Source organism: Anneissia japonica, unplaced genomic scaffold (genome assembly GCF_011630105.1).
Source record: "Anneissia japonica isolate Jap-2015-1 unplaced genomic scaffold, ASM1163010v1 scaffold287877_len585272_cov192, whole genome shotgun sequence".
NCBI classification, from domain to species: domain Eukaryota; kingdom Metazoa; phylum Echinodermata; class Crinoidea; order Comatulida; family Comatulidae; genus Anneissia; species Anneissia japonica.
In genome coordinates, this window is record NW_022686151.1 from 492,587 (window position 1) to 560,755 (window position 68,169).

Genomic DNA, 68,169 nt, shown 5'->3' on the forward strand with positions numbered 1-68,169 from the left:
GGCGAAAATACTAAGCTAAGGGGAAATTTTAACGACGTTAAAGAGTAATATAGACCTCACGGAGGAGAAAATAAAATAAAATTTTGTTAATGAATGTAAACAGTGTAGTAAAGAGATTGACAAATTCTTTTAATTTATATCAAAGAAGAAATACATAATGTCTTATTTTGGGGATTTCAGTGGAGCAGACAGCGTAATAAAAATAAATATAAATAAATATAATAATAATAAACTCCAGCGAGTTAGCTAGAGCATGGAGGTATTTTTAAAATCAAATACGTAAGTGACCTCCTTTTTTAGATCTTAATGCACCTTTGACAACAACGTTTTGGACAAGTATACTCATTTATTACAGTCAACGTTTTCTTCTAGTTTTCTACCATCGCTGGTGCTGGGTGCCACACTAGTGTATTAAGGTGGTATATGTAAACACTGCAAAATGATGACATAAAAAATGTGTATTTTATAACATTTGTACATTTGATGCTGATTGATATTGGAGATAATAATATTAACAATATTGATAGCATATATCTCCACCCAAAAATTGGGTGTTTAAGGCATAGTGCCTTAAAATGTCTCTTTTTTTAAAATTTTAAAAATAAAGTTAGAAGATAAAGTTTAAAAATTTTACAAAATTTATGTAAATTTTGCTTCATGGTCTTCATAGGCCAAATATATTTGACTGAGAGGGGATACGAGGTCAATTATGTTAGCCTACAAAAGGAAGTTGACTCAGATTGTTAGGTTGATAGAGACGATTCTTAAACACAATTTACAAATCAGATTTTATGATGGTGTGTACACTGACCTGTCCTCACCTTTCTTAGAACATTTCAGCACTTAAAACTAAAGATAACATGGTCATATCTTGGTTTTTTGCTTTTCTATGGAACATAATTTTTTGGGTCTCAAATTACATAATGTGGGTACAGAAATCAAATAATTTTTTTTTTCAAACTAAGCACATCAAATATTAAATAAATAAATAAATAATAGTATTAAATAAATTACATAGAAATACACATAATCAGCCACATTTTGTATTTTGTCATTCAACTGCCTGGTAGCTGCAGCATACCAACAGTTTTGTTGTTCTGTATTCAATAGTTCCAACACCTGGCAATTAATTATCAAACACAAATACTGACATCCTCCACCAAAACGGGGGGGGGGGGGGGGGGGAGATCACTGAATGTTTATAGGTGTATTTCTAAATATTTTTAATTTTCTTTTATGTATGCAGGTTATACAAGAGATGACATTATCATAGATTCCATGCTTATTGATATTGGATGGAAGGTATAAGCATGAGCTCGAACTTTGTGATACCGTTGCAGAACATCAAGCCTGAGATGTTGTCACTCGCTCCGAACTTGCTCAACTCTGCTAATACCACCACCTCAATGATGACACTTGATAGTGATGTTCTAAATGCCTCCACAGAAGATGGTGTTCAGTTGGAACTCTACAATATTTTCACAATCCTGATTGTTATTCCTTTTGTTTTCTTGACTCTCTTTGGGAATGTGATGGTCATGTTAGCTGTGATGCGATACAAACGTTTACAAATTCCATCAAATTATATCTTGGTTAATCTTGCCATCGCCGATATTATAGTTAGTATTCTTATGCTGTTTATATGTATTTTACAAGTGTTTATGTACAAGTTTGACACAGGAAAATTATGTAACATTCCGTTCTGTATCATCACAATCGCATGTTCCGTTTCATTGCTTAGCCTTTCAATGATAGCATACGACCGTTATCTCGCACTTGTTAAACCGCTAAAATACACACAGCAACTAACTTCAAAACGTGTGGCTGTATACTGTTTAATAATGTGGCTGTATTCAATAGTTGTTGCAATATTGCCGTTATTACACTCATGGCCAATTGAGACAGACTATAAACACATCTGCAACTATTTAGACATTGGCTATACTATTCTCATTCAGCTTGGAGTAACATTTGTTCCTGCATTTTTATTAATATTATTTGCATATATAAATGTTTGGTCTGTTGCAAGACACCACTCAAGAGCTATTTCAGCTGTGCAACTTTCCCTTTTTCCAGGACTTTTCAGCAACAGAAACTACCACATGTTCAAAGGTAATAAATACTCAAGGACTCTAACTCTCATATTTGGAGTTTATTCCTTTACATGGGTGTTGTATGTTATATCAATTGCCATGGACATAATTTTTTTGAAAAGTGGAAGATATTATGAGTTTTATAAGTATACTGGCATTCTTATTTTAGTGAATTGTTGTGCTAATCCATTGGTTTATGCTTACCGAAACCAGGACTTTAAAGCAGCCTTTCGAAGAATACTTAAAACAAAACTATGGTGTTTGTTCAAGAGAGGGCGACATTCAGATTTAGAAAGGAGACCATCAAGAGCATCAGATCAACTCAGCAGAACCAACAGCTTATGTACAAACCTACAACAATTACAACTTCTGTATCAATTTGATGCAAACACAACTATTACGATTCCTGCATCAGGGTCCGAGGCTGCTGCAGCTAATGGTCACTTGGGTTTACCACCGAAAATTCCACCCACACCAAGTAAACAATTAGCATTGCAAGAACATCAAATCCCACCAAAAAAAGTTGTTGCATTATAAATGTGTATTTCTAATTTTGAAACATTTTTGTTTTGGTGGCTCTTTCCTCGATATGTATTAATTTATACTGTTGTTTAATTATAGTATCATCATGAATTATTGCATTACATTTGATGTGTTTTTGATAATTTTTGGTCAGGTTCTTCTGTTATTTATTGCACCATCCAGCTCTATGTCTCTGGGTATTTTATCAAGCATAATAATTGTATATAATCACAAAACTTTCAATCTTGTGGCCTAATGTAAGAATTTGTACCTGTGCAAAAATATTATATTAATAATAAATTATAAAAAAGCACAGCAACTGTAAATGGTTTTCATTTAAGAAGTTTGTAAATTTATTTATATTTTGCTGATTATTTTAATGAACAAATAAAAAAGGACATAGAATATTTTTAACAGTATATTTATCAAAACAATACAACATACTGAGATATGGTATTACACCTGAAATCACAGGAAAATTAATATAGTGTGTACTACAAAAAAAAAAAAGTCAATCATCAACTATAGTGCCCTCTGGAGAGTGAAATTCTATTATAATATAACTAGCTATTTTAATAATTTTTATGGTAAGTATTATTTTTTTAAATATTACTGTTAAGATGGGACTTTTTTATACCTTGTTTAGTTTGACTCACCTTTAATCAATGATATCTCTCAAGTCAAAAGGTTGTTTCATACCAAAACCAAAGTCAGTATCATCACTTGCAAAGTAAAAAACCTCAAGCCAAATTTGATGCTTTAAGTAAATGTTTGTGGTTGTTGTAATTAATGTCGTCGTCCAGCAGCATCTCTGCTCTTAGCAATAAGTAAGTTCCTCACTGATACATACAGTAATCAGGTGGTACAGTATTTGGTAGCATCTCTCATCTAATGCTGGGCACTCACTGCATTGTACGACTGTCATCCGATGAGCCAAACTCCATTTCCTGTGAGCGTTTGATGACGCAGTACCATCTGCTGATCGACGGTGGCAGTCTGAGCAGATCGTCATTAAAAAACAATCAGTTGCATGTGCATTGTGGCATTGTGTTCTCTATGGAATCACATTGGCCGATGACCGTCATGTGCAGTGACTGCCCAGCTTTAGTGACTATAGAGACAAAAATTGAATCCACACTATCAAATAATCATTTTTTTTGTCAAAACTTTTAAAAAACTAAAATTTTAAAGTGAATGTTTTGACTTAATTAATAAAAAAATTAAATCAATATTTATACTGATATAGATTGTATTATTAGTATTACATTGTATTATTTATTAAATTAAAGCTTTATAACAGTAGTAATTATAAAATGCAAGGAGGAAGCTTAAGTGACGTGTGATAATGAGACAAGTTGCTTCTAATACTGTATACAGTATTTCTAGAAACCTGAATTAAGTATAGTGTTGCTGTCAATATAAATTATTTATTATAAAAAATGGATGAAAATAAAATATTTCACCAAAAATCCTATCACCTGGTACAATTTTGTTTGTTTCAGTTTGTGTGTTGTGTGCCTGATAATTTGTTTGTGAATAATTTTTTAAAATTACAAATTACTAATTGTGCCACTAGCGTATTCTTTCTATAATAAGAAGGTAGAAATTCTATGTTATAGAATATGTAGGAATTTTTTATTTTGAATTTCAAAAAATCAAATTTTTAATCTAGCATTTTTATGTTGGTATAAAAATTTGTTATATTCATTTATTGAAAACAAATTTGCAAGCTATAAAAAGAACATAGCAAATATACACAAACAATGCAAAGTACTTAAACCTGATTTGTATGTCCATTGTAAAATCATTTGCAACATCATTTTGTTTGTCACAAAACACAACAAAACATTTTTACTATTAACACATCAGTTCCTGTATAATTCCAAACCATACAAACCATACTGCTGCTTACATACAGATGAGGTCATTCAAGACACTCTCATGCCTCAGACATATTATGTAGTGTCTGAGGGAATTACTTAGGGAGTAGTTTACCTCAGTCGGTGTGCTGAGCCGTGGAGATCTTGACAAAACCTTGGTCACCAGAATTCCATCTGCTCCCATTCTTACTTTATTTAAAAACTCAACTTTTAGTCTTTGACTGGAATAGGTTCACTAGGTTTCTTAGAATAGGATAACCAGGAGGGAGTTAAGGAGAATCCTATTGCCTTCCAGATGGAAGATCCAGCTTCTTCTTGGATTGCTGCATCGCTGATTACATTCTTAGTTACACTTTTACCTGGGTAAAGAAAATTACATATTTAATACATTTTTTTGGAATATTTATATTATATTATATATTATTCCTATATTATTACGGTAACAGCTTTGTCTGATAGCAGCTTAATATTAAATGATGACTGTTTCCCCTTTCTAGAATGCCCTTCACTCCCACATTAGGTGTTCCACAACTTTAAAAAAATAAACTTTTCCCTTCTGGCTAAATAATTAAACCAATTTTTAATTTACATATTTCTTACTAGCAGTATCAGTGTGCTAAGGGCCTACTCTTTCAAAAGATGCACACGAAACATTAGAGATCCATTCATGCATGCATTTGTAATATATTGGTGAACATTGATAAAACGAAATATAATATTAATAAGTCACTAACCTAACATTGTAGCCTGTTCTACAACTACATCAGTTGCCAATACATTCTTAAAGAACTGTGCCATCATTTCTCGGACCTCTTCCATCACCATAACATGTTTCATAAGATTTCTGACGGACTCTACTACCTCCTCACTCCTTAACACCAGTTTCATTACAACAATTAATTCATGTTTAATGTCTGGGTCATTCAATGTAGCAGCTAGAACATCTTTGCATAAATGAGCAAGTTTCTGCTGGGTCTCTTCATTGGTAATCACTGTGTACACAAGTTTATTAGCAGCTATTTTTGTTTCTTCGCGATCTAACACTTCCTGTAAAAATCTCACAGCAAGTTTCTGAGTGTGGTCATCATTGGCAATAGCAGTTAGAAGACCTTTTGAAAATTCCTCTGCCTTAAAAGCCACTTGCTCATCTTCTAATGAACGAGTGGCTACCTGCGACACTTCTTCAACAACATTGGTACGTATAGGTTCTTGAAAAATGTAAAGAGCTAAACCTATGAAAAAAAAAGAAGGAAAATGTAAATTGTCAACATCAATCAAAAGCAAATTTAAAACATTATCACTAGGAAATTAAATTAACATTGTACATCTGCCAAAACATCCACCCACTCTTTCAGTTTTCTAAGAATATTTTATGAAAGGCAATACAGTAAAACAAAAACACAGTAACTTCAAAAATAGACATACTGAAACTTCAACGTTTCAATCTATTTAATCATTTTCAAGAATCATGATGAGAAAACCTTATCTATGTATCCATATATATTTACAATATTGCAGAAGTATGTTTAAGCAAAATTAAAACTGTCCCATAAAATGAAAGAGGTGTGTCTCAAAATGTGTGCAATTTTTTTTGTCTGAACAATTTCAATATTTATATTTTGTAATACATGTTAATGTTTTTTTTTGTGTATATTATATTGTCGTGGTAGTTGTTTTTACGTAATTTGTAATTATATTACTGTATAATGTTTGTAAATTAATGTCCCAAAATAAAAGGTACAACAAATAAATAGTGTATAATACGATAACTTCACTACAAACACAACAAATATTAAAGACACAAAACCTCGCCATGTTGCAGCATATTTATGTACTGAAAAAAACAATGGTCCTGGGTCGATCCTCTCAATCTGCCAGGCCTAGAATCATAGGCCTCGCATGGCAAGCCCATCATTGGAGTAGTGCATGCCGTCTGGACCACTTCCTGTGCACCAACCAGAACCCCTAATTGGGACCTTTTTACAATTTTTTTTACCACAACAAATTTAATGGACTCAAATAATAATATTAATAACATTAATTTTTATCTTGATCCATAACATAATGACAGTCCTGTGTGAATTCTTTATACTTTTAGTTGGACATTAAGTATGGACTTGATGGAAGTAAAAAAAAAAGCCTAAAAAAGAGTTTTTTTCTCCTTATAAGATGAGTACTGTCACATTATGTGATCAATTTATGTTATTTCTTGTTTATCCAACATAAAGATTAATAAGGTAAAAAGGGGTACACATTGAGCCTGCTACCCTTGGTAAAGCAGTCAGCTACCTGTTCTATTCAATACATACTGTACATGCCAACACTCCTGTTTTGGCGGGAGAATCCTGTTTTGCTGACTCCCGGCCAATTCTTTTTCTCACATTTTCTTACATGATTCCCGGTGTACTAATACTACATGTACTGATGTTACTAATTATTTATTTTAGTTAGAACTACTTTTTTGACTTGGAGCACATGCTCCATTATTCTGTCAGTATTGTTTACTTGCGGAGCAATTTTCGTAGAGCGTCTGTTCTACGGCCTAGCGCGCGACTTGTTGAACGTAAGAAAGTTGCGGCTCTGTCTTGAAAGAGGCAAGACGTATGTGTTAAGACACTCTGTGTAGAGACAGTGTTCGATTCTGTGCAGTAACTTTCGAAGAATAATCTTTGTTGCACTTATCTGGATATTCCCTGGTGTCGGCGATTCCGACAGTGATTGGCTTATCGTGCTATATACTTATCAACCCATGACAAATGGCATACCTGCCAACCCTACGTATTTGACTTTTCTACCACCTACCGAATTAGCAGGCTGTTCCTACCGGTTTTTTTTAAATCAAAAATAAATTGAAAATCTAAGAATAAGTAATCTACATTACGTCCACGCGGTATTCTGCCTACCCACCGTCCATAAGAGAATGCTGCTATTTTAAACTGCGATAAGGCAAACAAACATCGCCCCTCATGTTTTATTATAGTCTATGCCAAGCAGATTATAAACTGCATGCTGGTTTTCATGCGGTGTATGGTGGACAGAGATTATGAGAATTGTAGGCAGCGTTGCCTACAATTATGCCGTGACCTGGCTCAAATTATGCCAGATTGAGCCAAATTATGCTAAATCTGCAAAAATGTGGTTCTAAACACCGCCACCAACGATTGCAGGCCTACTCGCACTAAATATACACCCATAAAGGTTGAAAAAATGCCCAAGCATAAGATATTTTTTGAGAATTGGGGTTGGGCGGGATTTTTTTTTTGCTGTCTATAGGCCTATACAACAGGCCTTACAAATAATATAGGCCTATATTTATTTTTTTAATACAATTTAGGGGGATGTGATTGCACAACGGTCAGCATCCGCCCAAGACTTTTTGGCCTATGAATCAATACTGTTGATGTGTTAGAAGTTGTCTCCAAACGCATTTATTTGTGCTCAACTCGCCCAACATCTCTGGTTGTTAGAGTTTCAAGTTTATTTAACTCCAGTTGTATATTCTACTACTGTCTTCAGAAAGAAGAAGCAGGAAGTCAACACACAAAGGGCAGGAATATGCTCTTGAAATCAAATTTAAGGCACTCAGTGAAGCTTGGCAGAATGTCAGGTCTTTGAGTGAGACTATGAAGGATTATAGGAGGTAATCTGACAATAGAATCACTGCAGAATTAAATCACTGCAGAATTAAAGGAAAAGAAAAATTTACTGATGGAGAAGCAAGTGCGAGAGATAAAACTAAAAATGGCAGAAATAAAGCTCCAGCACCTGAGCCAATCAAATGAAATCCAGACCCAGATTGAGGTATCTAAGGCACAGAGTCAAGTGCAAGAAGAGATAGAAGGTGAAAAGGACGACAGCCAGTGTTTAGATGAAGACTGTGTGCAAGACGAACAAGAGAGTGTAGAACAAGGACAAGAATCTGTGATAGACAGTGTAGTTACCCTTTCACATACATGATAGATGGAGGAACGTTGTTCAGAAAAATGGACAAGAATCTGTGATAGACAGTGTAGTTACCCTTTCACATACATGATAGATGGAGGAACGTTGTTCAGAAAAATCGAAAACAGGCTAAGAGAACAGGATTCAGTGATATGGTAGACTCTGTTCAGTTAGAGGCTTTAAAGCTAAACGATCCCATCTATGCCAAAAACAATCTGATGTTCCATGAGGTGACCGACCGAAAGAGAAGCAATCGCATTCATTCTTCATTCAGCACTCAAGTATCCGATCCTACAACACAGGACACAAGGCCAAAGCCGGTATGTCCTCATTGTCAAGAGCAGCATTGGCTTTCACGATGTCCTTCATTTAAGTCCAAATCCGTGGAAGGCTGAAGAAAGTTTTTTAAAGAAAGAAAGCTGTGCATTAATTGCCTTACTGCTGGACATTTCTTGTCTTCCTGTCAAAGCCTATCTTTTGCAAACTGTTTCCCGAAAAGCAAGTTTTTGCATCCAGTCTATAAGTCGCAAAGGAACCAACCGCCTACGACGCATTTCCATTCGAACGAGGAAAGAACTTTGACCGCATTGAACCAGTCCACTCCAGTAGCGAATGAACCAACTTCATTAGCAGTAGAAAACAATAGTAAAAGAATTGGTATGGCCGTCGTGCTAGTTGGAGTCAGAGCCATGGACAATGGAGATGTACTATAACTACACTTATGCCTTTCTCGACAATGGATCGAATATAACGTTTTGTACCGAAGCTCTTGCAAAGAAATTAAGGGTCAAGGGAAAACCTATTGGCCTCAACCTTACCACCATGGATGGCCACTCCATAAGCAACTCCAAATCAGTCTCTCTGGAAGTTTGCATCCTTGATGGTTCGAGACAAATCATACTTCCTAAAGTTTACACTAGGAGGTGTATACCAGTTTCCACGAACATGATGGCCTGCCAACAAGATGTAAATATGTGGCCGCATCTTCATGGAATCAGCATTCCTTTCATTCTAATTGGTTCGGATGTGCCAGAAGCACACCAACCAATGGAGGTAACGTCAACAAACGATGGTGGTCCATACACGACACATACCGCACTTGGCTGGGTTGTGAATGGCCCAATTAGACCAAGCAATGCAGATAGTGTTAGTAGCTTCGCCTCAATTAGCACCAATACTATTGATGGTCTTTCTTTAGAGAGACAATTCAAGAACTACTGTAACCTTGAGTTCAACGATCTGCAAGATAACTCTACAGCAATGTCCAGGGAAGATCTGAAAGCACTGGATAAGATGGATAAATCTATTCAATTCAAGAATGGACATTATGAAGTTGCAATGCCCTGGAAAACCGATCTGATGACGCTACCCAATAATAAATCTGTCGCAACCACTGGGCGTAGAAAGTTATATTTGGTGTCAAATTGTTCACAATATACATATTTATATTCGGCCTAATGAAAAATTTGGTCAGAAAATGACCGGAAATGCCCTTACTGACCATTGACCTACATTTCATGACCTTTTTTGTATCTTTGTAACTATTTATGCTAGAGACTTCAAATTTGTACCAAAATGTGTCATTAGTAATATGTTACTATTAGACTCTCCAAAAATGACCGGAAATTGCCAGTGACCTTTGACCTCAGTTTCAATACCAATGATAACATTGTAAACAAAAAATATGATTTATAAAAATTACTGTGATTCTAAAGGATATACTACTAAGCTAAAACATACTACAACTAATCTGCTGTCACCTTTTTTCAGATAAAATCAATTTAGTGATTTGGACATCATATGCAACATATATAAATGCTTTAATTTAACTTACATTATGTTTGTCTTGACTTATTTCTGCAATTTGATATATCACAATTACAAAACTTAACACATTGTAATTTATATTTTTGGCAGACACATGACTTGTCACTGTTACATTTCACACATTTGCATGGTTGAGACAAGTCAGTTGGTGTTGTTTTCTGACCAACAATTAGGGGAACGAGTCGTTCTTTACTCTTAATATAACCGTACAGTGTGGGGTTTAACATATTAGGATCTTAGAGCTTTGCTGCATTTATCCACAGGTGACACTGGAAGTATGCTCTTTTGATATGCTCTTGTATCGTAGCTGAAGTGCAGGGCAGCTTTTGAAAGTCAAATTTAAATGACTGCTGGTGATAGAGTTCATTTTTATAGTGATAAAGGAGGTTAACAAATACATCTGTATCACCAGAAGCAACCACAATAGCCCGGGCATCATTGTCCAGACCATTGTTTACATGAATCATTCTGTCATCTGCCTCTTCATGGCTACATTTTGTCAAGCAATCGACATCACAAACTCTATTGTTGCATATCAGTTTGCATGAAATTATGTCCCCATCTTGAATGCCACCTACATACACACTTTGGTTTCCTGTATAATTGATCGTCAACCACTTGAAAAAATACTTCTGCAGTCCAACCTTATTTTCAGTAAAGCCCCAAAACATGTCTAAATTTTCTGGTAGCTTCTGTAAGTCTGATGTTATAGAAATGTTCAGCGTTTTTCTAATACTCCTTCTTTCTCTCTCCGCTTGTTTAATAGAGTGTTTTGTGTAGACATCAAAGACAATGTCTATTCGTTTAGACTTCTTTGCTGTAGCCATGATGATCTTCCATAAATTATCGGCAAATTCACCAAATGTGGCTATTTTCATTTTTTTTATTGGCACTCTCCTGGCAAAAGTAATAAAATCTACTACTGCTATATCATTGTGTGGTATGATATTAGACGTTGGTGTTTCAGGCAGTAGAGCTTGTAGCTCTCTACTTAGCTGAGATTTATCAGACTTTCTCAGAAATCCGCTTGATGTTAAGAAGAATGATGTTGGAGTTATTTCATACTTCAACAGTTCATTGATGTCATACTTGCGGACTCTTGCATACTCAATATATTTGATAGCATCAATAGTTTCCTTATTTACATCATAAGCTTGTTCTTTTGTGCGTGTTACTTTGCAACGAAAAGTTGGGATTGTGTCATGTAACTGCTTTGACTTCTCATCCAAACGAGTCTTCACATATTCCTGATATCCTTCTCCCCTCTTTGTACAGAAGAAAGCAGCATGTCCGATATCTGACCCTCTAACTCTTCACCTGTAACAAAAATAGTATATTGGAAAGACAAATACAACTTAACGTAGACACTTATGTATTATAATTTTAATGTATGATTGGATTTATTTAGAGGTAAGACGTGGATGGAAGGTTCAATTCTTTTTTGCTTACCTTTAATATTCCTTTCCTTCTTTTGTGCTAGTAGGATTAAATTCATGATGAAGACTATACTCATCTTCACCATTATCATCACCACACAAACCTGACCACTGTTTCATAATGGTTACATAACTATCCTTATGGTGCTTGATTATGTTCCATTGAGCAACAGCTTCTTTTCGTCTTGTCATTCCAATTATTCCACCAGCACCTTTGGCAGGCTTGTTGTAACTCTTCTCAAGTGCCTGGTCTAGGGGTACTGCACTTCCTTTTCTTTTAGATGAATAATACATTACAAACCCACCACTTAAGTATGTCTTGTAAATTTCAGGAAACTTTCTTTGTAATTTACGCATCAATATATCAGATGTAGATTGACATGCATTCCAACTTCATTTAAAGTTTGACGCATCATGAGAAGAATGTGATCTTATATCATCTATGGTATCTAAGAATTACTGGATGTCTTCTTCACATTCTGATAGCTTCTGTTATCAAGTTCATAGTTTCCTTTTCCTCTAACATAGTGACCTCCATTCATTACAGAATTTTTAACAACATTCTCACCAAAGATGCCGGATTCATGCCAGTGCAATATCGATTCCTATGTCTTTTAAATTCTTTCCGAGACAACTAATTATAATCTTTTCTGTATGGAATCCACCCAAGCCCAAAAATATGTTGCAGAATAGTTGTGGCTTAGTTGTGGCTTTAATAGCTGTATTTCTTTTGCTATTTGGTAGACACCTTCATTACACCATAATGAACCAGATTTTACTTGTCTCTGCTTTAAGATGTCCTGAAAGTTGATCATAGTGGTGAATATTGAATCAATATCTGTTGCAACATATGGTAGAATTGGAATGAAACAGACAGTTGTATTGTTAAATTGTTTGACGTCTAAGAGAGCACTATGTGTTGCTGTGAAACTTGGGTAATTTACATCCTGATAATTAACATGACGTCCAAGACACCATAGAAAGTAGTCTGAGTCTAATACTTTTTATGTTGATTTTTCTACTGTATACTTTGTAGGTGAAAATCCTTCAGGTATTTTAGCAGTACGCTTTCTAACTTTTGCAGTACATAATTATTGGCATGGGAGGATATCCGGTAGCTTTCTTTTCCTCGTCCGAAATGCAGGTAAATCTTCATCATTGCTCCTAGACACTTTGCCATTATTCTTTGGTGTATTCTGAAAGATAACCAAGACTGTGTCATGACTGGTATCCTTTCCAGATTTTATGTTCTCATTATGATCGAAGTTATCCATAGCACCTTGTATTATGTCCTTATAATTCACTTTCTCGGACACAGGGCATCTATGTGTTCCAGCTAACTCAACTGTATGCATTGCCAGAGAGGTGTCTATCCTTTTCATTTCATCATAACTTACACACAATCCTGCTCTGTTTAATATGCCTATTAACTGTCTTGATTTAGATAAATTATGAACAGTTTCAACCAAACTACAGTGAAATGGTGTTCTCTTGCCATTAGAGACCCAGTGGGTACAATTTTGAAAAATGACATCAAATTTAAACAACCATTCTCGGGAACATGTGTTGTGATGTATAAACATTGCTCTAATGAATTTCAACCATTTCTTTGGCCGATTAGATTCATATTCATCTATGATCAGGTTCAATATTATTGTAATCACAAAGTACTTCATTTACACGGAAATCATACTTTTGACATTCATCTCGTAACTCCAATGCAAAATTCTTTGATGCATTTTCATCCACTGAGCGCATATGTTCAACAACATCTCTCTGCAATAATGAGCTTGAGTACATCATTTGGGAACGGCTATTCGGATATGTAAAAAATATGCGATCTTCAAAATACTTTAACAATAATACCTTAATCCTACGATTGTCAACTTGGTCTTCTTCGGCCAAATTACTGTTTATTTTTTCTTTTATTTCGGTAAGGCTATATCCTTTATTTTTCAAATCAAGACTATCAAATACATTTTTAGTATTCACGTCAATCATAGCTTCTTGATCAAACCTGTCTATGTTCTCCAAAAGTCTATATACTTGATCTTTATATTTCTTTATGTAACTTCTCATACATCTTGAATGATAATATATGTCGGCAGCAAAGATATCTCCTGCATCTTTAAGAAATGCACACCTTGTGAAAACATCATCAGAATTAAAGTTTATAGCAGCAAGAAATGTGTTGGCCCTCCTTTGCTCACATATTCTATGTAATCCTATCACGTGTTGTAGGTTCTCTCTCTCTGTTACAAATCACGCATACATTTGATGGCAACTTCTGTCTTTTATTAGACACAGATCTACTAGCACTTCTTTTGGAATTGAAGGGTTCAATCAATGAATCAGGTGTACCCAATGTATCTTCTATGTTTGTCTCATCATATGAGCGTGCGCTGCGTAACAAATATGTTGTATAACAATTCTTTGGTTTTAAGTGATACTTAAAGTATTCATTAGCAGAAACAGCTTGTAAGACAGCAACGTCTTTAATTTTTTCTGCTGCATCCTTAATCTTTTTTCGCCCCAAAACACTACCTGTTACGGCCAAACGTATCGTTTTATTTAATTGTTGGATAATAGAATGAACCGCTAGGTGGCGGTAGTCAGGTTGTGGCAGTCAGCCATGGTAACATCAAGTAGTAAGCCTCGTACTATCATAGTACTGAACTGTATTTCATCACAAATCATACTTCTTTCCACATCTACAAGATCATATTAAATGGTTAATTTGGGTAATGTTAGTGTAATTGTATAAACCATTAATATTAGATACAATGCACTGATGCATGCGATGATATAATTGTTAGGCCTAGGACTGCACGTTATACCTGGCGTGCAAAGTTGCCGAACAGTCAGGTACTGTCAGATAAACGTGTTTAGGGATCGTCTCCTATTTGCTAAGCATAGGCTTTAGCCTAGTGTAGAGTAACGTTGTTTTGTTTATATTTTTCTACTTGCAGTCAATCAGTTATAGCAGTTATAGTAGAACAGTTACTGCCCAGTTACTGTGACTCTGTATGCTCAAAGAAGGGACAAAGAGAATTAAAAGATTGTGAAACTGCATTGACGTGTGTATGGTTTATTTGGCCCAATATTCATTGACGTTTATGAATCAAGATGGAATTTGGAGATGATTTATTAAAGAACGTTAGTAGTACCAGTAGTGAAGAAGAGGCTGACCAGCAAATCAGAGGGGCGAGACCAAAACGACAGACCGAAAAGGGTGTCACCTATGCTCGAGAGAACCAAAGAAAACAACTAAACCGGTTGTTTAGACAAGTTAAAGGGATAACTGAGAGCATCCAAATAAAAATAAATGAGCATTGTGATGTAAATGAAGTGAGAGACCAGTATAAAGAATGGATGACAGTGTGCGAGAATCTCCTGGAGCAAAACATTAAATACTGTGAGCTGCTGTCCCAAGACGAGATGGTGGAGTATTTTGAAGAGACATGGGATGTGAGAGATACATTCCTCCAGAACTTCAAATCATATTTTTTGAACTGGGAAAGTACACAGCAGTCACAAAAGTCAAGTGAAGTAGGTAGTTCACAGAGTAAAAGTGCATCAGTGTGGAGTGCAGGTAAAAGTGCATTATCAGTGCCGAGCGCAAAATCTTCATCAAGTAGTGTCTTCTGCTAGGCTAAAGGCGGAACAGGATAAGGCAGCCCTACTAGCCAGAATCAAGGCTTTAAAAAGAAAGCAGCAGATAGAGGAGGCAAAATTAAAACTTAGCAATGAAGAAGAAGAGCTAAAGCTTAGAACGGCGTCAGATATCGTGGAAGCTAAGGAAAGAGTACTCGATGAATTTGAAGAGAAAGAGAGCTCTTGTCACGTAGCACTAAATGTTGATGCACCAACATTTTCTCCAGCTAAACAGCAACCAGTGATCCAGAGTAGTAACAATAATAGTAGTGAGGAAGTGATGTTGTCTGTGGTAAAACAACTGAAGAAGCCTACCCCAGAGCTAAAGAAGTTCAGTGGTGAACCCACACACTATAGAAGGTTCTTAAGACAGTTCAATAGTAAGGTCGCCATGTACACCGACAGTGATGATGAGCGAATGAGCTTTATTGAGTCAATACGAGGGCTGGTAGTGAAGGACAATGTACTATGGCGTTGTCCCAGTGAACATCCAATTGAAAAACGGACTCCAGGTGCTACAAACATATGCCTTTCTAGATCCTGGGAGCAGTGTTTCCTTTATCAGTGATAGTCTGACAAGAAGACTAGGGGCAATAGGATTAAAGATTGATGCAAGCATTTCTGCAAGATCAATTCACACTGTGCTGGATAATTTCATGTTGCCAGAACGTGGCAGTGTATAGAGAAGAGAAGCAATTTACCATTTTTCTCTTGTATCACGCTTGCTGTTAATGTTAAAAATCCATTCAAGCATAAGGGTATGTAGATACCTGTGCCTCATAAATGTTATTGATGTTTACCGTAATTACTTTTATTGAGACTATCAGCCTTGTGAATGGTGAAACAGCGCAGAAAAAAGGATCATCTTGTATACAAGATGCACGAATTTGCTTCTACCACCACCGCTAGGTGTCCCTGCAGGCGAAGTTGTGCACAAAATTTTCAATTCCCTGTAAGCTGAAAGCTGATGATATATCCCTGTTGTATTTTGAAAGGTGGATGTTCTTGTTTAGTGTATAGACAATGAACGACCATTACACACAACATACAGTCAACACGTTTATTCAACACAATCGCTACATACGTTCTGTGTACGTCACATAGCGAGAGTGTGTAGTGATAAATGCTGCCCTCAATATACTACAATCCCGATGTATCAAAGGGGATCCTCTGATAGTTGAGTTAGCTATTATAAGATGTGCTTTAAACATGGACACGACCAAGAGCAGTTCAAAACCCTTAGATGCAAGCTCAGAGAAATAGCTCTTCTTGTGTTAGAATATCGACAAATCAGTAGAAATGAAAATGCAACAATGGCTGATTTAATACAGTAGTACCATCAAGATTTAAAGATGTTCTTCTTCTCTCCAAGTATCTAAGACGAGAGGCAGAATGTACCTTAGCTGATTTGAAGGAAGCCAAAGACACAGAAGAAATAAAACAGTGTTGGAGAACGCTTGCTGAAATCACACTGACACAGATACTCTTATTCAACTGTAAACGACAGGGCGAAGTTTCTAAAATGACTATGCAAATCTAAAGAAAGGAGAATCACATGTTCTTGACATACAGACATTAAGTACGTTTGAACAGAAGCTAGCAAATATAATATGGCGAGTTGAAATCGTGGGAAAACGGGGAAGATTGGTTCCAGTGCTGATCCCAGAGAGCATAAAATGTGCTGTAGGTGAACTTGTAAAGAACAGAGATGCAGTGGGTATAGATAACAATAACCTATTCATATTTGCTATCCCAGGGTCAGCACATTACATTTGTGCTTGTGACACACTACACAAGTATTCGGATGTATGTGGAGCAAAACATCCAAACTTGCTTCGATCAACACAGCTAAGAAAACACATTGCTATTATGTCTCAAGTAATGGCTTTGCAAGCCAATGAACTAGACGTCTTGAGGCATGATGTGAGGATTCATAGAGAATATTACCAGACGCAACTATCCAAGTGGCAAAAGTATCAAAGCTTCTGGTTGCTTTCAAAGGTGGCAGTGGAGATCCTGGACAGCTGTTGCAGGGAAAGATCTTGGAGCAACTTGACTTGCAGGAAAATCAAGGTATGGTTTGATATATAGTACATAGGTAACTAGGTGGGAAAAAAACAATTAAAAAAAACATCAGCTCCAATATGAGTGAACATTTCAGTCAGTTATATGAATGGAAGTGGGCTGAGGTTGAAACAAATTGGTCTCTGTGGTCTATTGTTATGATATTCTCCTTTATAGAGAGGAGAATTTTGAATAGCTGAAATTTCCTGCAAAGTTCCACCCTTCTATTTATCCCCTGAACCGTAAAGTTAATCTATTATGAATATTTTTTTCTATCATGTTCAGAGATTGAAACAGAAAGTGACAATGAAAGTGAAGACTCTGATATTGATGAAAAAAGAATGCATTGATCAGCCTGTTGATAACAGTGAGAAAGACAAGGAGAATATTCAGCGAACTTGATTTAAAATAACACTTTTTTTGGAACAAAAGGAGTTGACATAATGTTACAGCAAAGTAAGTACAATAATTTGTAACAATTTCATTAAACTAACATTTAAAGTAGGATTTTAATCTGCAGTTTACTTACTTACTTGTTACTTGAGTTTTGCCGTCTCTTGCAAGAGTACATTTAGCCGTTATTGACTAATAATTTAGTAGCAATGAAGCCAACTGGTATCAATCTTATTTGGTTGTTGAGAGTGAGTCTGATAGATCACTATGGCTTTACAATATTTTGGTGGACCATTGAACAATTTTTTTAAAAATTACAATTGGCAGCTCCAACATTGCTCCAACAGTTTGCGGAAAAATAATCATGTTTTTAATGATAATGTTTCAAATTCAATTCAATTTTTCAATTTAGCATAGTTTTTTTTAATATAAAAGGGGGAGCACATGTATTAGCTTTAGTTTACTTGGGGATTTTCATAATTTAATGTTCTTATTACAGTAGGATCTGTAACTGTTTTTTTATAATAAATTTACCTGCTAAACTGGGAACGGTTTGGTTTCCCAACCACGAGGTCAGGGTTTCAATCCCTAGCTCCATATTTCATTTGTGTCCTGGGCAAGGCACTTTATCTGAATTATCTGGAGTATAAGTGAGTACCTGGTAGGGTTAAATGCCAATATGAGCTGATGTAGCTGAGTTTGTGTTCCATAGGCGTTTAATCCAATGACTTGGGTAATGATAATGTAAAGCGCATAGAGGGCTTAACAATTATGCGTTATTAAAATTAAATAATTAAGTCTACCATTATTATTATTTTTAGGCTCTCCTACCAGATATTGCCCATTACAGTCCATAACAATCACTACTACTAATACTAGCAGGGTTGTAGCTGTAGAAAGCTATAGATTGGGTAATAGACATTTTAACAGTGGGTGGGCTGCTAACATTGGTAAAATCTAAACAAGAGTGAATTTTGAGGATGGAAAAGTGGATTTAATAAGAATGGGTGGAGGGCCATGAAATTTATTTATAAGGGTTTTAACCACATTTTCTAATTTAATATTATTTTATAAATTATTGATCATTTTCTTATGTCGGTTAGGCCTGCCCTATAGTTGTAATTGTTTCATAGCCCTATGTAGGCTTTCCATACCAGCATTATTATTATTATTATTATTTCAGCTTCAAAGTTGCCTGGAAAGTCAGCAATAGAAAACTGCAAGATCCTGGAGCCATGTCTTTGCAATCGGAGGTGGACCAATATTAAAGATTATATTAGAAATAAAATCTCTACCAATGCCCGAAAGCGACAGAAAAGCTTTGCAGGAAAGTAAGGTGTAGGCATACTGTACTACAAACATTTTTCTTTGGTTTACTATCTTAAAGTTTAGGTTTATTAAATGGCACTATTGATAATTTTTAGGTTTTTTGTTAAATGAGTAGCAACTTTTTCTAGACCATCATCTCCAGATGCAGTTTCCTATATTACATTTAAAGCAAATTGATCCTTCCAATAAGCCATTTCATCACCTAATATGTTGTATTAACAGTCTCCAGCACAGTATACATAATAATTACTTTAATGGACTTGCTACTGAAAGCTAATGTTTTTATTAAGCTTTTTAAAGAAGAGTATTAACAAGAAGAGTATTTGTGTAGTATACTCAAAATGACAATGAGATTGCCTTTTTGTCTGCACACAGTAATTAAAGTCAGGTCTATTGAACAAGTACCAACATGATTTAACCTGAGTTAATAAGAACCAACTAATTACCTACAGCCTGATTTTCCACTAAACACTTATATATAAGAACTTCTTTAGGTTGACTTGTTTTTATTAACAATAAACACCCAAGTGTTGATGTCATCAGCCATATCTGAGTCTGTGAGCAAACAAACAGATTTGGACTTGCATCAATTATAGTGAGATAATGATTCTGCATCAGGGTCAGAGGTGTTCAACAATAATCATTTAATATTGCTCCTCTAAACCCAGGGACATAAAAGCCTTGCAGGAAAGTAAGGAGTTGCTCACATTTGGTTTTGTCTAGTTTCTTTAAAATTTAAATTTATTTCAAGTTTTACAAGCACTATTGATCATTTTTAGGTTTTGATTATGAGTAGTAACTCTTTCTAGACCAGAGTCTTCAGACGATGACAAGTAGTTTTGTTAATATTTTATAACAATATTTTTTTCAGTAGTGGTTGCCTAGTTGGCATTTGGGTGTGCATTTGGGTAATTCTGTTTTATTTGGGTTTTCATTTCGGTATAGGTTTGGTAATTTGTCACACCGTCTGGTAGTCATTTTCATATCTTGAAGTAAGGTGTATTGACAATTTCTAGTGGAAATTTAAAGTGGAGGTCCTCCCTGAAAATTTCTATTCTTTATTTGTAATAAAGGCCTAAATACTTATTGTTTTTATATAGCACCCAACGCACACCCCCCCCCCAAGTAAGCTAAGGAAAAACATAGTTTTTGAAATGACCTAAAATTAATTTACACAATTTATATTCTCCCAATTCTTGAATTTGGCACACCAGTGTGTTCAAATATTTTTAGAAAAATACAAAAAAGAGCACATCAAATCTTGTCTTGGCCAGATATTATGAGTTACAATGAAATTCTATAGACTCTGAAAATATCATTGCTTGAAAAAGATGATCATAGAGCAAGTCTCTGCCTTTGGATTGCTATAATAGCATGTTAGTTTCGAAAAGGCATTGCAACTCCTACCTGAATTTAGAACTGAGAGATTCTTATAAAATCGCTGTTGACTTTTAAGAACTGAACGTTTTAAAAAAATCCCTATACTTTATTGAATTGCTTTAATATTAACTAAGAGAAAACTTTTTTTACAATATGTACTGACTTTACTAAGCACATACTTAGTATTTGTAGATAGTGGGTAAGGAATTTAATAGGCGAGTACAGTTTAGGGTTTTTTTTTTTTATTAATAGGGTTTAATATTAAATAAGAGAAAACTTTTTTTACCCTATGTACTGACTTTACTAAGCACATACTTGGTATTTGTAGATAGTGGGTAAGGAATTTAATAGTTTAGGGTTTTTTTTTTAATTAATAGGGCTAGATAGTAATTTTTTCAATTTATACACACTAATTTAATATAGTTAGTAATTTTGATGTTTTAATTGTTTTTTTTTTAAAGAGTAATTAACCTTTTAATGTACAAATACAAATAGTAAATTTATATGTAATACAAGATAATTTAATGAAGTTTTGATGTTAGGATTTATTATAATTTTTTTAGGTATTACAATTTTTTTTTAAATGTAATATTTGTTTTAATGTCTTGTGCAATGATTTTTATTCCATTTTAATTTCTATTTACCGTAATGTTTAATACCATCTTGTAATGCAAATAATTTCAGCTTTGGCTGCCTATTTTGTACATTATTTTGTATACTGAATAAAAAATAAATAAAACAAAATTCTTGGTGAAAAGAAAACTATGAGTTGGCGAACAGTGAAATGCTCAAATTATTTTAATAATTGAATTGAATTTTGTTCAAAAAAACCTCCAATAAAACCTGCAAAACTTCCCCTTCTAAAACAATTTTTAATGAAAAAAAATAATATAAAAAGGGTCACTGATAATTTCATTTCATTTCATTTATTTATTTGACCAAAATACATTAAATATAATACAATCTTTGAAAGAAATATTTATTTTCTGTTCAATAAAAACAAAAAACAATTCAGCCCCTGAGAATAGCAAGAATAACTGGCAATGAAATATCACATAAGAAAACAAACTTGTGAAATTTATATTCATTTCAGATTGAAAGTGGCTATAAAGGAGATGAAGATTATGTGTATGAGTCACAATCAAGTGAGGATGAAATTTCTTTCATTGTAATATATTAGTTGTTGATTACAATTCTTATTACCATAGCCATGTAGAACACCACCAATTGGTCATCTACCATGGCAACTAAATTTGTTAAACTTCCTAAATAATGCAGTGCAAGTAAGCTATTCATTAATATGATTTTACAAATGGTCTCACTTGCATATGTATAAATTTTCAATGAACATTTAAAATCTCTATACTGTAGGTGTCATTCCTTCGGGACTTCTAACTTAAATTTCTTTATAATTAATTGCTATAAAAACAAAGATAGTTACTTTGGAAAATCATAATACAATCTTTGAAAGAAATATTTATTTTCTGTTCAATAAAAACAAAAAACAATTCAGCCCCTGAGAATAGCAAGAATAACTGGCAATGAAATATCACATAAGAAAACAAACTTGTGAAATTTATATTCATTTCAGATTGAAAGTGGCTATAAAGGAGATGAAGATTATGTGTATGAGTCACAATCAAGTGAGGATGAAGGTAATTTCTTTCATTGTAATATATTAGTTGTTGATTACAATTCTTATTACCATAGCCATGTAGAACACCACCAATTGGTCATCTACCATGGCAACTAAATTTGTTAAACTTCCTAAATAATGCAGTGCTGGTAAGCTATTCATTAATATGATATTCCCTCTTTTAACAAATAGTTATGAAAGGCGGTATTTGGCTTTATAGAGCCAAATAATATTAATAAATAATAATATTTATAATAATGAAGATCAGGGGTGGTTTGAGAGACTACCTACCAATCTATATTTCACCCTGGTTATTTCCAACACATGTGCTACCCGGAAGACCTCAAAATAAACCCCATAAATGCGGCACATCCCTTTATAGAAATATTTAGGAGTGAGTTCCACAAGCTTCTGTCTGAATTTTTTTTTTAAAGATTATAATAACAGTGTTTTTACATCTATATTAACATATTCCGAAGATAAGCAATCACAGCCTTCAACATCTAAAGGTTTAGATTCCAAATCTCTTGATACCACTGATGAGGAGATGGCAGTTTCCATGACATCACATGGAATTTGGGTGCATAATTCATCTACAGAACCTAGTAATAAGCGCAAATTGGACAAATATGGATACTGTCTCTTTTTTAATAAAAAAAATTGGGATGTTGGGATGTGGTGTGCAGCAGCCACCTCAAGACATGAGACACTTGATCTACCGATTTTACTATAAATTATTATGGACTTTAACTACCGTTTACCAAAACCGAGTGTCGGTTAAATCTACCTGTCAAGATAATAGGCCCATGCAACATACCAAATTTACTGGTTTACTGGTTGATCCCGTCGTATTTTCTAATCGAGTGATTTGCATCTAGAACAAAACCGCGCTTTGCTCTAAAAAGGCGACAAGGAAAAGGTCAATTAATCATGCCAGAGAGAACGTAATATTTGTACTTGTTCTCTTAAGCCCAACTCAGACAGCATCGTACAATGAAGCCTGACATGATATCTCTTCGCGTCAGGCCTATCTCAAATGCGACAGTTCGTAAGACTGCGTCAGAGGTAATTTTAGCCATTGGGAGAATATTAAACATGTTTAATTTGGCCCGACACGATGAGAAAACATGTCGGGCCTCGTTGTATGACATTGTCTGAGTTGGGCTTAAGACGAACATGCGTTCTATTCGTTCACTCCAATATGTTCTCCCTGTTATAGTACGTGGTAATGCTTATGGCACGAGGCTAACACGAGTGAACCAAGTTATAGTCTCGTCATTACATAAGAGTAACATAACATGGTGGAAGCGGTTAGAGCCAAGACACAGCCACGAATATAAGCCTTAATTGCAATGAGCAGAAGCTTTCAAACGATCAAACACAGCCCGGTATTAGTTAAAATAAACAACTTACTGCCTCCCGGCTATCACAGCCATAACATCAATTCAAAGATGACGGCGCCCGCACTGAAACATGCAAGCACTCCGATCATTAACTGGCAAGCAGCCAATTTTAAAAAGGAATTCGCAAGGTTTAAAAAAACATACTGAATTTACTTTCAATGGTCCACTAGCAAAGAAAACTGAAAAAGAGAAAGTGAACTACCTCATGAATTACATTGGGGATAAAGGACGGAAAATTTACGATACTTTTACATGGAGCGAACCAGCCCAAGGAGACACACCAGAAACAGAAAAAAAAAGATGTTCTATTCGCCAAATATGAAGCGTATGTAGCGCCAAAAAATGAACACCATAGCACAGTATGTAACTGTAGTCATAGCAACAGGCTTATCATTTCTCTACCCTGGACTTTTAATGGATATTGTTACCAACCTTACTCTGAGTGTAAGGAAAAGCGATTAACTGCCATGGTAACCTTTAGCACTTATATGCTAATGAGAGCCCATAAGGCCAGTTTTAGAAACCACAAGGTGATAAGAACACACATAGAGAAACCCTTGAAGAGAACAGATATAGAGAAACTATTTAGTATCAGTTAACATCATATAAAATCAGAGAATGAGTTTTTACAGTGTCAAGGAGAAATAAAGATACACCCGTTACAAAAGACTATTGCTTTATGTGGATGCCTGTAGTTATAGTAGCGACAGGTCCAGTGACCCATTTGACAATATTGGTCATAGCCACAGAGTCGTGACCCTTGAAGTCCCAAGAGATGTTTGTCCCAAGAGTCAAAATCCAACAAAGGTGCATCATGTCTTCAAAATGAAAGCCAGAGAAACTGTCAACCCAGAAGACGCTCTAAAGATATTAGAGTCTGATTTTAGTGAAACTAAAAGGACAGAGAATGCCTTGTCCCAAGAAGACCTACAGTTCATTGAGACACTAGGTAAAGCAACTCATCAAAACGAGGAGGGACACATCGAGATGCCTCTACCTTTTAAACAAAGACCAACATTGCCAAACAATAAGAACCAAGCTCTTGTTCGCTTGAACCACCTGAAGAAGCGACAAAAAATACTACGAAGACTATAAAACATTTATGACGGAGATAATCAACAAACAAGATGCAGAAGTGGTTCCCAGCGATCAAATTCACAATGAAGCCGTTTGGTACATCCCACACCATGGAGTGTATCATCCCAGAAAACCGGGTAAAATCAGAGTCGTCTTCGACTGCTCTGCTTGCTATAAAGGAAAATCACTCAATGGTTCTTGTCGAAATCTACACAATACTCCAATCAGTGTATTGGTCATATCGGGTCTCGTCATGTGTGACGTTCAAAAGATGTTCCACCAATTTCATGTGAACAAAGAAGACAGGGACTATCTAAGGTTCCTTTGGTGGGAAAATGGAGATATTGATACTGATCCCATAGAATGCCGCATGAGGGTTCACCTCTTTGGAGCCGCTTCATCTCTGGGCTGCACCAATTATGGCATCAAATATGTAGCAGACCTCTTCTCATATCGACATGGAGCAGAAGCAGCCAACTTTATGAAACACAATTTTTACGTTGATGATGGACTTAAAAGTGTCTCATCTATACCTGAGGCGATTAAATTAATAAAAAATGTAAGAAAGCTATGTGCAGATGGATCACTAAGGCTACACAAGTTCCTATCAAATAGCCGTGAAGTAATGGAACAAATTCCAAAATCCGAACAAGCTACCGGAATTAAGGATATAGACCTATCCTGTGATTCACTTCCAGTTAAGAGAGTTCTTGGTGTGCAGTGGTGTGTCGAGTCTGACCAATTTGAATTCCGCATTGTACTCAAGGATCAACCATTAACTCGAAGGGGAATATTATCTACTGTGGCATCAATCTACGACCCTCTTGCATTTCCAGGCCCGTAGCCAGCACGCTTCAAGCGGGGGTTCTTGCAACAAAATTGTAGTTGCCCATGATATGGTGAAACCACAACATTTCGACACAATTATTCAAACAGCCAGAAATGTATCAGGTTATGATAAAGGGCGAGGAGAACACCATACCTATTCCTTAGCTTTAAAATTGGATATTGCATTGCTGATCTTGCAGCTATAGTTCGCAATCAATTAATTAAGGAGCAGGACCATAAAAAGAAGTAAGAGGTAGATGCCTTCATCCAATTAAGAAACACAGAATGGAGGATGAAAATCACTGCAGCAGCATTAAAGCAACGGCAGACGAAAGAATGGAAGACACCAGCTATCCTGCCATTAACAGAAGACTCTATGGTATTCAATCAATTTCTAAAAGAAAGAGAAAAGGATGTGAAACTTAAAGGAAATTTGATTGAACTTGCAAAGATAACCCTTTGCTGAGTAATAATCTTGAACAGGAGGCGAAACACAGAAATAGAAATGATAACTATAGAGGACTACTTATACCCATTTCACACTAGCAGAAAATATTACAACTTTTAACAATTATTAACAAGTTGTAACAAGTTTGATATTCCGAGATTTTTTGTTCGTTTCACACTTGCACTTTCAAATCCTTAAGAAATCTCGGTAAAACTCGGAAGAATAATGATTTTGCATTATTGTGGGTGCTATATTATGTTTACATCATTTTTTTTTCGCGCGATCTTTGCATAGAAAAAAAACAATGTCGACAAGTACTACGATAGTTGATCCGGTATTAGGCCCTGTAGTTTTCTCTGCGACGGAGGCAGCACCAGTCAAACAACAACAAAGAAAGAAAAATTGGTCGCATAGAGACACACTGTGCCTCATCGACATTGTGGGCTCCCCGGAAATACAAATACAAGCGGGACTTGATGGCATTGTCCACAATGCTCAAATATGGGAGCGTGTGGCCTCGGAGTTGCAGGCGAGGGGGGATGGAGATCGATCATGGGAGAAGTGCCGCGATCGCTGGGCCTACCTAAAAAGAAGTTACAGGAATGCAAAAAGAAACAATCAACAATCAGGTAGGGAAAGGAAAGAATGCCCCTACTACGAGGAAATTGATTCAATTCTAGGTGAGTACAGACTAATCTACCAACCAAATCAACAACATTTTTTAAAAATATCAATGTTCGCAGTCAGTTGACATTTACACAGTGATGTGTACATTACTCTTATTTGTAAATTACTTCCCATTCGTGGTAATAGGTATTAAGTAGTTGATTTGCAATTTCTTTCTTTGTACATTGAATTTTATTTTTAGAGGAACTGGAATAAATTAATTTGTTAGGTCCTATAATTTAAAAATTGCAGTACACTATTTTCTTTATTTTTATTCAATGATTCATAATATTTAGTTTAGAGTTTATTGATTAATACAGTAATAAAATGTGTTTGTTTACAAAGTTTAATACTGTAAGCAATGTTATAAGACAAAGAATTGATAAAACCACTAATTACTGAATAGTCATTTTTTTATGCATGTTTTTTTATAAATATGTTGTTGTATTGTTACATTACACAGGTAAACGTCCGATGAATGTAGCCATACCAAATTTACACATGGACAGAGATGTATTGTTGGATGTCGATGCAACAGAAGTTCAGGTTTGTTTATTATATTATCTAATTATTATTATTATTGGAATAGTCCCATGTGCATTTAAATAGGATGAAACAGTGTTACCGTCACAAAGTTACCAAAAAAGCCACGTCAGGACACTTTTTAAATTGCTATAATTAGTAAACGAAATAATTTTTTTTTCAATCCATGTTTATGTTGTTCACATATATGCTTATGATTTGAATAATAAATTTTCTCTTATTTTGTTAAGTACTTTTTGAGAAATAAAAAAAATATTACTTTTTTGGTAACTTCGGGACATTTTACATTGTAGTTTATCGTCAAGTTGCTGTAGCAGAACGAAGTACGCAAAATAAAATGAATTCATGAATATAGCACATATAATGTTAATAATTACTAATCCAATCAGTTATGTTGGTGATATATGTTAAAGAGCATAAACTAAACACTCTAAAAGTTGGCCTAATTTATTCATTTTTTTGGGAAAAAATAATATTAATTGTATTTCTTATACAAAATTAAAGTGAGTATAAAAATTTGAAAACTAAGACCATTTCATGAAGGTTCAGAATTTCATCTTTAATTTGATACCAAATTTGGTAGGATATCACTACTTTAAAAATTTAGGTGCCATGTCCTGTTTTGCATGGAATTGTCCCAAAGCCATTTTCTTTCATATTTCATGCATGTGCAATTTTTTTTTTTAGTTAAGTTTTATATTTTGCTAAAAGAAATGTTAAATGACCTATTTACATATAGTTTTAAACCTTTAACTACAATACCTTTTATTGTTCTGTATCTTTGCAATAGGTAAACAAATACACTCATGCGAAGGTTGAGAAAAAGTGAAAGACGTATTTTGTTTCTAAATACTAGTATTTGATTTCTATTCTGCTATTGCTTCTTTTTGTACCCTTTTATTTGGTTTTTTTGCCAATGGGCCAACCGAGACAAGCTCGATTTTATATTTGACCATGATAAAATAAATGTCTGATGATTTGATTTGATTTGTCGAAGCAACAGCCTAATGTGAAATACAGTAATGGGTTTTAAATGTTACCATGATTTTTAAAATACATAAAAATATTTTATTTTATTTTATTCAGTATAAAACCAACAGCGATGAAAACCGCCACTAACAGGTTCAACATGATATGATCTGTCCATACTTTTCAAAATTACTATGCATATTCATATTTTACAGTGAATAAGTAGCTGGATTCTAATTTGATATAACATATTAAAAAATGCTCTTTTTGTGTTTATCGCTTTCTACAAAAAAAAGGTGTGTTTACAGCAAACATCAAAGGTTTTTACCGCTGTTGAATGCCGGCGTACTGACAAGTCGCTTCTCGTGTGCGCGTACCAACATTTAGACTGATTCCCACCAAAGTGTATTGTAGTGAGATGTTTGGCACTCCATACAAGGTAAACTGCTTGCATTTTAGTTGATTAAAACCTTACAAAGGTAGACGAAGACTAAACGACTCTTATTTCGAAGTTCACTACAATTTAATCAACTAACTGCTTACTCGCATTGATACGATTCCAATGGAGAGAATTCTATGGCCAGAGAGGTAAGAATGTGAGCCGAATTCAGCCACCGCAGCGAAGGAGTGGATCCACTGGATCAGGACATTCGAGAACTTTTTGGCGGTACTCACAACGCCTGGCGAAGGTGAGATTGGTAAACTTAGCGTACTGACAAATTTTGTATCGCCTAGAATTTATGAGGCTATTTCAGAGTGCACCTCATATGCTGATGCCTTGGAGATTTTGAAGGGGCTGTATTTTAAGCCAACGAACGAGATATTCGCTAGGCACAGACTTGCCACGCGAAAAAAAAACGCTGGCGAGACACTTGATGAGTACCTACAGGCGCTCAAGGTCCTTAGTAAAGATTGTAACTTTAAAGCTGTAACTGCTGAGCAAGTCCGTGATGATTGCATTAGGGACTCGTTTATTAGCGGGCTGTACTCACAAATGATAAGGCAGCGGTTACTCGAAAACAAAACTCTTGATTTGCAAACAATGTTTGACCAAGCTAGGTCACTTGAAACAGCTCAGAAGAATTCTGAATCTTACAATTATGGCGAACCTAGGCCTAATACTAGTCCAACCGTGAGTGCAGCCGTATGTGAGGATACGCTAGGCCCTGAGCCATCTCGGCTGACCAGTGCAAATTTATCCGCAAACACATCATCCGCTATGTCGTTGTCAATGACTGAAATTAAAGTAAATGGGAAAACAGCGAACTGTTTAGTTGACAGTGGGAGTACTGATAGCTTTATTCACCCTTCCTTTGTCAAGAAGCTTAAATTAACACTAAAACCAGCACCATTATCAGTTAACATGGCTTCGACTTCATTGTCACAAGAATCTATACAAGCGTTCAAAGTTATGATCGAGTTAAATGGTCATAGGTACGAGGAAGTTAAGCTACATGTTTTGCCGGATCTCTGCACTGACGTCATATTGGGACTAGATTTTCAAACAAAACATGAACGCGTGATTTTGGAATATGGTGGAATACTACCCCCACTAACACTGTGTGGGTCAACCGAAACTGTAAACTTATCTAATTCTGAACCTGAACAATTTTCAACAATGAAAGTCAAACCTGTAGAACCGTTCGCTAATCTAGCAGCTGATTGCCATCCGGTCGCAGCTAAATCGCGACGATATAGCGAAGATGACAAGTGTTTTATCAGAGCCGAAGTACAGCAGTTGTTAAAAAAAGGTATAATCGAGCCAAGTAATTCGCCATGGAGGGCCCAAGTTGTTGTGACCAAAAATGAGAACCACAAAAAGCGACTGGTTATTGATTATTTGCAGACGATTAATCGTTTTACGCTCCCTGATAGCTATCCTTTGCCCCGCATCGACGATATTGTAAATAGCATCGCAAAATACAAGATATTTAGTACATTTGATCTGCGCAGCGCTTATCATCAAATGCCCTTAAGACAGCAAGACAGAGCGTATACCGCATTTGAAGCAGATGGTGGCCTCTATCAATATACTAGACTCCATTCGGGGTTACTAATGTTGTCCCATGTTTTCGGAGGGAGATTGATAACTTTATCAAAGACGAGGGTCTTAAAGCAACCTTTCCGTACCTTGATGATGTTACAGTAGGTGGTATGGACATGGCCGATTTGATAAGTAACCAAACTAAATTCCTTAATGCAGCGCGGAAAAGGAACATAACTTTTAACGAAGATAAAGGTGTTTTTGCTACAAAACGATTGAGCCTCCTGGGATATGTCATTGAAGATGGCAACTTGAGACCAGACCCAGAAAGGCCACGCCCTTTAAAGGAATTTCCTATTCCTCAGAACTTAAAGTCACTTCGGCGGTGTTTGGGGTTGTTCGCTTATTACGCCCATTGGATCCCAGAGTACTCACGAAAAGTTAAATCACTGTCATCATCTTCTACCTTTCCTTTGGGAGAGGAGGCTGTGAAAGCATTCCACAATCTTAAATCGGACATTGAAAACTCGGTTGTAGCAGCAATTGATGAAAATATTCCTTTTTAAATTGAGACAGATGCGTCAGAAACAGCGATTGCAGCAACATTGAATCAAGCAGGGAGACCAGTCGCATTCTTTTTTCGTCAGTTGACAGGGCCTGAAAGGAATCACCCAACAATTGAGAAGGAAGCTTTGGCAATTATCAAAGCTGTCAGGTATTGGTCCTACTACTTGACTGGTAGACGGTTTACACTGAAAACTGATCAGAAATCAGTTAGCTATATTTTTGATATGCAACATAAAGGCAAGATCAAAAATAAGAAAATGAGGCGCTGGAGGATTGAACTTTCCTGTTTTACATTTGAGATTGTGTACCGTCCAGGTAAAGAAAATATTCCTTCAGACACATTGACCAGAGCATGTTGCTCGGCAAGTAATGTAACTGACCGCCTTGTCGAACTTCACAATATGCTATGCCATCCGGGAATTACTAGGATGTGGCATTTTGTGAAAACAAAGAATCTCGCATTCACAGTAGAGGAGGTAAGAAAGATAACAGCTGCTTGTCAAGTTTGTGCTAAATTAAAGCCGCGATTTTATAAGCCTAATAACACACCATTGATCAAAGCCACCCAGCCATTTGAGCATCTCAATATAGACTTTAAGGGGCCGTTGCCTAGCACAGATAGGAATATTTACTTCTTAACAGTCGTCGACGAGTTTTCAAGATTCCCATTTATATTTCCTTGCTCTGATATGACATAATATACGGTGATTACCTGTCTCTGTCAGTTGTTTTCTTTATTTGGAACACCGGCTTATATCCACTCAGACAGAGGAACAGCATTCCTAAGTAAGGAACTTACAGAATTTCTTGTAAAAATGGGTGTAGCATGTAGCAGAACTACTAGTTATAATCCTCAGTGTAATGGGCAAACGGAGAGATATAATGGCATCATCTGGAAAACAATTACATTAGCTTTGGAAATGCGAGGACTACCAACGAAACGATGGCAAGAAGTTTTACATGATGCTTTACACTCTGTCCGTTCATTAGTATGTACTGCCACGAATGAGACGCCGCATGAAAGATTCTTTACATTCAACAGAAGATCAACATCGGGGTCATCCATCCCTTCCTGGCTGTGTTCTCCAGGACCCGTTCTTATTAAGCGCCATGTTCGCGCCCACAAAACTGATCCGCTAGTCGACGAGGTTGAACTATTACATGCAAATCCACAATACGCTCATGTACGTTTTCAAGATAGTAGAGAATCAACAGTATCACTTCGTCACCTGGCTCCTGTTGGGGTGATTGCAGATAATGAGTTTGGTACAGCGGCTGAGAATGATATTGCGCCACAGAACAATGACCCACAGAACAATCAGATAAAACCCTTATTAAATGATACCTGTATATTTAAAGAACCATCAGATAATGCTAACGATAGCCCTAAGCCAATGAGTTCTAAGCCTAATGAAAGTTTAAACGTAACAGACAAATCGGTAAAAATTTGACGATCATCCAGAAAAAGTAAACCGCCTGATCGTTGGGGTTTTTAAGTAACCATGGTCCCTCATAATGCCAAATAATAACTTGAGTTTTTAAAGTGGGGGAGAATGTAGTGAGATGTTTGGCACTCCATACAAGGTAATGTTATGTTTGGCGCTCCATATGAGGAGACGATTCTGGAACATGGTTATCAGGTTACCTGTTGTTGTTATTTTCTATACTGCTTGCATTTTAGTTGATTAAAACCTTACAAAGGTAGACGAAGACTAAACGACTCTTATTTCGAAGATCACTACATGTATTCTCACACAACAGTTTATTTGGTTTAAATGGTTGTTGTGTAGCTCAGGGTATTTATTATCCTCCTCATCAAGTGTTTCAAGATCATCTGGAAACTCAGATGAGCAGGCTGTGTCAGACGCCTATTTCAAAGCCAAAGGGTCTGGTGCAAGACGTTTACATCATAAGCTCAAGGACAGCTTATCTGGCCTATCAGAAAGACAAATTTAAAATGTACTGTCCAGTAGTAGATCTCATCGTTGTATGAATGTAAGGTTCACTAATAAGGCACCGTACATTCCTGTAGTGGCAAAACAGGTAATGGAAAGGTTACAAATTGACCTAATCAACATGAACCCAGGGCTTAAGTACAAAAATAAGCTTTACAAATATATTCTCACTGTCATAGATGTGTTTTCTAGATATATTTGGTTAAGGCCATTACAATCAAAATCCAGTTATAACGTAGCACATGAGCTTTCAAAAATTTTTGATATTTATGGTCCACCGAAATTTGTCCAACATGACCAGGGCTCTGAATTTAAGAGTAAGGTTAAGCGTCTGCTTACAAACTTAGGTATTCAAGATATAAAAAGTGCTCCTTATCATCCTCAGAGCCAAGGCAAAGTCGAAAGGTCCCATCGATCTCTGAAAACCAAAATACATTTTGATTTAATAACTAAGCGAAAAGGTGTTAACTGGGTTGGCGAATTAGCAAAATATGAGAAGATTATGAATGATGAACCAAAAGAAGCTTTGGGGTGGATGTCTCCATTCACTGTTTTTTTTTACAGATATCGCAATGAACTCAAAAATGTAAATAAGAAAATGACCAACAAATTACCGAATTCCAAAATTAGAGAAAAAGCCTATTTTGCCTCCAAATACATCAATAAAAGAACAAAGTGTCATCAACAGAGACGTCTTAAAATACCCATATATAAATTAGGTGACAAAGTTTTAATATGGTTCCCATCAAAATCATCTCGAGTGTGCAGTAAGTTAAACGTAATACCTGGAAAAATTATAGCAGAATCGCCACAAAAAATTACCTTACCCGAATGGATCTGGATGGAACGTATGGTGACCAAATAACTCTACAGGCGATTTCCGATATTTTTTATGTGCAAATACTAATAGTTTCTTCTCTAAACCAAGGAACTACATTGATAACTCCAAATGGTAGGATGGACAATGCATTTTCTTTTGAAATTCCTTACATAATTTTAGGCCATTTAGCAGAAGGAAGTGGGGAACATTTTGTTTCACTTAGAGATGGTAGAAACCAAGTTATTTCTATCATACGAAACAGTGCTCAGATATATTTGTATGATGACATTTGTCAAGATGAAGGCAATGTAGATGAAGGCAACGTGGATGAAGCAAATTTCAAGATTAAAAGATGGATCATTTCCAGCAATTCTTCGAACGAGTTTGAAGCATTGAAGGTACTGGGCTTGAAGTGGGAGCCAATAGCAGACAAATTGAGCGTGGCGTGCGGCAATGTGGTAGATGACTTAACAGATGGATTGACAAAGAGAAGGTGTTTAAGCCGAATGAATGCCGTGTTTGACCCCCTCGGGCTGTTGTCACCAGTTACGGTAAGAGCGAAGATATTGTTACGGAAATTATGGGGAGAAAAGCTTGGGATGCACTGATAGCAGAAGCAGATGTTAAAGAGTGGTTGGCGCTGTTCGACGACATTAGAACGTGCAGTCAAGTCCAAATAGAGAGGTGCATTAAACCGAGCAACGTAAACGAAGGGGTAAAACCACTCCTAATACTGTTTTCAGACGCATCGGAAAGAGCAATGGGAACCGTGGCCTATGTACGGTATGAATGCGAAGATGGTACCTACTCCGTGAGGCTCATGGCAAGCAAGAGTAGGGTGGCACCTATACAAATAACAACCATAGTAAGGTTAGAACTTAGCGCAGCAGTGTTAAGTGTTCGTTTAGCTAAGACAATCAAAGATGAGACCAGTATGGAGTTTGAGAGAGTTTTCTACGTTGTGGACAGCCAAATAGTAAGAGCCATGGTACAGAAGGAGAGTTATGGTTTCAAGACTTTTGTAGCCACCCGGGTCGGGGAGATTCAACAGCTTTCCGATCCACAAGATTGGTGGTGGATAACGGGGGAGTCTAATATGGCGGATTTAATATCTAGAGGAGGTTTTCCAAGTGTGCTGTCCGAACAGAGCAGATGGCAAATGGGTCCAGAGTTCCTGAGTAGGCCAGCCAGTGAATGGCCAATTTCCCAAAGGTGCACTCAAGAAATCCCAGAGAGAATTGGTGTTGTGATGACAGTCGAAGTAAAAGAGACATCTATTAATTCTATCCAGATTCAAAGGTTTAGCAGCTACTCAAAGTTATTAAGAGTGACGGCTATTGGCCGTGGAGGTTCTGAAGGGCAAGAGTTTCAAGTCAGCATCGCTGATGGTAACAGCAGAGAAACTAAAAGGAGCGGAGCTATATTGGATTAAGGAAGCTCAGAAACCTATGAAAAAGAGTATCCTAAGTTCCTCAAAAGGTATGGTAGCTTAGGTCCACGACTTCGAGAAGATGATGTTATTGTCGTTGGAGATCGGTACATTTCAGTTACAACCACGAAATGGTTCCTCTGCTGCCACATGATCACGAGTTTACTAAGTTGTACGCTGTAATGACACACGATGACGGCCATAATGGTGTTGACACAACGATGACTAAGATCAGATCACATTATTGGGTGGTGCGACTTAGGCGGTTAGTAACCAGTATAAGACATAGCTGCATCCGATGTAGGAAGTTTGAAGGTGAAGAGATAAGGCAGCAAATGGCACCCTTGCCCTTGCAGAGGCTGAAACCTTCGCCTACTTGGAGCTCGGTAGGATGTAATTTGTTTGGACCACTGAAAGTCAAGGGAGAAGTCCAAAAGCGAGTGAGAGGCAAGGTCTACGCAGTAATATTCAACTGCCTTGTTACAAGATCAGTTCATTTAGACTTGATGACGGATTCCTTTTTGAAGGTGTTTAGACGGTTTGTATCCATAAGACGATACCCGAATGAAATATTCAGTGATTGTGGCAGTCAACGAGTCGCAGCGAAGGAGAGTATCAAAGGGTTCGGAGTTCGTCATGGAGTTGAGTGGACATTTTCCACACCAGACGCACCGTGGCAGAATGGTCTCACCGAGAGTTTAATTCGAAGAGTTAAGAAGTCGTTATTCCATGTCATAGGAGAGCAGGTGTTGTCGTACGAGGAGTTGCAGACAGTGCTTTATGAAATTGCAAACTTGATGAATGAGCGACCTATTGGCAAGCATCCTACGAGTCCAGAAAGTTACTTATGTCCAAATAATCTTCTTCTCGGATGTTCATCTGTGAGACCTCCAAGTGGACCCTGGTGTAAGCTGGGTAATAATGCACAAAGATTGAGATTTGTTCAGAGATTGACAGACCAATTCTGGCAGAAGTGGACACAGGATTACTTTCTTACACTTACCGTGAGAAAAAAATGGCATGTGGAACATCGTAAATTGAAGAAGGGAGATGTTGTGGTTAAGGAGGAGAACGTGAACAGAGGACAGTGGCGACTTGGGAGAGTTTCTGAAGTTTATCCAGACTCAAGAGGATTGGTGAGGAGTGTCGAGTTGAAGACTACTAGTGAATCAGGAAGGTCGAGCCAGGTGAAGCGAGCAGTGCAGAGACTGATTTTGCTGATACCAGTTGAACAACAATAGCTTGATGTAGACATATAGTAATGTATTGAGCTTGAGTTACTAGCGGATCTGATTGTTATTATATGATTGTTTAGGCTTTTAATTTGTAACGACTACTAGTAGTTAAATCCTAATACGCAGTGACTAGAAAATTGTCTTAAGGTTCTGATATTTTTGCTTAGTAGGTGGGGGGAGTGTTTCGCAGAGTGCGAAATTTGATTTAGTATCTGGCGCCCCCAGTGTTTCTATCGGGGTTTCCATAGCCGTAGTAGTGAGTTTACCGAGTCAACTTAGCGTTGATTTGAGATTTCATTTATAATGATATAAGTTAAGAGGTGCTAGACGTGAGTAATTAATTAACACATAGTAGATTCATATAGATAGAACGTTGCAGATGCTTTCCCGTTATTCATGTTAATACCGTACTGTTGTAAGTTGAGCTAGGGTTGGTTTATTGCCGCGCTAGTTTCACCCTATGGGATTAGTCTAGGGCTAACTATCTTTTGGCCGGAGTTAATTGTTATCACGTGTGTAGATGGTGATGTAAAGCAACAACAAAAAGAAGTGCGCAAAAAGTGGGCAACAGAAAAAAGAAAACAAAGAGAAAAAAAAGAGATGAATGATTCTCAAACCAAGTCGAAGAGAAAAAAAAATCAAGGATATGACACAACAAGAAAAAAAGAGAGTACTGGAAAGAAAAACAGGAACAGCGAAGAAGTAGACTATACAAAGCCAAACAGAAAGCCCAAGTAGCAGTACATACTACCAGTTCCACTTTAAACATATCAAGAGCCACTCTTTGGAGAAAAACCTCAAAATTATCAAATGTACTGCCATATTCACCGCGAACATGCGCTGTAGTCCTGGATAAAACTATGATGAGTTTGCCAAAGAAAACCACAGAGGAGCTAAAGAAGAGGGGTGTGAGATGTAACATAGAAAATGATATTGTGCCTAATTCTGTGCAGGAAAGCTTGCGAATGTTAGATCCCAACAAGTCAGAGGAAAATAGAAGAAAATTCCACTTGATATCGGGTGCATGTTGCCAAATCTCTTGGTTTGGGTGACAAAACTAAAAGAAAGAAAGGAATTCAAGAAGTTAAAAGAAAGAAACGTAAAGATGCGATTAGTATTGGTACTCAAAAGAAAGTGAGGAAGTTCTGGTGTTCAGAAGGGATTTCAAGGGAGGTTCCACTAAAAAAATGGGTTAAAAAGGGTGTTGCAGCATACCTGTTAGAAAGCACATATATAGGGGCTTATACCCAATTCAAAAAGTCCTATCCGGGAATTAAAATTGGGTATATTAAATTTATACAGCTCAAACCCAAGTATGTAAGACATATGAAAGCCATGAAACGTCAAGTATGCTGCTGCAAAAAGTGTGAAAATATTAAACTCAAGATCAAACCCCTCAACAAATTTGGAAAGCAGTCGGAGCTAAATATTCAAATAAATGGAAAAACTGAAGCATCTGATCTCACTCTTTGTCCTTATGACACAAAATTTCCTGTAAGAAAATGTGTGGATCGTGAATGTAATAATTGCGGTACACACATATTTGTCACTAAATATGCACCATTGATTGAAAAAATTGGGAAACAGCACAGTGTGACTTATGATGAATGGAAAACAGTAAAACATGACTACAAAGGCAAGATAATCAGCAAGGTAGAGCTTGTGACTAACAAATGCACTCTAGAAGAGCTTACAGGATGAAGTGCAAAGTCATCACTGGGGGCAGCAGCAAGTCACCATTCACCCAGCTATGGCATACATAAATACAAACCCAAATACATCAGGATCCACACACACTGAAGCATTGTACTGCATCTCAGATGACCTTATTCATGATCCTGCAGCAGTGAGCAAATACATGGAAGAAACAAACACTCATTTGAAACAAAACATACCAGATTGACAGGCAGATTCAGTTCAGTGATTGTTGTGCTGGGCAGTATAGAAGCCGAACAACATTTGCTGACATTTCACTAGACAAAACAATGAGAGTAGAAAGGCATGTCTTTGAAAGCTCCCATGGCAAATCTGCAGCAGATGGTCTCAATGCTGTCGTAACACATGCAGCAACCCTTGCAGCTACAAGAAGGAAAGCTGTAATTCGAAATGCAGAAGAATTCACTAAGTTCTGTAACTCAAATTTAAAGCAAGTTGGAAACAGTGCTTTTCATTCTCGAGAAGAGAAGTACAAAAATGCCAAGCGCACATTCTTCTATGTTCAATCAAGTCAAATCAATCGTGACCGTCCAGAAAGAGTTGTAAAAACGGTTCCTGAAATCATGAAACTGCACAGTGTAAAATCTACGGGAACACCATACCAGCTACTAACCCAAGAGCTGTCATGCTTTTGCAACCAGTGCCAGTATGGCTCTATGGATACAAATGATAAGTGTATTAACAAGTCAATTACAGCTGAGAAGAAGCAACTTAATCTGTCACCCATTAATGTTCGGACAAAATTAGGAGGTAGGCATGATACAATTTTTGTATAATAGTCCAATATAATTAAATTCAAAATGAATAATTTCCCCATTATAAAATAATTATCTTGGGACATTGCGTTCTTCCAGAAAGAACTGGTTATTTTCATGGCAATGGTAATTCATTTTGATCAACTAGTCTGCAAAATTTCTATAATTTTTTCATAAAAAAATTGAACAATTTTTTAGTAGCCATTTGTTGCATTACTAACTCATATTTGTTCATTTTAATTCCACCATTAAAACTACTATTTAATTTTTATTATTGTTATCTTCTTTTTTCACATATAGGTCCTTGACAAAGATGATGCCGGCAATCTAGTTGTCAAATTCATGGAAAAAAGACAGAATGGGTTATACTTTTGGCAATAATTACAATTACATAATTGGCAATTATACAATAATGTAAATTCTATGTTTACCCATCCAGTGGAGGACGTAATTTGCAAGTTAGCTTCCCCAGATTGTGAAATTATCCAGCGAAAATTGGTCTACACATTCAAATCTTGTGACATGCAAAAAGTTGAAAAGTGTCTAAATGGGGAAGTGGCTATTTTTCCTGGCTTCTTCCCTGAATGTAAAAAAGTCGAATATTGTCCTCTCCTGTACACTTTCTCACTATGTAAACATAATTTTGTAAAAATGAACATTATAAGAAAATATCAAGTCTTATGTTCTAAAATTGATAAGGGTCCAAATTTTTCCTGTTATTAATATTGAATGTTTTGAATTGATGTTAATTTTGTTATTATAAAATGGATTTACAGCATTTAACACTACTTGTGAAGTTTGAAAATGATATTTAATACTATTTGATTGTTATAATGTTGTATTGTTTTTGGGAATATGTCCAAGATGTACTAATGTCATCTTATCATTTAAAGAGGGATATTTTCATAATTTGCTGCAAGCATTTACAGCAATAGAGTACTTTACTACCCAGTGTCAATATAATGTATTCTCCTTTACAATGAAATTGTCATCTTTCAAGTTGGCCATTTTGTAAAATTTACAATGGTTGCAATGTTTGTCACCAAAAACCAGTGTGTTCTTTCATAAGATTATATATTTTAAAATATAATTGACTGTCTTATGTAATATTAACATAGTTGTACATAGAATGGGAGACAGAATGATAAAACATTAGAAATGGATATTCAGATTTAATGAAATTATTCGAATTTAGAAGTCAAACATTGAAATGTATAATGAATTTTATCAGTACTATAGATAATTGGAAGTTATAATTCAGGAATATGGAGTAAATGCCAGAAGAAGCATATGTCCTACAAAATGTCCTCTCCTGTTCAGAATGTAATGGAAAGGACAGATTTTATGACATGCATTATCTTCAAAATGCAAAATGTAACTATAACAAATTTTGGGATGATGTATAATATGTACTCAAGCATTCCTATAATATAATTAGGTGTACATTCATGCACTTTTGTCAAACTTATAAAATATTTTATGAAGTCAATTCCAATTTTTGACGAGTGTTAAGTAGTTAAACATGGTTTTATAAAAAATATATGTTCATATAAAAAATATATGTTCATATACTGTGTTAAAATTATACCATTGGAAAGGTATACAATTCACTATTAAATTGGTATAATTTTTAGTGTTGAAAAATGGTTCTCCTGACAGCTTTTTGTTACACTTACTACAAGAATCACTTTTCATTCTCTCTATATTTAGGAATATGATGTCAAATTTTTAGAAATGCTTCATGCAGCCATATAAAAACGCTAGAACATGGCATTTTGATATACGTAGACCAAAATAAACATAAAAAACATTAAAAAAAACATGCCTCAATTTTGACCCTCTGTGAAACATACTTGTGTTCCCTGATTGTAAAACAGCCCAACTAGCCCATTCACTCGTCTGGCTAGGCGACCTATCAATCGATAACTATATTTAAACATTTTAACTTAAAAAATATTTATTTTACATAATCATTCATCCTATCCAGACCTGCCTGTCATATACGAAATACAGTAAAACTACCAAAAAAAAAAATCTTGTTATCCTAGACTAGGGCATAGGCCTATATGAATATAAAGGATTAAAAATGAAAATAAATTTTCAGTATTAAATGAATTTACCTAAGCCTAAATAATATTGTTTTAACTTGCATACTGTTAAAATCAAAATCCAAATTTAAGTTGCATACAATTCTTTCAGCTCTATTTTTGACATTCAAGTGTTTTCCTCAAAGTACTTAATAAGTTTTGCCTTAAAACAATTTGCAGAAAAATCAAAGAAAGCATAAATTTATGATTCATGAACCAAATGTTGAAATTTGAACATGTTTATTTAAACCAAAAATCATATTAAAAACTTACAAACCTTTTTTTAATTTTGCATCATGTAAACATAAGATATTATAAAGTGGACTCGCTATGATTTCCATAGTTGGCTGTTTTTTGTTTGTTTTTCGTCTTGAGTTCTACGTTACTAGTTTTTAACGTTGAAATTCCTAAAGTACCTTATTTTTTTAAATTGAAGGGGCATAATTCTCATGATTCATTTTTTAATTAACAGATGGCGTCAAGACCTAAATAAAGATAGATGGGAAGGGGAAAAAATCCACCCGATATATCTGTGGTAATTTTTACTGTGTATTTTCTCTTGGTGATAGAAATGTGACATATCTGATCTGATGGTAATTAACACTCTGCCCGCCAAACACGAAAACCTCCGTGTTTTGTAAACAACCCGCCAAACACGGAGATCTTTGTGTTTCAGGTGTTTTTACATAATCCGATAGATGGGGTAAATACCGACATGTACTAACAATTTGAACACAATGTTCAGTCTGGACTGTAAGTATTTCACTATTTGAAAGTGTCCAATATAATAAAAAAAACCAAAAAAACAAAAAAAAAAACAGCTGGCTCTGACGGCGCGCGTCGTATGAGTGGCCCACATTGCTGAAATTTAGGCCTGACAGTAGCCTAGGCCTACAGTTATTTTAGTTACATGTATTACTTGGATGTCTATATTCTCAACCAGTCTTCAGATAGTGATGTTTCTTTGGCTAGTTTAGCTAGGCCTAGACTAGCTTAGCGATGCCATGTATGTAGCGACGGTTGATGTCTCTTTCGGGGCATCAGTGTTTGTTTACATTGAGTGTAGATGTATTGCTTATTGGCCTGGGTTGGGAATGTAAATAAACTAGATAGGGATAGGATTGATAGGCTGGTGAGGATAGGGCAGGTAGTTTGGTTGGGTGTGAGTTACCCGTGGTGGACTCAGTCTACCACGAACGGTTGTGTCCTTCATTCAGATATTACCAACAGTTATTTGGAACGTCGCAGTAGACTGCGGCTGCCATTGGGCTCCACAGAAAGCCATCGTCTCTCCTTCCTCCCCAGAGCAATTAGGGAATTCAATAGTAAACATCAGAGGTAGAGGGTTTTCAGTGTGGGTGACCTGTATTGATTACAAGTTCATAAAAATATATCATAGCTATTATTATTATTATCATTATTATTATTATTACTATTATTTATGTAAAACCTACCTCAAGGGGAACTTAGACAATGGAGAAATTAGAGAACAATTAAGAAAACGATGTTAAGTGGAAACCAAATTACACAATTTTAAGTGGGAAATAACACAGAAGATATTCCCCTCAAGTCTGAATTAGAAAAGTTGTTATTGTTATTATTATTAATAATAGTATTATTATTATTATCATTATTATTATTATTATCATCATCATCAGGTGGTCTTTTGCTTTTTCACATTGTTATATTCAGTCATGGAATTTCCCCGTGGTGGGATGAATAAAGTATCCTTATATCCTTGTATAAATCTGGTATACTGTAAATTGAATGTGTTGTTGTACCCAAAAACGTTCATTTGAATATAAGTTTGAATATACCAATGTACAATAATTGTGACAAAAAAATTGAAATTTCCTAAAATACTAGAGAATACTAAAAATGGTCTTATGTAGAAAAAACTGCACATAGTAAAATAAAAAATACATGGAACCACTTTTGTTTTTAGTTGTAGTAGAAAGGTAAATGGCCTTCCTATTCGATTAGCATAAAGTTCAGAGCATACTGCTTCCGCTCTCTCAGCCTTATTCACCAAAAAGCTCTATTTTTTTTATATGTATATTTGAAGAACAAAAATATGAAGCCCCATTTTTAAAATGGTCCACACTTTTCAGTTTATATGCATGGAATTGGTTCAATTTAAAAGATGTGCCCACATTAGTTAGATTTGTAGTTAGATTTTATGTGTAAATTGGGTCCCAGATTTTAAAAGGGTATATTACATTATTGAGTTTATACCCATGAAATGAGTCCACATTTAAAACATGGTTCCATATTAGCATAAAAAGGTAAAATTGTTGAAATCGATCGACTATTTAAAATGTGGGTCCATATAACTTAGATATTAGGTGCAAAATTGGTCCCAATTATTTAAATATTGAACATCCTCCATCAAATGAGGCCCTTTGAAAACTGTGGTGGGGTTGAGGTGAATGTGAACTTTCTTAGTACTGTACATTCTTCCTCTCTGATTAAAATGTACAGAAATGTGAAATATAAAAGTATAATTTCCTGGCATCTAGATTGCCATCATAATTTGTTTCACTTTCCATGGTGAGGCTGAGATTGATGTGAACATTTTTTATACCCATCCTATTTTTGCAACAAATAATTAATTAAAATTAAGACCATTGGAACCACCCGAAACAGTTAGCCGAAGCTAAAACGAAGCTGGTTTGAATCCCCGAAATAATGAAAATTAAGGAATATGTGTTATCGACTAACAAACAGACCCAAAAGCTTTATATATTTTAATAATTGTAGATGTGAAAAAGCATCACTATAACCACTGAAGATATGATTAAAAATTATGATGTCAAATCTAAGCATGTTACTAAGGAGTTTTAGATATGCGACGACGAGTAATCTAGGATGATATGCTAATTATCTATGACGTAATATACAATGTTGGCCACACAGATGATAAGCTCTTGTTTTAGTTTTGCGACGACGATGCAAATACATACTTCACCACCGGACATGTTTGAGTGAATTGAAAATAAACACTGTACTAATATTAAATAGGCATAGGCCTAGGTCTGCCCTTACTACGTGATCCCAGATATTTTGTACTATAGGCCTAGGGCCTAGGCTTTTGTGGGGTTAGGTTTATACTGTGTGAAGTACAAGCATATCCTTCAATTGTAAAAACAATATTTAAATCATACTTCTTTCAAATTCAATGTCAAACACATCCATGAATCCTTCAATGTAAAAATAAATCCAAAGCTTCCTTTCATAAATAAAACTGTAAAGTTTTGTACTACTGTAGCATACATGCTGTACCAATCATGTCTCTGCACTGAATGAACTTGAAACTGTTGCGTACGCTGTGTATCACATTTCACGTTTTTTAACAAATTATAACATTGTTACAATTTATAGTTGTGTTCCTCCCCTATAGTAAACATCTTATTATTCAGGGATCAACTAAATAAACTTCCTCAATTTCTTTATATTGCAAAAAAAAAAAAACCATACTGTAAAATAGTAACTATTTTATGCATCAATATGATTTTAAATTTGTTTTTCATATTATTTTCATACTGTTCCTTCAGGCCTATTATTTTTTTAATTTCTCATCATCTTCTGGCTTTATTCCACTCCAATTATTATTGTATAATTATTATTTTTACTCATTTTACCCTCCTATATTAGTATAAGTGAACCAAATAATTTGCTCTTGGTTGGGTTTTGGAAATATTGTTTTGTTCAGCAAAAAAATTAATATTTATCGTTCTTATAAAATATTTGTTCAGGTCTTGGAAAAAGAGTTTGAGCCATCGGGAAAGAAAAAATATTGTGAAGTTGTGCAGGAGTGGGCAAAAAAGTATGTTTGTTGGGTGACTTCGTTGACACAGCGGAGTTCCAAATGAAATGCTTGGGACGTTTATGAGCTTAAAGAATCATATTCAAAACATTTATACTAGGCATTCAGAGCACTTCCCAAATTGCTTTCATCCTCATATACAGGAAAAAATAGAGGAATAAATGGCTAAAAAACCAGGTACAAAATATGAGCTTATAGCAGAGGTAATCCAGTTGTGTAGCAGTGGGAAGAAAGACCTACAAAACTCCATTCCACAACTCAGTTCTCCACCACCACCTGTTTTTTCAGCATTTAGCAGACCAGAGAAAGATGTAGCAATAGCTAAACATCTTTCAAGATTTAGCAGTCTCACGTAAACAAGAATCTCAAACCAAAAGGCTCTTTTCAGAGCCATTATTTAACAAAAGAGAAGCAGTTGTATAGCTGTGTTTTTTTATTTCATTTAATTTGTTCACTCACAAACTTAATAGTAAAAGAAATAAGAATAATAATACATTACATAATAAGTGTGTGAAATTAAGAGGCCAAAATAAGTTTAGAATCAAACTTTAAGCCATGACCACCAGATAAAATTATATTAAGCATCCATCAATAAAATATTATAAATACAATTTAATAATAAATAAATAATAAAAGTTGAATTAAGGCAGTGTGTCAATTATTCATTAATTTTACCAAAATGTCAAATTTACAAACAAGCACATAGCAATTATAACACTACACACTACAGTAATTATTCATAGAGGTCTTATGAAGATAAGCCTATCCAATAGTGAAGTTAAAGGGTCGAAACCAGGACATAACTCTGACTTTAGATTGACAATGATTGAAAAATGTTAAATACAGGCACAATGTATACATCCTATGTACAGAGTCCAGTTAGAACATGTAATTATATATCGCATTGATATATTATTATTATTATCATATACATACATACATACAAATATATATTTGTATATTTTCTTATGATATAAGTCATTATAATTCAGCTTGTCAGACGGTCTTTAAGGCACAAGGCTACACCACCTTCGTTAGACCCACTCTTGAATATGCCTCTGCCGCTTTAGCTCCTCACACACAAGCCAATATCAATATACCTGTATATATATATATATATATATATATATATATACACTTAACATTAATATATATATACAAAATAAAATTATTTAATTCAAGATTTGAAAAGGACATTTATCAACTTTATGATGTTTTAAGTATTCCGCATGAAGTGCGATGCAAAAGTGGATCCGTATTTGATGGAATCGAGGCATTTTGTATGTTTTTTTTATCGTTTTGCGTATCCATGTTGATACTCGGTCAGTAACAGAGTTGATTTTGGCAACGTCCAAAATCTTGGATATCATTATTTACGACAATTGTAACCATCTTTTGGAAACCCTCCAACAGCCATGACTTGCTCCAGGTAAGCTTCAAGAATTTTGTAATGTTATTCAAACTAAGGGCGCACCGCTCAACAACTGTTGGGTGGGGGGGTTCATAGATGGGACGGTTCGACCCGTTTGTAGACCTGTACAGTCGCAAAGAATTAAGTAAAATGGACATAAAAGAATTCATGGTAATAAATTTCAGTCCGTTGTCGCTTTGATTGGACTAATCGCAAACCTCGGCTCTTCGAATTATATTTGTAGCTAAAAATATTTGAATTGAGCATCTCTTTTACTGAATCATTGTCCATTCTTCATCCCATCTAAATAGGAAAAAAATTAATTTAAATTCCTTAAAAATTATTATAAATGGCATTTGTTGAAGTTCACTCAAGAATAAAGTTTCATTATTGCATTAATCAACATGACACTACATAAAGTTGATGTAAAGGGGCTTAGTATTTGAGGTCATCATAATAGTACTCATTTTTAAGAGATACATTAAGTCCTCATTTTATTAGTAGAAAAAAATAATTAAAAAATTAAGATGGTAATCTTAATTAACAAAGTAACAAAAACTTTAATAGGTTTGAGTTAAATATTGTCAGTGGTATTGAAGGAATATATACTGTAATATTTGTTCATTCACATTGACATATCACTGATACCTCTTGATCTTGTTTGTTGCTGATTCTTGATCCGCTGGTGTGGTCAATGGTGCTCCTGAAATTAATAAAATTATACATTGATTGAAATATTATTTGTATTTATTATTTTATATTATTATTGTTTATTATTATTATTATTATTATTATTATTATTATTATTATTATTATTATTATTATTATTATTATTATTATTAACAGTGTTGTTGTTGTTGTTGTTATTATTATTAATATTTGGTTATTTATTATTTTTGTTATTTATTATTATTTATTATAATTGATATGATTTTTTACTATTATTATTATTATTACTATTATCTATTTGAGGTTATTACAAACAAGTAGTTTTGCCTGCCATGGTGACCGTATTCTAAGACAAGATCAATAAGGTTATGGAAAACTTACCAGTACAAATCAGCCTATCTTGAAAACCTACAACAATGGGTATTGCTCCTGGTGTTTGTTGTCCATCTGAAACAGATACAGTAAGCGTGTACAAAACTGGTAAAAAAACATAGACCCAAAATGTGTGTTGTAAAATTGCATAAATGTATTACAGTATTAACAACAAAAAAAAGAAAGAAAAAGAAATCTCTACCCAAAATACGAACATACCTAGGTCTCAGGCCTCTATAAAATATCTAGACCTAAATAAAACAGCACATAAGTTACTAAAATCTAATTTAACGAAAAAGCAGTAATATAGGAATTAACGTACATGCAAAAAGCTGTTGGAGAGTTGAATCCAGAACTTGCAGTTGTAGTGGATAGAGTATTGAACGTTAATCTGAAAAAGTAAAATCAATGACTATTTACTAACTTAGGCCTAGGTACAGTATGTCATATATTACAGGCCTAGGCTTACTCATTATTAATATTATACATCATTTATTTTTTAGGACCTGGCCTAGCCCTCCTAGGCCATGTCTAATTATAGGATTAATAAATAGCCCAATGCTGCTTTTTCGTATCTAATTTATTTTATTTATTTTTTTCTTCAATCCATATATTCTTGTAGTGTTTTATGTCTTTATGGTAGTAGTAGTAGTAGTAGTAGTCTAGACCTAGGCCTACTATAGACCTAGCCTAGGCCTATATACTACTAGGCCTAGCCTAGGCATTATTAGGCATGGGGTGGGCGTTCGCAAAGTTTAGTTTAGATCTGGATATTGATCAAAGCCTTACGTTATTTTTACTCTATGAAAGCAAAAAAAATAAAAGTGATATACCTATACCATTATCATCATATGAATCATATTCATATATGACGTTTAAACTTACAATTTTCTAGCCATATTTTCTTGGTGAACAACAAAACCCAGCAAGAGTTTTGCGAGCTTGAAAACAAATCTAGTGTTGACTTGTTGTTGACATGATCGACTGCCAATCGACGTACTGTGATTGGTCAGAAGTATATGTCTGCGACGACGGATTCCCGGCTGATAATGAGAAGGATGATGATTCAAGTACAGCAGATAATGATGATAATGTAGAGGATGATGATTCTAGTACAGCAGATACGGTAATCATTGAAGATGACCAGCATGATGATGGAAATATAGACAGAGAAGACAGTGAGGTGGTCCCAAATAGTGAAGAATTATTTTGGGAATATACAAGTCAATTATATCCATTATACCCAAATCGAATGTTAAACACCCTTGATGATTTAAGGGAAGTACAGGAAGAAGTGGTATCAACCTCTGTAAAGGATACAGGAATCACTGTCATGAAAACAAATAACACGGAAGCAAGGCGTTGGGACAAGGTCCACTATTGTATGTACTGTCATATTCCACAAAAGAAGCTACCACGACATCTCTCCACATTACATAAAGATGAAAAATCAGTGATCAAATGGTTGAATGAAAACAACAAGGAGAAAAGATCAGCCAAATAAACAAAAATTAGAAACTTGGGGAATCATTTACATGAAGTAATGCTAAATCCATTAGAAGGTACAGTACATATATTTTAAATGATCAATATTTTGTTTAAAGATGTTATTGTTCCCTGAAAAATGACCAAAAAATCATTATCAACTTCATTATAGAAATGAGTGCATTTTTAAACAATGTACCCAAATAATAATAATAATTAAAAAAAACAAGTAAAACATTTTTAAATACATTAATTTCTTTGATAATTTTTATATTTCTTCAAAGTCAGCAAGTTAATTTCAAGGTTAATTTTTGTGATTTGTTGGTCATTTTTTTTACAGGGGACAATGTATCTATATATTAATTCTACTAACGCCCCGGTGTAAGTTCACCTATCTCTTCTAAAACGGCTGGCATGAATGTGCTCATATCTCATACTCTGGGGTTTCTATATGTCACGACCACATTCCGCTACTTTTCAAGGCTGGGTATTGGATAACAATGAAAAAACAGCCAAAAGCCACCGGAAATCATGTACCTGTTTCGCCATGTTTCGCGAGTTTATTTATAAATCCCTCTGTTAATCTGTACCGCAGTGCTCAGATCTGAAAAATATCGCGTAAGGCCGCAAAAGAAACAGTCTATGTTTCGCAACTTCATTACGTCACCGCGCACACCTCACGTCAACAAAATAATATGAGCAGCATGTTCCCGTACTTGCCTCTAACGCCACAGAGTACCCAATGTATACTGAATATTACTGTAGTCATATGGCTCAAAACATCAGCAATAAATTGGCATGTTTTAGAAATTGATCAGGTAAAAATAAAGATATGCCTGTGCACAAGGCATGATATAAGCTAGGCCTAATCATTTCGGCTAGGGCTAACCGCTGCCACATGAGTGGCCAATTATAGGCCTATGCCCCTCTCTCTAAAATCTGGGTCGATTTGGATTGAGTCAAAATGGCTATTCTTCCGCAATGCCCTAGTGCAGTCTCTTATACACATCTAGATGTGTATAAGAGACAGATACTGTTCCAAGTAACTCGTCGTCGCAGATCTCTAAAATCTGGGTCGATTTGGATTGAGTCAAAATGGCTATTCTTCCGCAATGCCCTAGTGCATTAAGATAGCAACACTGAAGTTTAAGTTTACGGTCAAGCCAGCTCCACCAATCAGTAAGGGGGTGGGGTGGGCACGGGGTGGGGGGACAGGCTTCCCCATTTTGCCACTAAATTTTAGAAATTTCAGTGCATATTAATGTTATGTCCTACTCACTTCTATCTCACATCTATTCTAAAATGTTCCCCCCACCCCAACCATTGGAAAAATTCTGGATCCACCCTTCATTAAACCGGACAATAATTCCTCAAAAGGACTATTCAGCAAAGACACTCAAAACATTATCTACAAAGACGTCTTTCAGAAAAATAATGACATTTTAACCATAACATCTACAACGATTGCCTCCTCGACTTCCCATAACATTCAACAATATACATCGCCACCTTTCCCCACTCATTCAACACCGTGCGGAGCACAGTTATATGCTAGTACATCTTTAATATTTTTATTTTCTAGGATATAAGGAAATGATGTTAAAATGTTAAATGGTAGACTGAGAAATGCGATACATAACAGACAACATTCTTACTGATGAAGACTACATACTTGCAGACTTAAATTATGTGTTTCCCCCATTTTTATTTAATTTTTAGTTTTCAACTTGTTTATTTTTTCAGAGGTTGATGCTGAGTGTGAATCGGATGATGACGATCACATGAGGAACAAAATAATGTTGGTGAGTTTTAGAGATAAAAATATAATTTTGTAAATACCCAAGATGATATTTTAATTTTTTTATTTATAAAATGTGTGTGTCGGATTGTTAGTGTTAATATTGAATTAATATATTTACCATTTAAAAAGATTGTTTTGAACTTTAACTTTTTGTAAAAATCTCAGTGATGTTAACCAGCAGGGTTTATTGGATATATAATTCAATTTCCCTCTTGTCTTGAATTAGCTTCAGAGTCTTATATGGGGTGAATTGTCACCAAAAGCAAGTACAGTACCTTCATAGAATAAACTGTAACATGTTTTATTAAATTTCATTGTTAAAGACTATTGTAACATTTCTAACTCACTCATATTAAAATGCAAGGGGTAGAACATGTCTTGCTTCCGATTAAGTACATAAGAAAAATGTTTATTAATTGATTATTAACCTCAACAATAACAATAACACTTTGTATTTTACAGACTATCAATTCATTACACTGCCTGGTAAATTTATATTATTTAATGTACCACGTACTCTATATTCTGGTGTATAAGCTGACTCAAAAGTTTGAGAAATCTCATTTATGATTTTTGGGCTAATTGCTAAAGTTCAGAAACCCCACAAACCTGCCAAACCCCACAAATTAAAAAAAAAAACACTGTAGAGCCCAACAAATCCACTTGATTGTGATATAGGACTCACTTTTTATCTTAATAAATTAAATAAGTTTATGTTCATAAGAACCTATTTTATGAGTGCAAGTGAAAAATACCTGAAAATACACTGAAAACCTCCAAGAAAACACTGCATCAACATCTAAACCCCTTGATTGTGATTGGATCAATGTAGTACAGGATTCACTTGGTATTTCAATAAAAAAAAAATAATTGTATGCCCATAGCAACCTATATTTGGGGTAAAAATTTGTTTAAAAAAATTCCTGAACCCCGCAAATCAAAAACACATTACAAAACCATCCAAAACCCCTTGATAGTATTGGACTCAATTGGTAAAAAAAAAATGTTTGGCTCGTGTTTTCATCTTCATATATTTTTTTTATTCTTTCACATTTCCAAACATCTGTACACTAGTGTTTACAGTGCATAGAGACTTTTTGTATTTTGCACTATGTAAATTTAAAACCATTAACCATTACCACATGATAATCATAACCAAGGTTCTTTAAACAGAAATGGGTTTTTTTTTTAACCCAAAAAATAAGTTATGAATATAAAATGATTTAATTTGTTTAATGAGGACAAATTTAGAAACCAAAAATTTGTATATTGTGCGCATTAGTCACCCTCTCCCCAGTTTTTAAATCTAATTTACTAATTTAAGACTTGACTTATACAGCTGGTGGGGCCAACAAGGACCCCGGTGGAGTCCACTACTCAAAACATTCTTTATTCAAAATAGTAATAATCACAAAAAAATGTGCATTTAAAATACCAGATCACATTCTTATACACCCTCCCCTAAGCAGTCACTAAAACATACCCCCCGCCCCTTGATATTTCCCTGCTGCCTAACCATTTGCACATGGCACAACCGCGAAAAAATAGAAAAGACTCTTTTTAAATAATGCTTGACTCTTCTATTGTTTTTTATACTTGTTTCATCTATTTCATCACAATGTTTTATGTTTTAATTTATAACCTATTTTGTTTTTCTAAAGATTTCAACCACCACCTCTGACAAACAACTCGAAACAAACACGAAAAATACGATGGACTGAGAAAGAGACTGCAGCCGTTGTGAGGCACCTTGGAAACCATATTCTCACAAATATAGTTCCCAGTAAGAAAGATATAGATATCTGCTTAAGAAAAGAAGGGGACACACTTTACAGAAGGTCCTGGAAAAACATTAAGGACTTCTGTCGAAACAAAATCGTAAAGAAATCCAGGTAACTGCACAAGTTTGTTAATTAGTTGTTTATGATTAGCAGTGTGAGTTGTAGTGCTTCCATTTTTGCATTTAGATTTGAACCATGTCAAAAATGTTGATTTGTACTTGTAGTAAAAGAATTTTAAATAAGTTGCATACAATTTTTCCTGCCCTCCTAAAAATGTTGCTTAGTTATTATAGGTGGATATTGTTTGAAAATGTTATGATGGTATTCTCTTAACATTATAACAGTTCATTGATGATAAGGCACTCCAAGTGGCTGTAAGCAGCAGTTCCTGTGAACAGAATGTTGATGACACCGCTACTCATGTATCAGTATCAGATGACCAGGTGCTTATTTTATCCATAGTGTTCAGTAAATGTTATTCTAACAATTGTGTTGATGTGGCAAATCTGTTACTACTGTATATGGATACCAAAGTTGACTATTTGTAATAGACCCCTGTGCAGTCTCATTCCTAAATTAATCCTCACAGTTGAGGTGGGACTCCAAAATTTAACGGTTCAGCATGACTTCCTTTGATATAAATAGCCACATCACCTCCACGGCGATCCTCACAACTGTTACAGAACAAGAAGTAGCCATGCAATGTCATTTGATATGTATGTTCAATGAAAATCAACATGTAATGACTCCCGATATCATTAAGCTTCTTTTTAACTAATAGATGTAATTTGTCAAGCTGGTTAACAATTATTGTACATTTAATGATGTGTAGAGCAAGCTAAAGTTGTATGAACTTAGCTAGAGACAAAAAAAAATAACATATTCATTCTAAAATTAAATGCAAGTATTAAGTCATTAAGTTCCTTATTTACTAATAGGTGTAATTAGTCAAGCTCGTTAACTAATGATTGTGCGTAAATGTAGGAAGTTGTATCATCGATTGCCTCGGCCTGAGAGCGACATCAGCACAATTTTTTTTCTTGTTGCACAGCATAAGTACTTCTGGTTGTTACCGAAATTCTGTTTTTATTAATGTATTCCTTATTATATCTCACTATTTTGTTTCTTCCATATTCCCAATTGGCTGACCTGTGGTCACTGTTGCATTTTTTATCAGTCTTGTGAAACAATTTGACACAACACTTTAAGGTCATTACTTGTTGTATGTTGCCAATCTTTGTGTACACATTTGGAAGGTTGTCCAACAAATTTCTTAGTCTTTTTTAAAACTTATAGATTGCCTTAGTCACTTGACTTTAGCATGTGGTCATTTCAATCCAGTATAGCTTCACAGTAATCATTATCAGATATCTGAACCAATAAATTTGTTCATGACAGATTTTATTTTGGTTCTATCCATTTAATTGTCAACAAAGAAAATGTAAATTTAGAAATAAATGTCAAGATGAATGTTGGAAATTTGGATTAATCTTCAGCCTGGCACCTATTCAAAACTCCTATTGATTAGCACACTTTTATGTAGATATTGGGTAGTGTTCATGGTGTTCCCTTATAAAAAAAACCCTGGAAAACTGCATTTCTTATTAATTTCAATTATAATTTGCAGTATTACAGGTTTTTATGTATGCATTGCTTTTTATTAGATTTTTTAAAATAAGAGGGCGGGGATCAGGAGCCCCTGGAGGTCGGGGCCCAGGTTCGATGAACCTGCTGAACTTGCGGTAGTTACGCCACTGGATGACTTGTGCTACTTTAGGAGACAAATTATGTACATATCTGCCATTTTTACATGCTTTGTGTAGCTGCGACACCACATCTGGCCTTTATGGGATAGGGAAAAGTTGGGTAGTAGGCTCTAAGAAATCTGATGAACTTAATAGGTGAATGTTTAAGGTCAAGTTCAGCTAGTCATGATGACATCAGACAGGCTTGGGCAAAAGCTTCGGTATGTCTGTATAGCTGACGCATGTACCTTTGAACGTTCTCCGCAGAGAAAAGTTTGGCGACAAGGTAGTAAAAAGCCTTAAATGTGTTGACATTCAAAGACTACCACCAACAGAAGATTCTGCCAAGTACCATTCTTACAGAGTTTATCTACAGACTCAGGTATGGATGGGGAATGTAAGACTAAAACCTGAAGATTGGGGATTGAAAGTACAGTGTCGGCATTTATGGCCTTAAACAATGGACAGTAAGCCAGCTTCCGATGCTTTGTCAACAATTATACGGTGCAAGTGCAAAGAATATTGTGACACATTGATCTGCTTATGTAAAAAAAAATGGATTTGCACTGACTGCTGTGGAAAGTGTCAGGGATGGACTTTGTATGTACAAATATTCCATTAGACGAGTTTGAGTATTAATTAACACTCATTCACCTTCAACTATTCATTTACTGAAAGAAAATCTAAATTTGAATCATAAATTTACCGAAATAAATTTGTGACCCATTTTGGATATGTCATTTAGCACAACCTTATGAACCAGAATCAGCAATAAAACAAACACTTGCAATTTGTTTGACTCAATGCTCTAAATCTGCCTGTCTACCAATTGTAAAGGAAGTCTGACACTATCAGTTACTTTGCAAATGGAAATTCCAAATGACATCAATTACATGTTTTACAATGGGCAAGTGTACTGTACATTCCAGTTCAAGACCCTGTGTTTCAGACATCAACATCAAAAATGAAATCGTGAAAGTTTATTCTAGTCTAGGTAAGAAAAGCAGCCTCTTAGTAGATACTGGCGCTACAAGCCACATTATTTGTGATAAATCTAGCTTTACTAATTTTGACAATGATTTTAACAGGGGTACTCCCAAATCCCTGAAATAGATTATCAGTAAACATTTGCTCCTACAACTCGCATTAGTTCAATTCGGATGCTAGCGCAGCTTGCAATGCAGAATGACATGGTAATTCACCAAATTGATGTAAAACTGCTTCCTTGATTGCGCCAATTGACTCAGACTGCGATATCTATACTGAACAGCCACAAGGTTTTGAAGTAGCTGGTAAAAACAATGAAAAATTGGTATACAAGTTCAAAAAGTCATTGTATGGGACTCCCTCATTCCCATGTGATGTCATAATACTTTGTAAGCAGGCAAACATGTATTTTCAAACACTTGTTTATAATTTTTTACATACAGGACTGGTGCTATAGTTGTGCCCTACACATACTCCTTGGAAATTTTCAATATAATAGAAATGTGTGATTTTATTTCAACAAACAAATACCTTTGAACCAGACCTGATGGGGACCGCAGGTTTCGGCAGAAGTGAGGAATCTGCTCCCTACCAAAATGGTGTAACTTTGAGGCACTTGCAATACTTCTGAAATATCAGAAGCCTATGCCAGTTTTCTATCAATCAGTTGCCAAGAAGGTTGTTTACTCCTTGTCATAGATTGCAACACCTTAGTATATCACTTTAGTATACTGAAAAATAGCTTGGAGAGTTTGGTTCCAGATGAAAGGAGATCCTGGTTTGAGTAGTTCCCAGAAAGGTGACATGGTCTGCTACAGAGGGAGCACATGCGACTTGATTGACTATACCAACCCATGATCGGATGCCCGATAAGTTCTGTGGTGTTGAATGGCAATCAGATATTTCTTGCATGGGGGAATGCTTTTGGCTGTGATCTAAACCAGCAAACTTAACTGTATCATGGATAAATTGAAATGTGTCTTGGTTCAATGTGATGCCATTTGTACAGCATATGTGTAACTATCTAGACGCTTGAAAACAAGTGGATCAATGTTGCCCTCCCAAAGAAGTGCATCATCAATGCATTTTGTCTTATTTGGAAATGCAGACACAATTTCATCATAGTGTCTTGTGTAGCCATCTCCTGAAGCAATGTACCCTTGAGAAGCAACACAGTATCTGTATCTGCTTCAAGGTATAATGAAAGTAGATGACAGTCTTCTTTTCTATGATACCAATTCCAAGCGTAAAAGACAGTCTTTTTCTTTTTGGATGGGATTAGCCATGCCTAATGAAAGGGGACAGGGTATGGTGTGTTTCTCACACATGGGTTGGAGAATGTGTATTGGGTTCTTGTTGGCAGATTCATCTTGATTCTTATTGGTAATAGCTCATCCTTTGTCAGCCCAAGCTTCTCCATAGCCTTCAATCTTGCTAAAGATCTGTGACAGCAGGAGTCTGTCAAGACGAATGCATCCCTGCCTGTGGTGTCTCTCTTTAATTTGAATCAAAGTGCCAAATCATCAGCATGTACTAGTTGAAGCTGAAGCCTGGGTTGATCTCTAGATGATTTCGTTTGTTACAGAAACTACATATCTTGCCATTTGCAGGAGAGCTACATTTATCATGCCGTCTGTCGTCACTACAGTATTGATAGGTTACGATCTCATACGCAAGTACTTAACCACTTGGTGTTGTTACATTGTTATTTTCTTTAGGATGACAGTAAAGCATGATTCGTAGTAGACAATTACAGTCTTTGTTAAGCTTGATGAATGAAAACGTTGTCTATTGTTCGCCAAGTACCACAACTTGTATATCCTAGTCTGAGACTCCTTTTATTAACATATCTTTAATAATTTCATCATGATAAATGTTGCTCATCTGGCAGTGGTCTCAAACATAGTTGCTGCCTTGTATTTGGCCCATCCGACTTAAAAAAAGGCCCATTCTCCTTGGGTGCTCCCTTTTGCTACCTTGGGTCGACAGACTTTTTCCGCTTTTCATACAGGTGCTCTGACGGCTGCATGTGTTGTAGTCAGCATCGCAACAACGACATTATCGCTAACAACAGAATACTAGTATTCACATCCTTCTATCGGGCATTTGATTTTTGCATGATTGTTGAGAATGTAGTCTTTTGGAATTATGAACAAGCAGGGTGAAACCATTCAGCAGAACACACAATGCTCTCAGCAAAGTGAATCCCACCTACTTTACTTGAACAAAAATACCATAGAACTACTATCTTTGACCTCAGACTGAAAGTATGTGTACTGATGGGTAGTGTTGAGATCTTATGTTCTCTAATTATAAAAGTAGATGCTGCCCTCTATGAGAGGCAATGACAGGTTAGAGATGAAGGGGGAAGCATGGGATAGGAGAGAGGATGAGATATACATGTATGTGGGGTGTTAGACCAGTGATTGCTGTTAATAAAAGTTTGTTCTATAGTACAACGTAGCCTGTCTGTTTTAATGCTGTAAAGACGTAACACTGGCGACAAGGATAAATAAGTAATAAATACGGTAATACATTTAATTTGGCTTATGAACTAGATTTGTTGTACAGCATACATCAAACTGTGTTCGATTTTTCAACATGGCGGTGAAGATAGATTTTTGTAGTGACATTCCAGTTCTTGACTTAAGAGTCGGATCCTACAACATTAGCCACACGATGGCGTGAATGGAAACTGTCCATAGACATCATGGTAACCGCTAAAAGAGTAACGGACGATAAACAAAAGCAAGCTATACCCCTTCATGCTGGAGGAAACCGCCTACAACAAATTTTTTTTGCACTACCAACTGTAGCGGCTGCCAATGCAGATGGCCAAGCTAATGACGCGAACACGATGACGTACGGAGCGACCCTAGATAAACTGGACGCCTACTTTAGCCCAAAGACAAATGAGCCATACGAGTGACATAGATTTCGACGACTAAAGCAGGAACAAGGAGGGTCAGTGAGTAACTTTTTAACCAAATTAAATAAACAAGTTAAATTTTGTAATTATGGTCACTGATGACTCTAGCAAACATGTATGCGACCAATTCATTGAGGGATGCACATCTGAAAAGCTAAAAAAAGTACTTCTCGAAAAATGAAATGATTTGACATTAGAGAAATAAATATTAGAGGTAATAAATGTGGACATTTGGGTCATTCTGCTGTTATGTGTAAAGACTAAGGACTATAAATCTAAGCAAAAGTATGAAGGGGGTAAACAAAGTAATAGGTCTCTGAAAAGGAAAGGGAAGGTTTATAATGTGCAAGATAGTAAACAGGTTATATGATGAACCAGTTTATGAGGCACATATTGGGGATCAAAAGGTCAGTGTCCTGATAGACTCAGGTGCACAATGTAACATAATAAACAGGAAATGTTATAACATGTTAAAAGAAAAAGGATTAAAATGTAAAACTTCAGTAGTTAAGATGTTTTTAAAAACAATGTGGAAAACAACAGATCGGTTGAAAGTAACAGAATGATTCTGGACAAATGTTAAAATGGGGAATAATACAGTTGAAAATGTAGCTTTTCTAGTGTCAGAAATAACTTGGGAGAACAATTTTGGGACGGAAAACGTCAACCGAACTTGGTGTTTTAACTATTGGCATACATGTAAATTCTGTTGTAGATGAGTTCACTAAGGTTTTATCAGATGAGAATATTGGTAAATTAAGTGATTACCAGCTTGAATTACATATTAAAAAAAATCCTATGTTTACTGCACAAGCATTTAGGCGCATTCCATTTAGCTTAAGGCCAAAGGTGGAAGCCAAGTTAAAAGAACTAGAGAAAATGGATATTATTGAGAGGGTAGAAGGGCCCACCCCTTGTGTAAACCCTGTTGTCATTGTTCCAAAACCAAACGAATATGTGTTGATATGAGGATGGCAAACAAAAACATAATTTGGGAACGTCATCCAATTCCAACGGTAGCTCAAGATAAGAGTGATCGCTGATGCAGGTCCTGTGGGAATAGGGGCAGTGCTCCTACAGGAACATGACAATGTGTGGAAGCCTGTTTCATATGCCAGTAAAAGCTTAAGTGACACAGAGACTAGATATTCCCAAACGGATAAAGAGGCGCTGGCACACGTGTGGGCAGTTGAACGAATACCCTCAGGCCAATGGGGAAGTCGAAAGACAGAATTCAGCCATACTTAAAAGGATAAAAATCTCGTATAATACAAAAAGAGATTGGAAAGGTGACCTAATCCGATATTTGGCAGCTATTAGGACAACACCTCACCCTGCCACAGGCAAAACGCCTGCTGAGTTAATGTTTGGTAGAAAATTAAGAACTAAACTACCACAGTTATCCACAGAAGTGGTGATCAGAGAAGATGTCATCGAGAATGACAAATCTTATAAGTTAAAGTCTAAAGATTATGTATCTACTAAACGCCAAGCACAGGATTCAAACAATGAAACTATGAAAGATGAAAAATGAAAGACGTAACAGGTAGGCCTAGCTTGACTCAAGTAGTGCAGGTCCACTGGTTGGAAGACTGTGGCTGTATAGACCTGGCTATATACTGTATTCTTAACAAACATAAAACACAGATGTGTGTCTGATCCATTTGCAATTATATCATTAACGAATGAGGACTACACAACAACTTTGTGAAAATAAAACGTAAAACATCAAAGAGAGAATTCATGAATTTCTGTACGTGTCCAGCACTATTATCATCCATGCTAGTACAAATGATTGTACATCGGCAGAGATGTGTATAACAATATTCATTTGTAGAACATTAAGTCTAGATCTCCTAATTTTAACATTTTGCCCTAGGATAAGGTCACCAAATTTTTGTTGACAAATTAAACAAGAAATTGAGATCATTAACTTTTTCTTCTTGCTTCTTGTGTATACCAATTTTCATAGGTTTTGTTTATAATTTCTTAATTTAAACATGTTTGAACTGTTAACTGGAACTTAACGAAGAAAAAAGTCAAATTGATTAAGCATCCAGAATAAAGAAAGAATTCTATCCATATATCTATCTATATAACAGAAGCCAAGGTTTGTCTATTACAACAATTTCAAAATATGTAAAAACTCTACGGACCTTTCAACCCTAGACAGACATGGTCTCCATCTCTCCAAAGCTGGCACCCATTGCCTATTGGAAAACATCAACAATACACATGGTATTGAATGCAAANCAGGTGCACAATGTAACATAATAAACAGGAAATGTTATAACATGTTAAAAGAAAAAGGATTAAAATGTAAAACTTCAGTAGTTAAGATGTTTTTAAAAACAATGTGGAAAACAACAGATCGGTTGAAAGTAACAGAATGATTCTGGACAAATGTTAAAATGGGGAATAATACAGTTGAAAATGTAGCTTTTCTAGTGTCGGAAACACTTGGGAGAACAATTTTGGGACGGAAAACGTCAACCGAACTTGGTGTTTTAACTATTGGCATACATGTAATTTCTGTTGTAGATGAGTTCACTAAGGTTTTCTCAGATGAGAATATTGGTAAATTAAGTGATTACCAGCTTGAATTACATATTAAAGAAAATCCTACCTTTACTGCACAGGCATGTAGGCGCATTCCATTTAGCTTAAGGCCAAAGGTGGAAGCCAAGTTAAAAGAACTAGAGGAAATGGATATTATTGAGAGGGTAGAAGGGCCCGCCACCTTGTGTAAACCCTGTCATCATTGTTCCAAAACCAAACGGTGACATACAGTACGAATATGTGTTGATGTGAGGATGGCAAACAAAAACATAATTTGGGAACGTTATCCAATTCCAATGTAGCTCAAGATAAGAGTGATCGCTGATGCAGGTCCTGTGGGAATAGGGGCAGTGCTCCTACAGGAACATGACAATGTGTGGAAGTCTGTTTCATATGCCAGTAAAAGCTTAAGTGACACAGAAACTAGATATTCCCAAATGGATAAAGAGGCGCTGGCGCTCGTGTGGGCAGTTGAACGAATACCCTCAGGCCAATGGGGAAGTTGAAAGACAGAATTCAGCCATACTTAAAAGGATAAAAATCTCGTATACTACAAAAAGAGATTGGAAAGGTGAACTAATCCGATATTTGGCAGCTATTAGGACAACACCTCACCCTGCCACAGGCAAAACGCCTGCTGAGTTAATGTTTCGTAGAAAATTAAGAACTAAACTACCACAGTTATCCACAGAAGTGGTGATCAGATAAGATGTCATCGAGAATGACAAATCTTATAAGTTAAAGTCTAAAGAGTATGTATCTACTAAACGCTGAGCACAGGATTCAAACATTGAAACTGGAGATAAAGTGTTGTTGAGTATTAAATGAGAAAATTGATAAGTTTAGTACCAATTTTGAACCTAAGATTTACGACGTCATGGGTAGAAAAGGTAATAAAGTAGTTGTCCGAGATAGGGCAAATAAGGATAGAAAGTTTAAAAGGAATATAACAAATGTAAAGAAATTCCTTGGGGAGGAGGATTTTAAAGAGACAGATCAAGAATTTGATCTTGGTCTTGAAAATTGGGAAGACAATGATAACCCAAAAGCCAATGATGATCCAAAAGATGATCAAACAGTTAGGACCAAGGATAAAGGTATAATACTTAGGAGGTCCACCCAAGCTCGTAAAGCCCCAGAAAGGCCTATTGAGCAGATGTAAAATTTTGTAAATAATTCGTTTATTGTAAAAGGTCATTTCTGAAAAAGGGAGCTGGGATGTTGAGATCTTATGTTCTCTAATTATAAAAGTAGATGTTGCCCTCTATGAGAGGCAATGATAGGTTAGAGGTGAAGGGGGAAGCATGGGATAGGAGAGAGGAAGAGACATATATGTGAGGTGTTAGACCAGTGATTGCTGTTAATAAAAGTTCTATAATACAACGTAGTCTGTCTGTTTTAATGCTGTAAAGACGTAACAGGTAGGCCTAGCTTGACTCAAGTAGTGCATGTCCACTGGTTGGAAGACTGTGGCTGTATAGACCTGGCTATATACTGTATTCTCAGCAAACATAAAACACAGATGTGTGTCTGATCCATTTGCAATTATATCATTAACGAATGAGGACTACACAACAACTTTGTGAAAATAAAACGTAAAACATCAAAGAGAGAATTCATGAATTTCTGTACGTGTCCAGCACTATTATCATCCATGCTAGTACAAATGATTGTACATCGGCAGAGATGTGTATAACAATATTCATTTGTAGAACATTAAGTCTAGATCTCCTAATTTTAACATTTTGCCCTAGGATAAGGTCACCAAATTTTTGTTGACAAATTAAACAAGAAATTGAGATCATTAACTTTTTCTTCTTGCTTCTTGTGTATACCAATTTTCATAGGTTTTGTTTATAATTTCTTAATTTAAACATGTTTGAACTGTTAACTGGAACTTAACGAAGAAAAAAGTCAAATTGATTAAGCATCCAGAATAAAGAAAGAATTCTATCCATATATCTATCTATATAACAGAAGCCAAGGTTTGTCTATTACAACAATTTCAAAATATGTAAAAACTCTACAGACCTTTCAACCCTAGACAGACATGGTCTCCATCTCTCCAAAGCTGGCACCCATTGCCTATTGGAAAACATCAACAATACACATGGTATTGAATGCAAAAGAGTTAATTTACAACCTGATCAAAGATGTGCCAACCACCAAGATCAAGAGATAGTCATCCATTCAGAGAAAATCAAGGCCAGAACTCGCATCATAATCAGAGGATAGGCTATTACAACCCAGACAGCAGAGGATTTTTCTTTTGTGGGGAGTACAATCAGGTGCAAAGAAACTGCAAATTTGGACACCAATGTTTAGCTACTCCTGTAACATGCCCAGTCACTAGTAAATGCAGAAATAGCACCATCACAAGGCATAATTACATCCTAACCTGTTAAATGACAAGATGTCATTTAACATGAAACCGCATGATGAAACCGCAGATTTTATTATTTCAAATTTGAAATTGTTTAAAAGTAGTATTTAGTTCCTAATTTTTACAGTTGGTAGGTTTTTACTTTTCCATGTTTGTTTTCCCTTTTCTTTTATCATATCTGTAGTTTAAGTACACGGCCTCTTGGAAGACCAACCTTTGTAAAAAGATTGAAATGAGTATCCGTGGATAAATAAAGTTATTATTATTATTATTATTATGTGCAATAATACAGTTATAGGCCTAGAAAATAATAATCCTCAGATTATTGATCAGCATACAACTTTGTATGTTAGTAACTGAATATATAGAAAAAGAGGGGAATAAACCCACTGAGGTAGTTTCAGAAAGAATGTAACAGATGTATGCTATTATCAAGCATAGTAATTCAAATAATTTCAGTATGAATTATGACCTGTACCAAGATATTAGTACATATGATAATGTTCTGTTTACGAATATGGATGGCAGTAGTAGAGATATGAAGAATTTAAATACAATAATTGATAAACCGTTAACTCATCAGTATATTAGACATCCAGGGAGCATGAATTGTGCTGGGCATAAAAAGAGAAGACGTCACCAAAAAGGGAAGAGAATTAGAAATTTTAATAATGTGAATGGAGTCAAGAAGAAAGTTTATGAAATTGAAGTTTCTTTATAGAAAATCTAATTTTCTTTGGCTAGCTGAAACACATCTAAGTGATGATCAGAACATTGTTGTCAATGGTTATAGCTGTAAAATAGAAAAATCAAAAGTGGTAGAGGCAAAGGAATTTTACTGAAAATTAATATTATGGTTTTAGATGAAAATGTATTTTTTTCTCAGGATGATGATTTAGTGAAAGACTTTGGGTTAAAATTAAGACTGATGATAAATGCATAACCAATTCACATTGCTGAAGCATATGTAACCGCTCTACACACAATACATAAGATGATGCCTTAAGATTGAGGTGAGCGGGATTCGGATAGGCTTGACGAAGGAGGCACTGGACTTGTAATGAATCAAATTAAACAGTGTTTGGCTTTAAGTGAGCATATATTATATCATCAAATCGAAATTATACAAAATAGCAATTAATGCTAAAACACAGTCAGGTTACAAATAATATCCTTAATAAAGTGGCTGCAGAAAGTACAGCTACAGAATGCCATGATGTCCTAAATCAGGTATATGGTCTGGCTGTAGATGCTGACGACCTCTACACACTATTTAGGTAAACGTACCAAACTAAGGGAGAATTACCTTCAAAGTTTCTAATGTGCTTAGATGAGAACCTTACTAGGGCAATTAATGTAGGGCAGTAGGCGTAGCCCAGGCTGACAATTTGAGGCTGGCCCAATTCATCAGGGGCCTAATTCATGATGAGCTACTATGCTCTACACTTAACCTAAAACATAGAAAATCAAATCCCCCTTCGTATTTAACCCTAATAAAAGAAGTTAGGAATGAGGAAATAAATAGCGTAATACCCAAACGATGACTCTATCTAATTCTAAGGCCATTACTGCGGCCACAACACTTAACTATGATGCTCTTAGCCATGAGGTCGAAGTCCTTAGAGAAGAACTTGACAGGATAAAATCAACTCCTGCTCCAACTAAACCCTTCACCAATCCCAACCCACATACTCCATCTGTTAGGAGGAATAATGCTCCCTCTAAGACCAAAAATAAGATATGCTACAATTGTGGTGAGAGTGGACACCATGCTGATAGGTTTACTAATTCGGGCAACGCCAGATGGTACCCGGGAAGAAGGGACACCGGACTACCCCACCACTTCTAATCAAGTCCCCCCATAGTAAATATTCTAAGCCCGCTAGCATGACAATAGATTCACACAAAAGTTCAATACCGGTACCCCCAAATAATTTAGTAGGTGACCCAAGTTTTATTACCGTAATAGTTAATGGCCATACATGTAATGCCATGTTAGATACAGGCTCCCAAGTTACATGCATAGAGGAATCGTTTTATAGGTCCCATCTTATTAATAAAACTTTACACCCGTTAAGTGACCTCATAGTCACTGGTGCTGGTGGCCAGGATGTACCATACCTAGGTTATATCGAAGTAGAGATTACATTTCCTAAAGCTGAGACTAGCGTTCATAAGAAGTCCTCAACATTAGCTTTAGTGTGTCCCAAACTTGGCAAAGGGTTATCCATGCTATTGGGCACAAATACTAGTATTCTTCGAGACTTAACGACTGGTTGGCAAAAAGGGAAGGGTCACCACATAAGAAATGTACACTCTGCTTGGGCTGCAGTGTATAATAATAATAAGGCCAATCGTGACAAAGTTGGTTCTGTTAGGGTTAGTACCTCAGTGACCATATCCCGTGGTGCAACAATAGATGTAGATTGCACTGTCAAAAATACAGTCCAGCCAAATGTTGATGTGCTAATTGATGTCCCCTCTGGTACAACTCTTCCTGGAGGCCTCTCAGTTAGTCCCCTTGTAGTCAGGTTAGAACATATGGGCAAGGTAAAACTTAAAATTCCAGTATCAAATTTGGGCAAGGTTATAAAATTAAATCGGAAGTTTGAGGTTGCAACTGCTTTTGTACCTGAAATGATAGCACCCCTAAATTCTAAAGCACACTGTAGTTCAACTATGACCTCCAACCCCTTTAATTTTGAAAATTTGCCCATCTCAGAGGCTGACAAGAGGAAATTTACAAATGTGCTTAACAAGCACCCCAATGTTTTCTCTACAAATGATTCAGATATAGGGAGAACTTCAGCCGTGAAACATAGGATACGGTTGAGTGATGACACCCCCTTCCGTCAACCCTGTAGGCGAATACCACCCTCTGATTTTAAAGATGCTAGGGATCATATCCAGGATTTATTAAGGAAAAATATAATTAGAGAATTGGAGAGCCAATACAGCTCACCTATAGTTTTAGTTAGAAAGAAAAAGACCAACGAAATACGTTTATGTATAGATTATAGGTTATTAAATTCAAGAACTATACGAGACCAATACAATGTCCCTAAGATAGAAGACACTTTACACACTCTAGGAGGATCAGCATGGTTTTCTTGTCTAGATCTGAAGTCCGGTTATTACCAAATTGAAATGGCCGAAGAAGACAAAGCCAAGACTGCATTTTGGTACCCGTTAGGTTTTTATGAATTTAACCGTATGCCGCAAGGGGTTACTAATGCCCCTGCCACTTTTCAGCGTTTAATGGAAAAGTGCATGGGAGATATGACCTTTTCTGATGTGCTAGTTTATTTAGATGACCTCTTGGTTTTTTCATCCACTTTAGATGAACACCTAGTTAAATTAGATAGGGTATTATCAAGATTAGAGGAGTACGGACTTAAATTAAATCCTGATAAATGCCACTTTGCACAAGCCTAAGTAAAATGCCTTGGTCATGTAATTTCCAAAGAAGGGGTTAGTACAGACTCTGATAAGATTGAAGCTGTTAAATCTTGGCCCCGTCCATCCAATGTGAAGGAACTTAAATCTTTCCTAGACTTTGCAAGGTATTATCGTAGATTCACTCAGCATTATAGCCAAATTACCAAGCCTCTAAACCAACTCATGACCAAATACGACCAAATCCGTAAACGACGTGGCGCCTTTAAAAGGTCCCACACACTCACAAAGTCGAACGGAAAAGCGTCCTAATCCTAATACATCCTTTGGTAGTAACTGGTCCGAATCATGCCAAGAAGCATTTGATGTGTTAATTGAAAAGCTTTCGTCATCACCTATCTTAGGATTTGCAGACTATAATTCACCCTTTATCCTACACACTGACGCTAGCACAAGCACACTGACGCTAGCACCAGTGGGTTAGGAGCAGCTCTATACCAACAGATAGATGGGGTAAAAAGGGTCATTGCTTATGCCAGTCGTGGTTTATCTAAGAGTGAGGCTAATTACCCTGCCCACATATTAGAGTTTCTGGCTCTAAAATGGGCTGTGACTGAGAAATTTACCGACTACCTATATGGTCAACGATTTGTAATTTATACCGATAACAATCCCTTAACGTATGTCTTGTCGACCGCTAAGCTTGACGCTACTGGTCAACGATGGCTTGCTGCCTTAGTTAATTATAACTTTGATATCAAATATAAGGCAGGTAGGAATAACCAGGATGCAGATGGACATAGCCGTCGCCCACACGATCCACCCTGTCATGATGACGATTATGAGGAGTACCAAAAAAAGGCTGGAAAAGTACTGTGTCGGGTCACGTTTCCATCTTCTGCATTTACTGCAGTTTGCAATGCTAAAATAGTTAGTACGCCTGTATCAGATATTGACCCGTCACCCCTAGTCGAATCAGTTAGCGATTCCTCTACTGCAATTCCCCCTATCTTCGACAATCCTAATATACAAGGGCAAACAACATTACCTAGTATTAGTGAGGTAGAATGGGCGAAACACCAGCAACAGGATCCTAACATTAACCCTGTTTTTAAATTTGTAAATAGTAGACTCAGACCAACTCCAAAAGAACTTAGTTGTTTACCTGAAGAAACCCGACTTCTTTTAAGACAATGGGACAAATTATTTATTAAGAATAATGTTTTGTATAGGCAGTTCATTAATTAACTACACAACACCAATTAGTGCTACCAAATTCTTATAGGAATTCAGCATTCACTGGTCTGCATGATGACATAGGTCACCCTCGAATGGAACGCACCTTAGATCTAGCTAGATCTAGATTTTACTGGCCCCGTATGTCTATCTATATAGAAGAGAGGTGTCGGCGGTTTGAACGTTGTGTCCGCAGAAAAGCCCGTGCTATTACTGCAGCCCCTTTAGTCAATATACGCACTACCATGCCTATGGAATTAATGTGCATCGACTTTTTGTCTGTTGAACCCAATTCCAAGGACACTAGAAATGTATTAGTAGTGACCGATCACTTCACAAGGTATGCCATAGCCATTCCTACTAGAGACCAAAAAGCCACCACAGTAGCTAGGGCTCTCTGGGTGAATGTCTTTCAACACTATGGTTTTCCAAAACAGTTGCATTCAGATCAGGGCAGAGATTTTGAATCTAGGGTAATTAAAGACTTGTGCCATTATTTAGGAGTACCACCCCATACCACCCCCAAGGTAATGGTCAAGTGGAACGATTTAACCAGACCCTACTAAAGAGGTTAGGCGTGATCTCCAAATTATTTCAGACGACAAAGACGCGTCTAGACCAACACGCTATTTCAGACGCGTCTAGCAAATCATCGGACCTAATTAGTGAACATTATGAATATTCATTAGCTGCTCAAGACGCGACTGAACGATTGTGAACCGTCCAGACGCTCACTCATCGTTCAGACGCGTTTTCTATTGTCCAGTGAAGACCGTACGTATGAATGAGAAGCGATGGGGATTTTTTTTCGTGCAGGCCTACATGAAAACGTATTGTTAAATCTGGGAACAGTGAAATTACTTTCCCTGGTGAAATGTACAACATAAATAAATAACTAGAATGTGTACTACCATGGACCTATTAATAAGTCCATGGTACTACATTGTAGTA

The 68,169-nt window shown here is 35.8% G+C and overlaps 3 protein-coding genes and 1 long non-coding RNA gene across 5 annotated transcripts in view; 2 read left to right on the forward strand and 2 right to left on the reverse strand.

The window, feature by feature from the left end:
* The window catches only part of LOC117113599 (histamine H2 receptor-like), a 10,090-nt gene extending 7,328 nt beyond the window's left edge, over positions 1 to 2,762 (forward strand). For both annotated transcript variants that reach the window (XM_033257002.1, XM_033256993.1), the window contains one exon: positions 1,247 to 2,762. In XM_033257002.1, coding sequence (XP_033112893.1) covers positions 1,296 to 2,630 — 1,335 coding nt within the window. In that variant the 5' untranslated portion in view covers positions 1,247 to 1,295 and the 3' untranslated portion in view covers positions 2,631 to 2,762. The remainder of the gene's footprint in view (positions 1 to 1,246) is intronic.
* Positions 2,763 to 3,877: 1,115 nt separating this feature from the next.
* On the reverse strand, positions 3,878 to 7,409 carry LOC117113480. The gene is made up of 3 exons (XM_033256819.1): positions 7,403 to 7,409; positions 5,230 to 5,727; positions 3,878 to 4,854 (listed from the first exon to the last, which is right to left on the reverse strand). The coding sequence occupies exons 1-3, from the start codon at positions 7,407 to 7,409 to the stop codon at positions 4,706 to 4,708; spliced, it is 654 nt and encodes a 217-aa protein (XP_033112710.1). The 3' UTR covers positions 3,878 to 4,705.
* Positions 7,410 to 34,976: 27,567 nt separating this feature from the next.
* LOC117113494 lies at positions 34,977 to 36,086 on the forward strand. The gene has a single exon (XM_033256842.1). It carries the CDS (start codon positions 34,977 to 34,979, stop codon positions 36,084 to 36,086), a length of 1,110 nt encoding a protein of 369 aa, XP_033112733.1.
* An 8,894-nt stretch (positions 36,087 to 44,980) lies between these two features.
* Positions 44,981 to 47,482, reverse strand: LOC117113454. Its single transcript, XR_004446218.1, has 4 exons — positions 47,239 to 47,482; positions 46,926 to 46,991; positions 46,524 to 46,578; positions 44,981 to 46,178 (listed from the first exon to the last, which is right to left on the reverse strand). It is a non-coding gene; the product is annotated as an uncharacterized LOC117113454 (long non-coding RNA).
* Positions 47,483 to 68,169: the final 20,687 nt, after the last annotated feature.

Bases quoted from the DNA above. Each gene is read 5' to 3' on its own strand.
- LOC117113480 (XM_033256819.1), bottom strand. The intron at 4,855-5,229 runs GTTAGTGACTTA...TTCTTTACCCAG, and splicing joins AGAACAGGCTACAATGTTAG to GTAAAAGTGTAACTAAGAAT.
- LOC117113494 (XM_033256842.1), top strand. From the start codon at position 34,977: ATGGTTCCTCTGCTGCCACATGATCACGAGTTTACTAAGTTGTACGCT.